General features: G+C 39.6%; 4 protein-coding genes, 1 long non-coding RNA gene and 2 pseudogenes across 5 annotated transcripts; 3 read left to right on the top strand and 4 right to left on the bottom strand.

Annotated features, from left to right (window-relative positions):
• Nucleotides 1-3,566: 3,566 nt before the first annotated feature.
• On the bottom strand, nt 3,567-4,978 carry LOC137001646 (uncharacterized). Its single transcript, XM_067360758.1, has 2 exons — nt 4,741-4,978; nt 3,567-3,871 (listed from the first exon to the last, which is right to left on the bottom strand). The coding sequence occupies exons 1-2, from the start codon at nt 4,976-4,978 to the stop codon at nt 3,567-3,569; spliced, it is 543 nt and encodes a 180-aa protein (XP_067216859.1).
• Nucleotides 4,979-7,043: 2,065 nt separating this feature from the next.
• LOC137001451 (uncharacterized) lies at nt 7,044-9,298 on the top strand. The gene has a single exon (XM_067360328.1). It carries the CDS (start codon nt 7,583-7,585, stop codon nt 8,696-8,698), a length of 1,116 nt encoding a protein of 371 aa, XP_067216429.1. The 5' UTR covers nt 7,044-7,582; the 3' UTR covers nt 8,699-9,298.
• Nucleotides 9,299-35,188: 25,890 nt separating this feature from the next.
• On the top strand, nt 35,189-36,388 carry LOC137001648 (uncharacterized). Its single transcript, XM_067360759.1, has one exon. It carries the CDS (start codon nt 35,189-35,191, stop codon nt 36,386-36,388), a length of 1,200 nt encoding a protein of 399 aa, XP_067216860.1.
• A 1,742-nt stretch (nt 36,389-38,130) lies between these two features.
• Nucleotides 38,131-41,549, bottom strand: LOC137001598 (uncharacterized). The gene is made up of 2 exons (XR_010891570.1): nt 40,793-41,549; nt 38,131-40,713 (listed from the first exon to the last, which is right to left on the bottom strand). It is a non-coding gene; the product is annotated as an uncharacterized lncRNA (long non-coding RNA).
• Nucleotides 41,550-41,567: 18 nt separating this feature from the next.
• LOC105675213 (putative nuclease HARBI1) lies at nt 41,568-43,842 on the top strand (annotated as a pseudogene).
• Nucleotides 43,843-51,781: 7,939 nt separating this feature from the next.
• LOC137001649 (uncharacterized) lies at nt 51,782-52,981 on the bottom strand. The gene has a single exon (XM_067360760.1). It carries the CDS (start codon nt 52,979-52,981, stop codon nt 51,782-51,784), a length of 1,200 nt encoding a protein of 399 aa, XP_067216861.1.
• A 6,036-nt stretch (nt 52,982-59,017) lies between these two features.
• On the bottom strand, nt 59,018-60,158 carry LOC137001650 (uncharacterized; annotated as a pseudogene).
• Between the last annotated feature and the right edge of the window lie 11,931 nt (nt 60,159-72,089).

A 72,089-nucleotide genomic window follows, 5' to 3' on the forward strand; every position in this document is an offset into this window, starting at 1 on the left:
TTTTTTTTTTGTAAAATTTCCTAATATAAAATCGATGCTTGTTATTTCATATAAATAATGTATACAGCGACTTACACGAGGGTCCGGCCTCAGGCGAGGTATCTGCTCGACGTCTTACCCCGAGACGTCGAGTAGCTCGCTCGTCACGGTTTTGACGCGTACCACGCACCACACCCTCCACCACCATGGTTTTTTAGGTGTTGAATGTTGTAGCGTTCCTAAAAAAAAAAAAATGATTTTAATTTTTTAAAACTTTGTTTTAATATTCATAATACAAAAAATAGAAACTTACCATTTTTTACCGCACCATGATAGCAATTCGACAGCCTGATGATATAGCCTCCCACATCCTCTTCCTCGTTGTCGTTGAACGCTCGCCTTGTCTCGATTATTTCGCCAGCAATAATCAAGAGCTGCAGATAAATCGGAAAATGTCCCAAACGGAATAAAACCGCGAGCACCGCACTAGGGCACGCACCCGCAAACTTTGCGAATACCGCATAATTATTATCGTCGTTGTCGGATAACGATGATAAATAATTATCGATGCATAGCCCGTTTAAGTTACACGCCAATCGCAAACACGAATCAATAATTTTCCGCAAACTAGACATTTTTAAAACGAATAACCAGCTCCCGGATGATTTCCTACGTTCCACTCGAGCCTTGAGAAGTTAATACGTCGATGCAATAGTTAATCCCGGCTTATATACCTTTACATTAAAGATGCCGCTAAATCTTATTATAATCTAATTATGTTCACAGATAGCTAACATTCGTATCGATATCCACTATAGTTTACAATAATATGTCGACGACGAGATAACTCGCTCGACAGTAGCATTTCCTTTTCGAGGAACAGTAATCGTGGATCTAAGGTTTCGCTAGGACGATAGGTGCTAAGCTATTCGTCGCTAACTAACATTCGTATCGATATCCACTATAGTTTACAATAATATGTCGAAGACGAGATAACTCGCTCGACAGTAGCATTTCCTTTTCGAGGAACAGTAATCGTGGATCTAAGGTTTCGCTAGGACGATAGGCGATAGGCCAGCGTAACATATTTCCATTTATTCAACGTCTATCGTACGTCTTTGAACCTCTATCGAACGTCTATCGTACATCTTTTAACGTATTGTTGAACGTCTTTCGTACAACTTTTAACATCTTTGGTACATCTTTTCAACATTACTTAAACCACTTTTAACATCTATCAAACGTCTTTTAACGTTTATTACTACAGCAAAATTGACGTTTTTGCGTCGAGCTGTATATAAGGTGTGCGGAAGAGAGAAATTTATCAGTTCAAAGTGTGCACGCAGTGGAGAAAAAAGTATAGAAAATGGAGCGTGATCAGAATAGAAAAACTTCCGAATACGAGAAGTGTAAAGATTGCGGAGTGTACCACAAGCCGATAGCTGTGGTTGAGCCTCGTCCAAGGACGACTCAAGCGCCTCCCTCCATTTCCCCTCGTAATCGTGAAAGGCGTTAGAGGCTCAGTTGAAACAATTTTTTTTTCATCTATGTAACGTCTTTTACAAAATTATGAATAAAATTTGCTAATATTAATCTTATTGCGATTTTTTCTCCTTTCACCTCCCATCCTTAAATTACATATTAAGCTTAGATTAGAGTTCCTATTAAATTTATATTTTACCGCGGATAATTCGTATTAAAAAGAAAACTTGAAGTATATTATTGGTGTTTAGAATAAATGTATAACTTAATTATTTCACTCTATATCATTCGTCGTAAATAAAAGAAAAAAATGATTTATATCGTACGACTTTTATTCCACCTCAGTTATACGATCCTCGTGACATATGATCTGTCGCTTATCTCGCGGTAGGATAGGTCAGTGAATAAGATGAGGCACAGGAATAATAATTTAAATTATTTTTATTTAATATGAATAAGTTTATTTTAATAAAACTTTTGAAATTGTTTATTTAAATGGTCTGCTACAACGGTGTAACTTGACTCGCGATAAGTCGGTACAATCGACGCGTTCTCTTATATTACTACAGCGGGATGATAATAAAAAAAAAACTTACATTTTAAATATAAAAATTTTTTATTTCAATATTCGCATACAAACATTTCCGACATTTCGTCGGCATCGACACAACACATCAACTGTACGATGCCTAAGTACTCGACTTGCGTCTTACATTTTGATAACAATTTTTCGAAGCGATCCCGACCATACGTCTGATACAATTGTCGAATATACTTCTCCGGAAGCGGTAGATCGCTCAATAGGTATCTGCTTGCGACGTTCTGGTTTATGACCTTCCTGGCGAGTTCGACGAGACTCCTCGGTTGTCGCATCGTGGTGATCCTGAAACATTTTACAATACACCTAAATATCTACTCGCTGAATATTTCTCACTTTCTATTTTTAGAGATATTTTTCTCACCTAATTCGCACAGAGTGCAATCTTTAACGTATGGCGCGGGTCCGTCGATGTGGTCGCGCTGCCACGGTTGATTGTGATGTTTCTTGCACCGACGGTAACCCTGCACTTCCGGGTCCACTCTTACGTGTTCCGGAAGTTTCTCCCACACTTGGTCCACGAACCGAGCAAACTTGCTTAATAAAATCACCTTTGGCACAAATTCTAACTCCGCTGCTGTTAAATTGAGAATATCGCGTTCATCCGAGAGTGCGATGAACATTTCGACTGTTATACCACTCGTTCTTCGCGGGCCTTATATACCCGCTTGTTGCACACGACATTGAATAAAACTATCGATGGTTCATATTTGCATTAACAATCCTTATCTTATCTCTTCCGAGAATTATTGTGATCTGATACTCCCCACCATTCCAAAATTACCTCCTCTCCTCCAAACACGATGACGCATCTAGCAACATGGCGATGTCTACAATTTGTATTAACAATCATTATCACACCCTCTAAGAAACGGCGCTCAAATGCTGCCTCTTTGTTCTAAAATACAGCGATGACGCAATCCGTAAACCTGCACAAACCTACATACTATAAACATAATGATTCCGACAACATGGCGCTCTACTTTGATGCGTAGAAAAAAAAACCTGCACCAATAAACAGTTCTCTTTCCAATAAACAATCCTTATCTTTTCCGGGAATCCTTATCTCGCGATTTGTATTAACAATCCTTATCTTCCGGGAATTATTGTAATCTGATACCCCTACCACTCCACATTTACCCCCTCTCCTCCAAAAACGAAGACGTCATTACCCCTTCCACTGTTATCCGATACCCCTCTTCCCCTCTTCACCCGCGCACCCCCTCATTGCCCCATGGGTTAGAACCCCCATAGTATAACTACTTCGCGCTCAGTCCGTACGATGATAAGCGGCACGTCGTATCCGATTCCACCGATACTCTACCGTGGGGACATTATAAAATACAATTGTAAATAATGCATAGTGATTTATATAGTTTATTATTTTATGTATTATTGTCATTATTAGTTTTAAATGTATATATAGTAACATGTAGTAATAAAGAACATCATTGTATATAAATGTATAATAGTTTATTATAATGCAATGTAAAATATACATAGTTTATTACAATACATCGTCTTTATTTATCCAAGAATTATGCGAATTGTCGAATTCCAACCACTTTACAAACACCTTATCGTCCTTTCGGCGCCACACCTCCACGAGATAAACGTCGGATTGAGCGGTCTTGAGCAATTCGTACTCGTAAAAGCCTCCCGTGACCGAATCTCCGCGATAATCTTTAATCAGATACGTCACAGGATTGGTACGTTGCACCGTGGCGATCTTAAACACCTCCGTCGACCAATTCGGCGTGTATCCTTTCTCGAATACAGTTTTGAATTTGCTCACGCGCACCGGATCACCCACTGTTGAGAGAGATACGCGAAATTCCGGCACTGGCGACGTCGAAATATCCCGAGATAGGAAGGTGATTAGAGGAGAACTTGTCGTGTAAATCGATTTATTTCGTTCGAACGCTGAGAGACGACTGCTTCCGTCTGCAGACGGCAAGCCGTGAATTTTGACAAAACAGATATAAGGAGGGGGAACAGTTTCGATAGATTTATGATATCTCAAGTACAGATCAAGCGAGAGTATACATATAAATATAGCGAACATATGAGTCCTTTGTAATGCGAACTCGAAGTCGGCGCGAAAACAACAAAAAAAGCGCGCAAATAAGTACGTGGAGAACGGTGTTTATTGAATTTAGCGCGATAACATTTACAAATAATGCTTGCTAGTGATTCGACTTTTCACAACGACCGTTCTCGATAAATTTAAGAAAATTTAACCAAGAATATTATTAACTATAATTTTATTACGTTATTTTGTCGAAACACCCACCCTGAATTTCGCCGGCGCGGCAATTTTTATATTACTGTACACGGTGCTCAAGAGTCTCTTTGCGATCTCGGGAGTGACATCGATCGGACGCATACCGATCGTACGATGTTTACGACCGTTGTATTCCGAGACCAATCGCGGTAAATCGTCGATCCACTTGTACGATCCCGTGAGCGTAAAAAACACATTTCGTTCTTTAACGTGCGATTAAATCGTTCCACCACCGAAGCCTTCATGACTGAGTATGTCGAATAATGATTGATGCCGTATTTCTTGACAAGATTTTGGAAATCTCTGTTGTAAAATTCTTTTCCATGGTCGGTCTGCAAATTTTTCGGAATTCTCTCCCTAAATATCGCGGAAAATGCTTTGGACGTTTCAATTCCACCTTTGGTCTTTAAGGGCATGGCCCACGCGTACTTGCTCAATACATCGATAACGGTTAGAATGTAGTTGTAGCCGCCGTTGGATCGCGAGTATGGCCTCATCTCGACAATGTCAGCCTGCCACAAATCATCGTATCCTTTCACGACGACTGGCCTACGCGTAAAGTTTCTTTTCGCCGGTGCGTGGAGCTCGTCCACGAGCGATCTCCTCTCCAGGCTCACCATTTCCTTCTTGCTCATTGCAATTCGTTTTGCTTCCTCGTCGCCTCATCGTAGTATTCGATGAAATTTTTTCTCATAGCTGTACGAAGATTGAGAATCACTCGCTCGACAAGACTCTGCGTCTCTCGCTCGCGATCGACGAGTTTTCCATCGAGTCGCGCTACACTCCCGTCGAGGAGACCTCTCAGATCGTGAATCTGTCGTTCCAACGTCACTTATCTGGTCTCGATGTAATCGTCGTGGTCCCTCTTCCAGGTCCGCTCGGTATTCTCCGAATCTTCGAGTCGCAAAAGTACTTTTCGCTTAAAATTTTCATGGAGCATACGATCTCGATTCGCACGATCGCTCATAAGCTGGAAGTGATGATCCAGATGCAGCTTGTTGACGGCGTCGGTGTCCGCTTCAGGGTCGGCGAGATGTCTGATTACGCGTGACTTGGCGTTGAAAACCTCACCATCCTTGCAGAGACAATTCTCGCGCACGTAATTCTTCGAGACTCCGCCGCTCCACGATCCACGTCTCGTCACCCTGTCGCTTCCTCCTAGCTGTAGTCCAAATTTGTTGATAGACATTCCTGCATCGCACGAGCAATACTGGTTACAGCGGTGACAACGACGATCAATTTATAATCAATTTATAATCAGACCAGCTTCGCGCAGTTCCTCGATAATCGAGAGAAACTCGTTGTCGTGCGCGTTGTTTTCCGCCGACAGGAGACGTCCAGCAATCGAAGGCGATCCACCAATTTGTTCGGATCATCCCAGTGCACGTAATCGACCGCGTTGTTGGTCACAGTCATGGTCTGTGGTATGTTACACTTGGGTGACGTGCGACCCGCACCTCTCTTGTCGAGATGTGCAACACCTCCACCTTTCTTAGATATCAGAGGTGTGATGATATGTTTGTATTTGTATCCTTTGTTTCCCAAAATAGATAAATGCGCGTTATGACCGCGTCTGTAAGCGTTAGTAACGAGTAGTATGCTCTTGTACTTTTGTTTGTCATCCTCCGTACACAGCGTATCGTCGGGAAGTCTTTTAAATATTAGTTCAAACAGACCGGGCGTGCCCGCGAATTTCACACCGTCCATAATCAAATTGTCGTCTCTATCAATGTCGAAGGCCTTGTCTCCGAGAAACGTTCCCGCATCGTTGAAGTATACGCCGTACACGTTGTCGATCCCTCTCTTCTTGTCATCGCTCAAAAGCTCCCCGATACTCTTGGCCCAGCGGACCCATTTGACCATACAGAGCTTCCTGGTTTTCGAACGTTTGCATCGTCTCTCGCAAGGATGTCACGAGAGACGGATCCGCGCTGTCGGTTTCATTCGACCTCATCGGGCTTTCGAACGCTAATTTTTGCGGTTGGAGCGAGATATCCGGCTTTTTTCGTTTACCCATTGACACGGTGCTGTGCTGCACTGTGCTCCATCGCTTTCGATTCTTCTTCTTCTTCAACTCCGGTGTAGACGGCTCTTTGATAGGATCATCGTCTCCGGTATTCTCAACGATTTGTTTCAACGGTTCTACGATCGGTTTCAACCGTTTCTCCAATTGCACCTCTTGCTCCACTCTACCCATCTTCAACGTCCAATGCTTCTTGCGAATCGCTCGTACGAGCAATTTCCTTCGCGATCTTCTCCCTCTCGTCGATATCTTTCGTGTCGAGCGTCATCGTCAACGTCTCGAGAACAACTAACCATTCCGCGGTATCGCAAACTCGTTAAAACCACGTCTGTATCGTCTATCATTAATCGTACTATCCTTGTCTATCACTAAAAATCCGTACTTGTGCTGCCAACATGCGTGACACAATGTACAAAAATCTTCATACGTCTGGTTCGTATTCACATGATCGTTGTAGACATGCTTAAGGTTTGTTCCATCCTGCTTGAATATTACGAATAAATTCGCGTTGTCACGCACGAGATGTTTCGGTATTTTTGCATATGTTTGGCACAGATAGAAACAATCGACTTTCGAATGTCGACCCATAGCAAAATACTCGCGTATCGCATTCTGCTTGTCGCACGCTATATCGTCAAAGACGAATACGGAATTCGGTAATGCCTCGCTGTGCGGTACAATTGTGTTGTTGTCTCAGAATGTAAAGTAGCCAATTTCATCGATCGATCCAAGCAATCTTTCGAGATATCGATACTTTGGTTGATTCAACAATTTCGAGTACACATACACGTTTTCGAAACGTACACCGTTCGGACTTTCCAGCAGACTAATCATTACATTGGTTTTACCGCAATTCGAGGGACCGCAAATGATACCGCGTATCGTGTTTGGCAGCATTTTACCGTGTCTGCACGCCTTCTCACAAACCCCTTGCGTCTTATCATCCATGTTTTTCACACGGATCGTGTACGGTTGTTGTACAAATTTCATTTTTTACCAGACTCTTTCTCATCCTTGTTATTACGCGACGAGTGCGCAGCATCGGATGTTGGAAAGAGCTATACCTTGTATGTATTAAAGAGATATACCTTATATCGCACCGAACATCCAAAATTATTTATACTGGAAACTAAAAAGGGAGACACACTTCCAAATCGAGGCCAGATTCCAATGGACAACTTAGACATCTTTGCATACATGAATTCTAAATTTGTATATGTTGAAAAACATACGCCACCAGATGACATTGCTATATCACAACGTTATGCAACAAAAATGCGAATTAGAGAGACAAGTAATCACAAATACGTTATCTTTTGCTACCTTACAACTTGACGAATTCGCGTACCGTCTCATGAAAGGACCAGGCTACATGGCTGTTACAGCTGGAGAAGCTATCATTGTTATCAAATGCATACCAGTGGACGTCACTGTAAGAAAAACAGAAGAATGTTACGTCGAATTACTTATAATGGTGCATAATCAATCATTCTTTTTAACGCCTAAATCGCATGTACTTACCAAATACGGAAATCAACGCGATTGTAGCTACGAACTTCCTACGTTATATCGTATCAAAGACACTTGGGTACAGTTCACACCAGAACCGCAAATAAGGCAACTTCCGCCTCAACAATTGCAACCTATGACCACATTATCCTGGAAATATTTGACACCTGGACCATTAGCCGTCAGTGGAATCTACTCTGAAAAGGATATTGAACGATTGCGTGAACATATCATGTTCCCTGCTGAAAGGCCAGCTTTACTTAATTCCGTCGCCAGGGGACTCACGGGTCATTTGTTCAACTCCGAAGCCGTCTCTATGTACAATCTACTGGACGAAGCATCTTTAAATAAAATTGTTGACAATACTGCTTCCAGAATATGGAACGGATTCCTGACCTTTGGCTCCGCAACAGCCGGAATCTTTGGTATTTTCCTGATAGCCCGAATTGTGAAGCTTGTAATCGACACCGCCATTCACGGATACGCCCTCCACACGGTCTATGGATGCAGCATGCATTTGTTGGGAGCATTATGGAGCTCACTCACTCATCTTTTACTTCATCTCGCCAGAGGACCTGTAGAGACGAAAAAGAAGTCAAACAAAGCCACAGAAACATCACCCGAGAGAATCGCAAATGCACCGCCCTTGCCAGGACAACCACCGGTAATTCAAATTACTCCTACTACTTTTCGAACTCATTCATGTGACATCGAGTCAGCAATAATTAAAAACAGCGCTACTTACTCTTATAAAGACTTATGCGACCGTCTTGATAATATGGAACAAATTCCTCCGATCGCATCGGAATTCGTTCTAAAATAAGAGGGAGGTGTAACGTCCCGTAAAATTTCTGAAAAATAAAATAATCAATTAGTTGTCAGTAGAGATATATCCTCAATTATTAAATTGCATGACCAAATATAATCTAGTAATTTAAGATTATAATATTTAAGGTGGATGTCCCGGAATAAATGAACTTAATTATCTTTAAATAATAATGCAATCATGAAACAAAAGGTTTCACCAATGGATTGTAAATGTTAAATTTTTAGTTACTAATTAGTAGATTCAAAGCTATATAATTTATTCTCGGATCTCTAACCTTACTTTATTCGTTTAATAAATTTATTTTCTTTATAATAAATACAATAAGGACAGAAATTTATAAATATATTCATACATTAAATATGAATCTAGTCGCTTTAAAGTCATATTTAAATTATAATACTATAATGGGAAAGTAAAGACATAGCTATCGACTATGGAACATAGGCCGGTAAAACAGACCTATTAGAATACATTGAGAAAAATTATAAAATTCTAATAACAGATTTCTAGCCTTAATGTATAAGAAGCAATTCGAATCATCGACAAAATTCTATACTGCGACCACCATTATGTGTTCATATAAATTGTACAACGCAGGTAATTACAATTTACGATCTTCAATAATATCGCGACTACTTAAATTTTGATTTCAACGCGCTTAAAAACTAACGCAAAATTAATATTATTGGAGAAAGGTGATTAAACTAATTTGTTTGAACAATAATATATATATTCTAAAAATTATTATACAATATAAAATTAAGAGAATTTAAAATTAAACACATAATATAAAATAAACAAAAATAATAAAAATCATAAAATGGAAAAATATAAAACTAATATAAAAATATAAAAATATATATATATATAAAAAATAATAATAATAAAAATATAAAGGTACAAATTAAAAATATCACAAAAGAAATAAAATACAATATAAAAAGTTTTTTTTCTCTAAAACCGAAAAATAGAGCGCAACTCCCTGAGGAAGGCCCTTACACGCTCCCAGATGTTTGGAGGCCTTATTTCAGCGCTTTTGATGCTTCCGCCGGTTCAGTAAACTGCTCCTCTATTTCTCGAGTTAGGACTCCCAACGCTTGCATCAATTGGTGCCCGTCCTCTGTCTCGACAGGCTCGGTGAACTGCAAAATCACACGAGCACTGTCCCCCAAATCGATGTAGGTCCCATAGAGAAGGACCCTTCGAGAGTTCTCCTCTCCGACAGACGCTATCAAAATTAGTTCCATGTGGCGCTCCATAGTATTTATAATCTGAAATCAGTCAAAAACGGATTAGTAATGCCTCTAGATTAAATTTATCTGAAAATAAAACAAATTATTAAAATTTACAAAAACTCAAAAATTTTAAATTTTAAATTTTTTAAAACTTTTTATTGCCAGAATAATCTCACGACTCAAGCGAACTTTACAGACCGAACTCAAAACAGTTATCTCTAAACGTTTCCGATTTATAGCAAACTCAAAATTTTTAGTAAAACTCTATAATTCGAATATTCAAGCTGGATTAAGGTTATTAGTGTTTATAATACATCACTACGACGTCCCGTTCGCGAGATATCGACATTTTTGAAAAACCACTATGCGTTAAAATAATCTATAAAAAATAATAATAATAATGGCAAAGGTCAAAAATTTCAATAACTTACCGTTTTCGAGGAAATAAAAGATGAAAATAAATCTCGCTTTAGTCTTGTCTATCTGCATGCACGCAAGCAACAAGTGGCTTACTTAGCCGCCCTCTGGCAGCGAGGTACAGCTACCTTAAAGCCGGTCGACAAGTGTCTGCTAAGAAATAATTTAATTTGATATTTTGATCCTAATAAACCGTATAAATTTGCTGAAACAAATTAATAATTAATTAATTCTAAAATAATAAACTAGTAAAACTTTTAAATAATTAAATAACAAACGGGAAATAAGCGATTACACTAGTTTAAAATCATACTTGGTCAGACTGTACCTGTGAATGCAAGCACAAGAGCTGAACATTTGAATTGTTGAATAAAAGATTTACTAGAGCAGTTTGATTAAAAATAATATCTTGTCAATAAACTGTATCTTAATTAGTTATTAAAATCAAGAAAAAATCAATTATTATTTAAATCAATTATTTTAAAAATAAAATAAACACCTTTTTGGTATGAAAATAATAATAAACAATATTTTGATTTTTATAAACGGACTATAATATGTAAATTCACGACGTCGATCTGATAGAACCAATCCCGAACGTCCTACGACAAGTATAACGGAATCTAAAATTATTTTTGCACTTATATCTATAAATCCATATTTCACACAAAACCGCAAATAACTCAAAAGTGAATTTAACTACAGACTTCAAACTTTGAGAACCACTTTTAAATACGGGATCACCTATTATTCTTCAATAATATCTCACTAATTAACTCTAATTGAAAACTTGACTAATTAAAGCTGTAGTATAATTTCATAGCACTACAGTAAAAGTACAACTTTATGAAAGAGCCTGTATGAAGGCCCAATTTGAATTCCCTTCGTCAGAAGACGTAAAATGTAAGTTGCCTACGTGAAAAGATTTGACCTAAGTGCTAACCCTTAGGTGGGCAGCCCTGAATGCCCACCATGTCCACCCGACAAATGGAGACCAATCGAGAAGAACTCGACAGTCCCACGGACGAGAGAGGAAACAAATATGGAGGTTGAGGACAATACAACAAGATAATGGCCCTCACAATTATACAAACTAACGCGAACCACTCTGGCGGGGCTCAGGATCTTCTCCTTCAGAACATGAGCGAGTGGAAAACGAGTCTCGCCATTGTAGCAGAACCCTCCCGGATCCCAGAGAGTCCCAGATGGTGGGGCTCTACTGGTAAATTCCCTAAAGTAGCCATCATATGGGGAGAAGGAGATATAGGGGAAAATTTCCCCTGCTCCTTTATTGCAAGAACAGCCAACTGGGTTGCGGTAGAATGGGGTGATGCAATTGTTATAGGCTGCTACTGCTCGCCGAGAATGGGTGGGGTTAAATTCAGGGCCTTCCTTAATTCGGTAGATGCGTTGCTAGACCCCAATCTAGATAAACAAGTCCTGCTACTGGGAGACTTCAATGCGAGGTCTCTCCAGTGGGATAATAAACATTCCAAAAAAGGCGAAATTATGGCAGAGTGGGCCGCTGGGAGAGGCCTCACTCTGGTAAACAGAGATTCCACACCCACGTGTGTGAGATTTCAGGGTAGCTCTACAGTGGACCTGGCGTGGGCAACTTCAGCAATGTACAGTAAAATTAATAATTGGTATGTTGATTTGAGGAACCCTACGGCCTCCGATCACATGTACATTAGAATGACTTTGGGATCCTCACTGGCGTCAATCAAAAGAAAAGCCATAGATTCTAAACGTAGTTTCCCTAGATGGAATAGAAATAAAGTAAATATGGATCGATTAGTGGCCGCGATCATGGCCAAGACCTGGTATGATAGGAGCCACCTGGTGCAAAACGCGCAAACACAGGTGAAGTGGATAGAGGAAGCATTACATGAAGCCTCAGAGATGGCAATGCCGAGAAGCAAAAGATGCCACCAACATAACACCTACTGGTGGTGTGAGGAAACTGCATCTCTACGAAACGAATGCATAAAACTAAGAAGAAAATAACTCGAGAAAGGAAAAAAGACACGGAAGAAAACAGTACTAAAGTAAAATCGATAATGAAAAAGTACAAAGAGATGCAAAAAAAACTACGGATTGCTATACGTAGGGCCAAAACTAATGCGTGGAAGGATTTAATGGCTACAATCGACCAAGATCCTTGGGGACGTCCTTTTCAAATAGTGACCAGAAAGTTAAAACCCCAGACTATGCCAATAGTATCTACGTTATCGCCAGACAAGATGGAAAAAATAGTAAATTCCCTATTTCCAAAAGGGGAAATAGTACAGACACCAAGAAAAGAACATAAAACTTGGTGTTCGGAACAAGACGTACAAGAATACGAGGTGAAATTGGCCATGAGTAAAACACAGAATAACAAGGCACCTGGTCCAGGAGGAATCCTAGGAATTGTGATGACGGGTACGGCGAAATACTTGCTCCCTCAGTGGGCAAAATGTTTCACCTCCTGTTTGAAAGAAGGTAAATTTCCAAACAAGTGGAAAGTCGCGAGTCTCGTCCTACTTAGGAAAAAGGAGGGTCCATTGGACGACCCAAGTTGCTACCGTCCTATCTGCCTGATAGATGAAGCCGGAAAACTGCTAGAGAGGGTAATTGTAGAAAGAATCCATACTCACCTTAAAGGTCGCAATGCCCTCTCTAATGAGCAGTTTGGATTCAGAGAAAGAAGGTCCACGATCGATGCCATAAATAGGCTAAGATCCTACGTCCAGGAACAGACGAGACTGGGTCTAGTTGTGGTGGCTGTGGCACTGGACATAGCAAACGCTTTTAATTCCCTGCCATGGAAAACCATCATACGGGCCATGACAAACATGAATTTCCCTGATTATCTGATCGAGATAATTACAGATTACTTAAACAATAGGTGGATAACCTATATTGACCAGAGTGGTGGGATCACTAGGAAAGAAATCACCCGAGGAGTCCTACAGGGATCAGTCCTGGGTCCCACCCTCTGGAACATAGGTTACAATGAAGTACTACAGTCTAAAAACTTACCAAGGAATAGTACTGTAATTTGTTACGCTGATGACACAATCCTTCTGGTGCGCGGGTACACCATCGAAGAAGCAGCACAAAGAGCGGAAGTAGCAGCGGCGGCACTCGTCCTTGAGATCGAAAAGCTTGGTCTAAGAGTTGCCCCCAGCAAAACGGAAGCGATGGCGTTCCCTGCGAAATCTGTAAAAAATAAACAAATATACACATTAGTAAAGGGAGAAGTAATTCAGGTTAAAAGTAACATGAAGTATCTAGGTATGATTCTAGATGGGAACTGGACGTTTGCTCCGCACTTTGAACATGCTGTCCATAGAGCGGAGCGAGCGTTCAATGCTCTTTCGGGCATTATGCCCAATTTAAGGGGTCCAAAGGAGCAAATAAGAAGAAAAGCCATAGATTCTAAACGTAGTTTCCCTAGATGGAATAGAAATAAAGTAAATATGGATCGATTAGTGGCCGCGATCATGGCCAAGACCTGGTATGATAGGAGCCACCTGGTGCAAAACGCGCAAACACAGGTGAAGTGGATAGAGGAAGCATTACATGAAGGTTTCTTTATACTCCAATGCTATACATTCGGTGCTTCTTTACGGAGCGCCAGTGTGGGAGGAGGATATAAATAAAAATGTACACATAAAAAGAAAAATCTATAAACTGCAAAAAAAGATATGTCTTCGGATATGTTGCGGTTATAGGACAATTTCCTTCGTGGCCGCGATGATCCTGGCACGTAACGTCCCACTGGATTTAACAGCTTCTGTTTTGGGGAAGGTGTATAGGCAGACGAAAAACTTGGATCGAGAGGGCATACCTTTGGAGCACTCTGCCAAGATACGATTGTGCTTACAAGCTAAGAACGAAGCGATCAAGGAATGGAAAAAGAGAGTGCTCATCTCCCACAATAAGAGCGGCATTCGAGTAACTCAAGCCATCGTACCACATCTGGAAGAATGGTATAGAATGAAGAAAGGGTACACAACCTTCCACATCACCCAAATGATGTCGGGGCATGGGTGCTTCAAGGAGTACCTTTATAAAATCAAAAGGGCCACCTCTCCTAACTGTGAGCACTGCAACAGTGGAATTGACACGGCCCAGCACACCCTGGAGCTCTGTCCTGCCTGGGAACAGGATAGAAACGGGTTCCGGGAGGTGCTGGGCAGAGGAGTAGGGTTGAGTCTACCAGCAATAATAGAAGAAACAGTAAAGGACGCTAAAAAATAGAGAGCTTTTGTCATCTATTGCTCAAAGGTAATGGGAGCAAAAGAGGAAGCGGAGAGGGAGAGGGAGAGGCTAAACAATCAACAAGATTGAATTGGCCCCTTCCCCCTCCACCCCTCTCCTTACACAACATGGTCTTGTGACGTTAAGAGACGACGCAAGACTATATATAAGGGACCTATCCTTATAGGACGGAACAATTCCTTCCCCTATATAAGGGGGGAGAATAATACTGACCATTTAGTCAGAAGATAGCCCCATTGAGAAAAGAGCTCCCTTTTGAGCACAGCTGAGGTGGGAGTGATGTTATGCCTGTTAAGGTCTTCCGCTCCCCCCCTCAATAGGCTAGGTTAAGTTCATGAAGGAGGGTTTTTAGCGGGTAGGTCCCCACGGAGTTCTGACAATTGGTCAGGACATCAACCGTGGGGGAATCCCGCACTCCCCCGCAGTACGGGCTGCGGGGGGTCTTTCGAAGATTTTCCCTCCTTCCAAAAAAAAAAAAAAAAAAAAAAAAAAGTGCTAACCCTTAGCCTGTAGCCCTTGAAACAAAATCACCTTTTTCACACATGCTATATATATATATATGTCTCTCTATAGATCCCTTCGCCGCTAGCTTTAAGCGACCGACTGACTTGAAATACTTAACCAACGAGTGAAGGCGAGTAAGATAAGAATATTTTTATGAAATTATTAAAAATAATTATTTATTGTTATATATATATTTTATAAAGCATGAGGTAGGATAAGGAAATTAATATATATTATTAGTCAGAACTATATATCTTTTTATTCTTAATTAGGATACACTGTCGATGCTTCCGAATTATTAATATAAATACAAATTTCTCGCATATAATAAATAATTATTGTACACACTTACGACTATATACTTGTAGTGTTGCGCCTTCTTGTATGCGATGAAATTCCGATAAAATAAGTTAAATATTAACATTTTATAAACAATAATTAATTTTAAGTGCGGAATACAGAACTTTTCCAAGATCAAACTTATATGTCGTTGTGAATCTGAAAACGAACAATGTTAATATCCAAACAAAACAATGTTAAAATGTTAATAACTGTCTGTAAATAAGGAAATACGATATAAAATATTTCGTATCGGAACGTAAAATAGATCATCGAACACATCGACATCCGCTAATACAATGACTCATCAACATCTGCAAGATCAAACATCCGAGATGAGACGAAGGAAATTTCCACTCTGTACTGAAGGTCTAGCGATGTTCTACGAAATCACACATATGGCTCAACACAGGGAAAAGTCGACTGATGCAACTCGAAACTCATCGAGAGAGGAAAATCACCGCCAATCAAATGTCGAACTGCGAAGAACAAAGAAAAACCTTGACACGCCCCACATCATTAGCCCCGCCTATTTCACCTATAAAAAGGGCACCCGATGGCACCGCAGAACAGTATGGAAAAAGTCAGCAGTGCGCCAAGAAAAATCAGCAGTGTCGGGGTAAGAACAAAGAAGCCATATTCAACGAAATAAGAACATAGAATTTCGCGAGCAATGCGAAATAAAACTTAGAAAAAATCAGCGACACATAAGAACATAGAATTTCGCGAGCAATGCGAAAGGAGAACATAGAAAAATAACGCAAGAAGTGCGTAAGGGAGAATTCAAGAAGCCATACTCAAGCTGAACATTAAAATCTATCCGACGTACTGCCACTACAACTATATCAACCAATCGCTACTTCAAAGTTTAACATAAAATTTATGGAACTCGAAATTATTTATGGGAAATTGGCAAGGAAGAATTATACAATCTATCAGTTAACAACTTACAAAGCCGCTACGAAAATTCGAGAATACAAGGAACTCAACAGAAGACACGTCAGAACGGGAACCTCTCCTTTCAGCCGACGGATCATCATCATCGGAGAGAAGCAACGAGTCAGTCAACGACCGATCAACAGGAACATCGTACTCAAGGAAACCGAGCGAACACAGCGGAATCAAAACAAAAATCTGTAAGTCCGAAATCTATTATTGTAAAACCAGTACTAACGAATAAATGCAAATTAGTTGGAACATGAGAATCAAAGGTGAACATAACCCAATCGTACAAGTTAATATAGAATTTTTACATCAAGAAACCGAGTGACAAAATTATCTAACTTTAATTTTTTATTACGCACGCACGCACGCGCGCCTACACCGATTGACGCATTTTTCCTACATATTAAATTCCTTTTATTTTGATCACGATATATGATAATTAAAATTCTTACAATCACAGCAAGTAAGATCAACGCCACGGAACTGAGTACCAAGTTAGTCACAATTATAATTGTCTGTTTAACCAAGTGACACACCATTTTCTTCCGTTTGACATATTAACGCATTAATAAATGGCAAGGACTATCGACACGATTAGACGCCACAAGAAACGGAAAACCTATAAATTACAAAGATGTAAGCTCCGCGTAGCAAAGAAACATCGGAGATCGAGTCAACTTTCGCAGAAACAATTAATAGCTTTCGAAGCATTAATTTCAGAATTGATAGAAATTCCCATTCAAGCAAACGTATACGATATTTTACGAGACATCGAAGACAAAGAAAGGAAAGAACGAACAATTAAATCGGAACATCGCGATATTATTAAATCGGAAATAATTATAAATTCTACAATCGAACAGATAACTCTTAAAAATAACATCGTTGAAATATATTTCTATACTGAACTAAAACTTGATCCTACAACGCCAACGATTATAAATTACGACGACTTGATCACTTACGTACAACACACAAATCAGATCGAAATCAAATCGATCCGTTAGAATCCGAATTACAAGAAGCCCTTCTCACATTGACGACTCCACAATTATTAATTATCGATGACATAATAGAGAAATTGCATACCGACAATCAAACGACAGACCGCGTAACTGACGAAAATTACAATACTTTAATCGCGAATAAAGGGAACTCAACTATCAACGTACAACCGACGTGTAGTACCTCCGCCGACGTTAGCCCTTATAATTCAATCGCAGGCGTAGCAGAAAAATTATTTACCGACAGTCTACTGACGGATAGCATACCTACAAATGACGATTTTGATACTCTAGCAGCATACAAGGAAGTGGAATATTATATGAGTAAATTACAACTTTATTAATTTTATTACGTTTATTGATACAATCCCCACCTCCGTTCTCGCACTTACGGACCACCTCTACCTTCTTAAACTCTCGAGTCCCGAGGTATTGCCGGCCCAGCAGGTAGCCTCAAAAATTGAGAGCACCCTTATTCTGCGTGACTGAGGTACACTCAGATAAGAAGAACCTAACGGAGTCCACCGAGGCACGACATCCGTGTAGGAAGTAACGGTCGAGCATCGAGGTGCATCGCCACCTGCAACATAAAAAGCAATAGATACATAAAACATAAAATTAGTGGCAGCGGCGTACTATCGCGAGACGTTACAGCCGGGTTAAGGAATAAAATTGGTGGCAGCGGTGGGATGACAAAAATTAAGAAAGGTTAAGACTGAGAGTGCTTGACAGGTGGGAGCGCATGACAGGTGAAATTGAAAGAAAATTTTGAAAATATATAACGAGATATACAACGATGCCTATTACGCGATTACATTCTTCGAACCCCCCGTCGGAAGGTGGCCATGAAATAGAAGGAGGAGCGAAAGGAATAACTGCGGCCGAAGAATTTATAAATCAACGATTAGCTGAAAAGACAAAGTTACTTCAAGAACAGGCCGAAGCAGTGAGACAGAGACATGAAGAATTAGAACAGATGCGACGCGAAGTCGAACAGAGGAGACATACTATTGAATCACCTTTGAGAGATAGAATGGAACAAATAGAACAAGCTTTAGCTTCACTGGCGCGATTACCGGAACAAGTGAATTTATTAAGCCGAAATATTTCTGCTCTCCAAATTTCAGGAAATAATCAAAACGACCATACAAAACCAATTGTATCAGGAAACAAGAGTCCACCAAGAGAGATTAACAGAAATATCGAACAATTATTTTCTCCATCAAATCAGCACGCGCGAATGAATCAAAATTTGCCGATGGATTTCTCGTCCCCCATTCGTCTCAAAGATGTCATCGATTCTATTCCGATGGACTAATACAATAGACATAAAATGTTAGTATTTCATTTTTGCAAAATATGCGAGAGAGCACTTAAATTAATTCCGCCACAACAAGAATATCATTTGGTACAATTAATAATGAACAAATTGCAAGGACACGCCTACGCTGCTGTTGAAGGCTCTGAATATATAACCGTGTTTGAAATAACTCGACGATTAAGAAAAATTTTCGGTCCAAATAAATCTACAGACCAATACCGCGGTGAATTTGCCAACATTTATATGAAACCGAACGAAAGCCTCTTCGATTATATTGAAAGAATTAAAGAATTACGAACTGCAATTCTCGATGGAGAGACCACTGAATCTGGATTTATAGATGAATCAATAAGAGACTCGATTGAATTAAGTGCAAGAGACAGTTTCGTAAACGGACTTCCATCTGATCTTTTAATTCGAGTGAAATTGGAACAATATTTTACTTTGGAAGATGCCATTACTACAGCGATTCAACTCTCTAAAACCTTGGAAGCCGAAAACATGCGAAAGCGCGCTCAATATCCTAAAACTAATACCCCTCTTCGTGCAGATATTCCTTATAAACCAAGGCCAGTAAATATTACCGCCCCCGTTACGGATCAACAATTTAATTCGCGTCAAGTACCTTTTATAAAACCACTGATCCCAGGACAATCAGGACCGAATGCGCCTATTGGAAAAATTTGTTTCTATTGCAAGAACCCAGGTCACTTTATGAACTTTATGAATAATGTCGTAAGTTAGCTTACCGACGTGCTCTTGAGGGAGGCCAGACAGCGCCTCGAATTAATTCGGGAAACGCATCGAACGTCCCGGAAACAAGCGGTGCCCGCCGGGATGCGGACCAATCAGGGCGCCCCCCTGCGAATCTGACTATCTTCAAGGAACCGACAAACCCTCCACATACATCGCACGAATGAATACAAAAAGTAAAACTAATTACTTTCCAATGGTGACCCTCTCATCTCCGCAATTAAAGAAATCTTGTGTATTTATGATCGACTCTGGCTCTGGAATGAATCTCATTAAACAAAGCTGTATCAACCCTCTCTCTCTATGGGAAGACGATAAGGTACATCTTCTTCAAGGAATATTATCGAACCCTGTTGAAACCTTAGGCTCTATATTTATAATGCTAATGGGGAAGAAAACGCTTTTTCATGTTATATCTGACACTGTGGGATTTACTCAAAACGGCATTTTAGGAAACAAATTTTTCAAGGATTATGCCGCAACTATTGACTTCAAAAATAATTGTCTCAGTTACGATAACAATCTGATACCTTTCACTGAAATTGTGAACATTCATATCGACGGACGCACTGTATCTCCATTTTACGTAAATATTACTAATCCTGAAAAACAATATGGCTTCATACCCCGCACGACACTGACAAATGGCTTGTATTATGGAGAAGCAATCGTTACTAATATTAACGGTAGAGCCTATTTACCGATAATCAACACATCTGAAAATAATTATAAGATAGAGATACCCTCTATAGAATTGGAAGATTTCGATATGATAACTGATCATGTCAAAATGGGAGCACTGCATCTTGAAAATAATTCATTAAATCTAATGAATCCACGAAACCTTGAAAATAATACGCTGAATCATGAAAAACCTCCTGCTGATCAATTTGCCGAGACCCATGGGCACACGGTAATTGACTCAGACACTACTGTGATCCAAGGACAAACAGTAGGCAATTCTACGTTAAAAAATGAGTGCGACAATACTCTCGAAATGGAAAAGGAAAATTGTCATAATCTTGAAACGCTGAATCTTGAAACACTGAATCTTGAAACTCTGAATCTTGAAAACACATTGAATCACGAATCTCGTAGCACTGAAACCCAAGGGCTTGAAGTGACTAATCTGGATACTGCTGTTACCCGAGGACGTACAGTAGTAGGCTCAATATCTCATTCTGAGTACGACGATACTCTCGAAAGGAAAAAGGAAAATCGTCAAAATCTTGAATACAACTTCGATGGAGACAGCGATATAGAAAATCGCCTCCATTCCATTATTCAGTTATTACGACTGGATCATCTGAACGCTGAAGAAAGGTATAACATTATCTCGCTGATATCAGAACATACAGATAGATTTCATTTACCTGATGAAAAACTCGGAACTACTAATTCTGCTAAACACTTTATACCAACCGTTAATGAAGTGCCAATACACACTAAACAATATCGATTTCCTCCGATACATAAAACCGAAATCGATACTCAAATACATAATTTATTGCTTGACGGACTAATCGAAGGCTCCACATCACCATGCAATTCCCCTGTATGGATAGTGCCAAAAAAACCCGACTCATCTGGAAATAAACGATGGAGAATGGTTATCGATTATCGAAATTTGAACGAAAAAACTATTGGTGATGCTTACCCGCTCCCAAACATATCTGATATTCTCGACCAACTTGGATGTGCAAAATATTTTTCTGTACTAGATTTAGCTTCTGGATTTCATCAAATCCCTATGGCTCAGAAAGATGCACATAAAACTGCTTTTTCCACACCATACGGACACTATCAGTTCAAAAGAATGCCATTCGGATTAAAGAATGCCCCCTCTACTTTTCAAAGACTTATGGATAACGTACTCTCTGGATTACAAGGAAATGAATTATTCGTGTATATGAACGACATAGTCATTTACGCTAGATCTTTGCAAGAACACAAAGCAAAATTTAACAGACTCATGCAACGATTACGAGAAGCGAACTTAAAGGTTCAGCCGGATAAGTGTGAATTCTTGCGTCGCGAAGTAAGCTATTTAGGTCACATAATCTGCTCTGACGGCGTCAGATCAGACCCTGAGAAAATTAAAGCTATAATGGAATTTCCCAGACCAAAGAACGCAAAGAATATAAAACAGTTTTTAGGCTTGGCAGGATACTATAGAAGATTTATAGAAAATTTTTCAAAAATTGCTAAGCCATTGACCGATCTTCTAAAGAAGAACGTAGATTTTACATGGCAGTCAAAACATGCAGAAGCATTCGACACGTTAAGACAATCATTATGCTCAGAACCTATACTTTAATATCCTGATTTTAATAAACCGTTCAACTTAACGACTGACGCATCTGGATACGCAGTCGGTGGAGTTCTTAGTCAAGGAGAAATTGGAAAAGATTTGCCAATAGCATATACCTCTCGGATATTAAATAAAGCAGAACAAAATTATTCTACTATTGAAAAAGAATGCTTAGCTATTCTTTATTGCGTAAATCATTATAGACCATACTTATACGGAAAGAAATTTACAATTATTACGGATCATAAACCTTTAGTATGGCTCCACTCTATTAAAGACCCCTCTTCCAGATTATGGAAATGGCGTACTAAATTAGCTGAATACGAATATGAGATACAATATAAAAAGGGACGATTAAATAGCAATACAGATGCTTTATCTCGGAACCCATCTACAGAACCTGCATTACCTTTGAGAACAATTGACGAAAACGAATCTTCTTCCGACGAATCAATATTTTCCGCACCAACAAAGAAAACTGCTAAAAACATTCCTCAAGAAAAAACTATAACTACTTCTGATGATCTTCCACAATCTAATCAATCTCTTTACCCATACACAACTATTCAAGAATATAACGCGGACAGCGATGATGACACTAGTGAAGATGAAAACGATGATATTAACGAAGAAACTCTTGACAATGTTGACGATGACACTCAACCTCTTCAAGAAATATTTGATCAAAGGAACGTGCCGTATGAACGAATGCATAATCAACCTGAAACAGAAAAAATTGATATAGTTGAAACAAGAGAAAGCTTAATGAATAAGTTGGATAATCATGTAATCTTTATTTATTTAAACTTTATTTATTTATTTAAAATTTTTACTCCAATACCTCCTTTAACTCGTTGTTCTTGTTGCTTATATACGCTAACTCGAATAAAGCCCGCCCATCATTGTTCACTTTGTAAAAGGATAACCACAGATTTCTTAAATAGATGCACACCTCTCGAAATATTGGAAATTTACACTAATGTGCGAACAGACCCCTTAGTATTAACGATTCAGAAAGAACTTTATTAGGAGAAAGAGATTTATAATTTTCTAAAATGAGTGTAACTCCCGAGTACGATACTCATTTATTAAGAGCAACCTTAATGAATGAACTCGCGCATCATGATCTAACTGTCTATTATCAACTTCCAGGAAACAACAACGAATTATGTAAAAAGTGCATGGTAGAAGGTCTTACTACTACACATCCGTATACTTATTGAACTGTTATACCGATTGATGTTATCACCGGTGATTTTCATGAAACGTTGCACAAATTGCAATTGCATACTAACCCTCGTTAAATTAGCCAAAAATTGTTTCTATTGTAAAAACGCTTTATACGGATTCTTTCTTTTCAACAATCACGGTCGATTGTTGCAAATTTACAAGAATATTCGTCATGAATCTAACGATCACGTGATAACTGAACCTGTCATAATTTCTCTTAAACAAGGAAGGAAAAGACTAAACTTATAGGCTGGATAGGCTGGATAGATTTTAAATCTATCCACTCTCTGAGTCTCAAACAACCTTGCTGCGATTATATTTCTAATCATTGCAAGCCTCTTATTTTAATCGCTTTATACTAATCACTTATAACCAAGCGAGTGTAATTCTAGTTATATATATATATATATATATATATATATTACTATTTATAAAATGTGCCCGTCAAGGACTAAAGATTGGCCTGAGCAGCTCCCATCAATCACTAGTTATTCGACACTATATAAATTCTTTTGCTTTAAGGAACCACAATATTGGTCCGTAAACGGTAGTATTTGCTTAAAATGCTGGGATAATGCTGCGATACCTAACCGCCGAGGTTTTCAATATCTACTTTTTCACAGAATCTTGTACGGCAACGCGCCTCTTACATCTTGTATGATCTGTAAGAATACTTTTGCACAATTACAACCTAGCTTACAATGTGTCCAATGTATCATTAAATACACGCGTTGCATCGTTAAACTGAGAGATTTGGGAGTCCCAGGCGATAGAATCATTTTTCTTTCATATAACATAAGAAACGAAATGTTAGCGGGACTTACTTTATCTAAAGAGAACGAAGATGACACAACACCAGAATTCGAGCCATATAAATAATAATACTATTTACAAGATGTGTTTGTCAAAGGCTAGAAGTAAGCCTCAGCCACACCCGCTAATCCGTGCTTACCCGGGATTATACAGAATGTCTTGTGTGAAAAGTTCTAAATACTACTCCGAAAACGGAAGTATTTGTTTAGAATGTTGGGACGAAACTATGATACAAAATCATCAGAATTATCAATTAGAAATAAATCACGGATTCGTGGACGGCAATGTAATTTCTGCATCTTGTATAATTTGTATGGGTGCTCTAGCACAGATACGACCAGGCTCAAGATGTATCGAATGTACTATTGAATATATGTGTTGCATCACGACATTAAAGGTTCAAGGAATTCCAGTGGATAAAATTATTAATCTTCTGTACAGCATAAAAGATGAAATTATTTTGGGACTTAGTATATACAGAGATAATGAAATAAACGCCATACCAGAATTAGAACCATATATATATAACGCAACACGTATATCCATTGTATCTTATACTTAACGCCGCTATACTGTACCATTATGCTATTATATTATTATACTATCTCTGCTAATTATATACATATACTATATACAGATATGTATTGCCAAGATTAATTCAGAAATTATATATGCTTGTATTCTATATCTGATTCGATTATTTATACATGTTACAGACCATGTTCATAATCGTCGCTGTCTTATTGTTCGTCAAACCTGTCACTTCCCTTATCAGATTTGATTGCAGTGGACAACACTTAAACATTACTACGATATCGCTGCTCGATGTCGGAGAATGTAAATTACGAGTACACAATCCTGATGTTACTGATACATATTTGCAACTCTTACAACTTTCGGAATACAATTATGCCGAAGTCTTACAATGCAAGGTGGAAATATCAAGAACGATATATCATTGCGGAATGCATTCACACATATCTGTGGTACACAATGGAAGAGCTGATTATTTACACGAAACCGGATACACTCAGTGCCTAAGACTCTTCCAAGACGGAGTTTTCTCATTTGGAACTGACAGTCCACTACATGAAATACGAGTCAACCAAACCACAACTCGGAGTATTACATTAGCCGGTCGAATTAACAACAACGGTAGTTGCAAGGGAGTACAATATTCGGATCCTTATGGTACATGGGACGATGTAGTCGTCCAAGGAGTAGTAAAAATAACTCTAAAAACTTCACACGTACCTGTACAATTGAATTCTGGAAAAATTATGTTGAAATCTGGTACGATCTGTCCGTTGAAAGAAGGATTCTGCATCGACTCCGAAGACGGATACACTTATTGGAAACCCGTACCGACTACATCATGCGATTTTCATCAATATGTCCTCTACGAAGGACCAGCTACAAAAATTCAAGATAATATTAATGCTACATCATCAGTTGTCTACAGCTTAACTACTCAAGATATTACCTTCGCTCTCACTAAAACAAAAGAGCAACCTCTGTGCGGATATACCGAGCGGTGCTCGGATATTTGTTCCTACATCTAAAATATCTCTATTTCCATACATGATTCGGACATTATCCTGAAAAAAAATATTGTTTTAAACACACCATTATCAATACACGTTTGCGACATTCACCTCCTTCCGTTCCTTCTTATTATCCCGGTTATTCATTGTACTTTGTCGTCCGACAAACTTTGATATTCTACTGGTTAATGATCGATACGCGCCTCCTATTTATAGGTGAGCGCTGTCGAAACACACCTCAGTTGGAAATATGATTTACACGCGATACGTTAGAATTCGCGCTCTATGAAACGATACAAGGGTGCCGGTTTACTAAACAGTGTGATAAATCGACTACCGTTGGAGCTGCATATACCCGGCTACCAATTTTGCGGGCCGGGGACTCGTCTGCGGAAACGACTCGCGCGAGGGGATCGAGGTATCAATCCGTTGGACGCGGCGTGCCGCGATCACGACATCGCGTACTCGCAAAACCGCGAATCAGCGGACCGCCACGCAGCCGATCGCGTTCTCGCCGATAAAGCGCGGGTGCGGATCACCGCTGCGGACGCGACTCTCGGTGAGAGGGCTGCTGCTACCGCCGTAGCAGCCTATGGGCTGCTATGAAAGCAAAGACTAAATTGGGGATGGATATGACAAAGAGAAAGAAGAAGAAGACCAAGAGGAGAACGCTTCCGACGGCGAAACGCGGTGGTATGTTACCGTTGTTACCGCTCTTGGGAGTCATCGGTTCGCTTGCCGGTGGAGCGGCGGGTGTTGCAAAGGCGGTGAACGACTCTAAGGCCGCGCGACGACAACTCGAAGAGACAAAACGTCACAATAAAGCAATGGAAGGACGGGGGATTTATCTCGCTCCGTACAAGCGGGGCAAAGGATTGAAGAGAAAAAAAAAAAACGTCGAAAAAACGATAGAGATGCCCGCGGGTGCCACCACCAATCTACAGTTGTTACAAATAGCGAAGCGTATGCGAATACCGTATTTCCGAGGTGTCTACATGCGTAACGCTTTACCCGACAAGATACATAAAAATGAGAGCGGTATCGTGAATTTGGACGATGTCGACGGGCCGGGCACGCATTGGGTGGCGTACGCCAAGAGAGGCGATCGCGCCGTATACTTTGACAGCTTTGGTAATTTGCAACCGCCGAAGGAGATTACACGCTACCTCGGAGGCACCGATACAACGATAACGTACAATCGCACGGTCTACCAGACGTACGATCAAACGGTCTGCGGACAATTGTGCCTCCTGTTCCTCCAGAAAATAGATATAAAAATCGATCCATCATCGATCGACATCAGTCGTCGATGGAATCTCGGCAATGTCGCTGACGCTCACTCTAAGCGGTAAAAGCAGCGTTCTCACGGTGGATTATTTTCCACCGATAGACTTGAGCGATGGGGACTACGAGCTCGGCCTAACCACGATGAAGACCTACAACACGATTCCGAACGTGACGGTAGCGAACAATAAATTTAATTCGACGACAATGACGAAGAAATTACAATTCCCGAAGGATCGTACGAATTGGACGCCATTGCTTCTTATCTGAAACGCGCCATACTGCAAAAACGAGGAAAAAGTGAAGAGCAAGATTATCCATTGTCACTTCGTCCCAACGTTAATACCATGAAGAGTGAAATCATGTGCGCTTTTCGGATAAATTTCGCCAAACTGAATACTATCGGATCATTGTTGGAATTTTCGACGGGTCGTATACTGGAACCGAAAAAGTGGCACGAATCAGACTCCTCGGTAAACATCGTCAACGTAAACATTATTCGAGTGGAATGCAGCATTACCGCGGGTGCGTACGCCAACGACAGGTCGGTGCACACGATACACGAATTTTTACCGAACGTGCCTCCGGGATATAAAGTCTCGGAAACACCGGCGCAAATCATTTACCTTCCGGTCATTGCGAGGAGCGTTACCGATATCCTTGCGCGTGGTGGATCAAGATGGACACCTCTCTCAAGCTAGCAGGACCAAATCAGCAAAATCAAATCCGACCTATCAGAATTTTTAGTACCCATTTTGTACTATTTTGTACCACAAAAAATAATTTTGTACCTCATGCCATTACAAAAAAAATCGTGGCGCTGCTAACTTGATATTAAGCTAGCAGGACCAAAAAAAAAAAAAATAATAAAAATAAAAAATATAACATATTCTTTTAGTGCAGAATTTGTACTAATTTGTACCATTCAAAAAATATCAAAATATTTCCATTAACCCCTTAAAACAACCCTCATTTCGTTTAACCTACAAAATAGTCCATTTCACTTTCAATTTCTTAGGAATTTAATTAGCGAAATTAAACTAAATTTGTCCCATTATTTACTACCCATTATGTATTACTTTGCACCACCGGAAATAATTTTGCACCCCTCGTTATTTAAAGAAAATTGTGGTTTTGCTAACTCGACATCAAACCAACAGAATAAAAATCTTTCAAAAACCAAAAATAAAAGGAGATTCTATTAGTATTTAATTTGTACCAATTTGTACCACCCCAAAAAACATTAAAATATTTTTATCAACCCCTTAAAACAACCCCTATTTTGTCTAATCTAAAAAATAAGTCTTTTTTTCCAATTTTTTCAAAATTTTATTATCAAAATTGAACTAAATTAATTGTATTATTCATTATTTGTCGTGTACTAATTTGTACCACCAGAAATAATTTTGTACCCCTCGTTACTTAAAGAAAATTGTGGTCCTGCTAACTCGACATCAAGCCAACAAAATAAAAATCTTTAAAAAACCAAAAATAAAAGGAGATTCTATTAGTATTTAATTTGTATCAATTTGTACCACCCCAAAAAACATTAAAATATTTTTATCAACCCCTTAAAACAACCCCTATTTTGTCTAATCTAAAAAATAAGTCTTCTATTCCAATTTTTTCAGAATTTTATTATCAAAATTGAACTAAATTAATTGTATTATTCATTATTTGTCGTGTACTAATTTGTACCACCAGAAATAATTTTGTACCCCTCGTTACTTAAAGAAAATTGTGGTCCTGCTAACTCGACATCAAGCCAACAGAATAAAAATCTTTAAAAAACCAAAAATAAAAGGAGATTCTATTAGTATTTAATCTGTACCAATTTGTACCACCCCAGAAAACATTAAAATATTTTTATCAACCCCTTAAAACAACCCCTATTTTGTCTAATCTAAAAAATAAGTCTTGTTTTCCAATTTTTTCAAAATTTTATTCCTTTCCAAGCTTTTGAAAATTTTATTAGATGAATGGAATTAAATTTATTACATTATTAATTATTTCTCATACTACTTTGTACTATTAAATACTATTTTGTACTACTAAAAATAATTTTGTAACTTGTTATTTAAAAAAAACCTTTATTAAATATGTTTTATAATACAAATTATAAAAGAATAATTATATCTTAAAATAGTGTAAAACTTTTAATTCGAAACGCTGTAAATTAATAAAGCTGGTGTCACGGAAGATTTTTCTTTAACATTTCTTTCTTTTTGTTCTAGATCGTTATATTCGATCCATGTCTGTCCTACTCTTAAACACATAGCTGTATAGTGCCCGATTGTTCGTATACCTCTTGTTCTAATGGGTTTTTTGTATACAACAACGCCAAGTAATTTATATTTTACTCCATTTAATGGATTTTGGAACGATTTATGAATATCGTTCAATTTAATATGGAAGTCCATATTTGTTGATGAGAAGATGTCGAAAATGACAATATCTCCTGAAAAATAAATATCGGTTTAATAATAAAGGTCAGTACTTTTATAAAAAATGTGTGGAAAAAGCTTTAAGTATAAAAACGCAAATGTGTTGGAACACAAAAATATTTTATTATGAAGAAAGAAAAAAACAAAATAAAGAAAATATTTAACCAAATTTTGAATTTCTTTCAGTCTAGCAGTACTACAAGTGACGCAATATTTTCCGTTCCAACATGTGCGTTTTGTTTCTTATAATCTTTCTTTTACTAATATTTTTTTAAAACAATGTACTACTTTATGTTTAATAATTCAAATCTTGCCTGTTTTAGATAGCGTTGTCGTTTCAACACCACAAATTTTTTGGGACAATTTTTTGAGCAACAAGGATGTTCACCTTTTAAGTAAATGCTCTTTTTTATTATTTCATCGAAATTATTATTAATTGATGCTTCCGCAATTTTTAATTGATCTATTTGAATTATAGATAATTTCTTATATCGTGGCAAGCAACCAGAATTGCAACGTGATGTCTCTTCAAAACTTGGAACTGGATTGAACAGGATACCTGCTAGATAGCCTACATTTGTATAACAATCTACATATTTGCAATCACCAACATCAGAAACCGGGAATATTTCTAAAAGTATTTGCGCGCGCAATTTATATGAAGAGAGAGTAATTCCATTATTTATAGAATTAATAATTAATTTAAAGAATGAATTTGATTCTGCTATTTTGTTCATATATGTTAGCATGTTTTCAAAATCATGTCCTGCAGCAAGTAATATTTGAAATATACTATCAAATGCGCAAGTATTAGTGATAGTATAGTTATCATCATTTATACTTAAAGATTTTAGACATAAATTGTTACCGTTTTTTAAAATAGGTATCTTTACTGCTTTTTTACACGTCAAAGAATCTATTAATTTGTGTTTATTTTTACCTAAATACAATGCATTACTTTTACATGATTTTGTTGTTTCTAAATTTCGCCAATTCTCCACTTCACGACTTGCCAAAATATCTTTTATATTTTCAACATTTTTGCACGTCATGCATATACGACGTTGACCGTGACCTTCTTCGTCGTCATTAAATGATACAGAACATTGAGGCAATGCATGAACATATTTTTCACATAAACAACAAATATGTGCACCTGTTGGCTGATCATTATTTTGGCATGCAGGACATGAAATATCTTTATCTAATAAATTATTATTAATTGTAGGCTCTTTTATAGACGTGTTAGTTAATGATATATGAAATTCATCATGTGCGTTTACAGGAGGATTCTTGTCACATGTATCAACTACTTTCATAATACCATGCAAATAATTAACATGCTTTTGAATAAAAGCATCAATACGCAAAAGTGGACAATTTTTTAACAGTAAAGATTTTATTTTATTAAATTCACTTTCCACAGATGCACTAGACGCAGGTGTGCGACCATAACCGAATTTATCAGTGTAAATATTCGTCCAAAGGGGTAATAATCTAATATCAATCATAAGACGATCAACTAATTGTGGAAAATAAAATGGATTTATTCTATTACCTTCGTCCGAAGTAAGTGACGATCTAACATTCTTTAAAATTTGCTTACCCCATACAGACCATAAGTTTTCAAATGGATTGCTCAAGCTACCTACTTCAGTCGAATTTTCTATTTCGAATAGAGTACTATTATTGTTAGTTTCACTATTATTGTCAGTTTCAAAATGTTCTATTTGTAATGTATCAGTCATTAATTTTGTTAATTTAATACGTGCTTTATCGCATTGCGTAAGCTCGCCAGTTTCTAAATTTCCATCCGTTTCTGCTAATGCTATTACAAAAATAGAATGTATTATTTCTAGCATGTATTATTTCAATCTTCATAGCAAAAGTGGGCAATTTTCAGTTTGTCAAATGGTAAGCGAAAGTCATAATGCAAATTCCATTCATTTTTGGTTGGCAGAGTGGATACGATCTGGTGCACCGGTGCCCAAAGAAGTGGTATGCGATTCATCTAGAGCATTATTAATTGCAATTGTTCGTGCATTTACAGGCTATCTTACCATCGAAGATTACGCGGATGCATGTCAAAATTCTAATTTACCTAAATGCTATGTGAGAATAGATGTAGAACATTTTATAAAAAAATATTCAAATTTTTTTAAATCATTAAATAAAAGAATAAAAATATTTTATCTTGGTGCGATTGGCCAATTAATACTATGTAGAAATCTTACAAATGCAATAGAAATAATACATTCTATTTTTGTAATAGCATTAGCAGAAACGGATGGAAATTTAGAAACTGGCGAGCTTACGCAATGCGATAAAGCACGTATTAAATTAACAAAATTAATGACTGATACATTACAAATAGAACATTTTGAAACTGACAATAATAGTGAAACTAACAATAATAGTACTCTATTCGAAATAGAAAATTCGACTGAAGTAGGTAGCTTGAGCAATCCATTTGAAAACTTATGGTCTGTATGGGGTAAGCAAATTTTAAAGAATGTTAGATCGTCACTTACTTCGGACGAAGGTAATAGAATAAATCCATTTTATTTTCCACAATTAGTTGATCGTCTTATGATTGATATTAGATTATTACCCCTTTGGACGAATATTTACACTGATAAATTCGGTTATGGTCGCACACCTGCGTCTAGTGCATCTGTGGAAAGTGAATTTAATAAAATAAAATCTTTACTGTTAAAAAATTGTCCACTTTTGCGTATTGATGCTTTTATTCAAAAGCATGTTAATTATTTGCATGGTATTATGAAAGTAGTTGATACATGTGACAAGAATCCTCCTGTAAACGCACATGATGAATTTCATATATCATTAACTAACACGTCTATAAAAGAGCCTACAATTAATAATAATTTATTAGATAAAGATATTTCATGTCCTGCATGCCAAAATAATGATCAGCCAACAGGTGCACATATTTGTTGTTTATGTGAAAAATATGTTCATGCATTGCCTCAATGTTCTGTATCATTTAATGACGACGAAGAAGGTCACGGTCAACGTCGTATATGCATGACGTGCAAAAATGTTGAAAATATAAAAGATATTTTGGCAAGTCGTGAAGTGGAGAATTGGCGAAATTTAGAAACAACAAAATCATGTAAAAGTAATGCATTGTATTTAGGTAAAAATAAACACAAATTAATAGATTCTTTGACGTGTAAAAAAGCAGTAAAGATACCTATTTTAAAAAACGGTAACAATTTATGTCTAAAATCTTTAAGTATAAATGATGATAACTATACTATCACTAATACTTGCGCATTTGATAGTATATTTCAAATATTACTTGCTGCAGGACATGATTTTGAAAACATGCTAACATATATGAACAAAATAGCAGAATCAAATTCATTCTTTAAATTAATTATTAATTCTATAAATAATGGAATTACTCTCTCTTCATATAAATTGCGCGCGCAAATACTTTTAGAAATATTCCCGGTTTCTGATGTTGGTGATTGCAAATATGTAGATTGTTATACAAATGTAGGCTATCTAGCAGGTATCCTGTTCAATCCAGTTCCAAGTTTTGAAGAGACATCACGTTGCAATTCTGGTTGCTTGCCACGATATAAGAAATTATCTATAATTCAAATAGATCAATTAAAAATTGCGGAAGCATCAATTAATAATAATTTCGATGAAATAATAAAAAAGAGCATTTACTTAAAAGGTGAACATCCTTGTTGCTCAAAAAATTGTCCCAAAAAATTTGTGGTGTTGAAACGACAACGCTATCTAAAACAGGCAAGATTTGAATTATTAAACATAAAGTAGTACATTGTTTTAAAAAAATATTAGTAAAAGAAAGATTATAAGAAACAAAACGCACATGTTGGAACGGAAAATATTGCGTCACTTGTAGTACTGCTAGACTGAAAGAAATTCAAAATTTGGTTAAATATTTTCTTTATTTTGTTTTTTTCTTTCTTCATAATAAAATATTTTTGTGTTCCAACACATTTGCGTTTTTATACTTAAAGCTTTTTCCACACATTTTTTATAAAAGTACTGACCTTTATTATTAAACCGATATTTATTTTTCAGGAGATATTGTCATTTTCGACATCTTCTCATCAACAAATATGGACTTCCATATTAAATTGAACGATATTCATAAATCGTTCCAAAATCCATTAAATGGAGTAAAATATAAATTACTTGGCGTTGTTGTATACAAAAAACCCATTAGAACAAGAGGTATACGAACAATCGGGCACTATACAGCTATGTGTTTAAGAGTAGGACAGACATGGATCGAATATAACGATCTAGAACAAAAAGAAAGAAATGTTAAAGAAAAATCTTCCGTGACACCAGCTTTATTAATTTACAGCGTTTCGAATTAAAAGTTTTACACTATTTTAAGATATAATTATTCTTTTATAATTTGTATTATAAAACATATTTAATAAAGGTTTTTTTTAAATAACAAGTTACAAAATTATTTTTAGTAGTACAAAATAGTATTTAATAGTACAAAGTAGTATGAGAAATAATTAATAATGTAATAAATTTAATTCCATTCATCTAATAAAATTTTCAAAAGCTTGGAAAGGAATAAAATTTTGAAAAAATTGGAAAACAAGACTTATTTTTTAGATTAGACAAAATAGGGGTTGTTTTAAGGGGTTGATAAAAATATTTTAATGTTTTCTGGGGTGGTACAAATTGGTACAGATTAAATACTAATAGAATCTCCTTTTATTTTTGGTTTTTTAAAGATTTTTATTCTGTTGGCTTGATGTCGAGTTAGCAGGACCACAATTTTCTTTAAGTAACGAGGGGTACAAAATTATTTCTGGTGGTACAAATTAGTACACGACAAATAATGAATAATACAATTAATTTAGTTCAATTTTGATAATAAAATTCTGAAAAAATTGGAATAGAAGACTTATTTTTTAGATTAGACAAAATAGGGGTTGTTTTAAGGGGTTGATAAAAATATTTTAATGTTTTTTGGGGTGGTACAAATTGATACAAATTAAATACTAATAGAATCTCCTTTTATTTTTGGTTTTTTAAAGATTTTTATTTTGTTGGCTTGATGTCGAGTTAGCAGGACCACAATTTTCTTTAAGTAACGAGGGGTACAAAATTATTTCTGGTGGTACAAATTAGTACACGACAAATAATGAATAATACAATTAATTTAGTTCAATTTTGATAATAAAATTTTGAAAAAATTGGAAAAAAAGACTTATTTTTTAGATTAGACAAAATAGGGGTTGTTTTAAGGGGTTGATAAAAATATTTTAATGTTTTTTGGGGTGGTACAAATTGGTACAAATTAAATACTAATAGAATCTCCTTTTATTTTTGGTTTTTGAAAGATTTTTATTCTGTTGGTTTGATGTCGAGTTAGCAAAACCACAATTTTCTTTAAATAACGAGGGGTGCAAAATTATTTCCGGTGGTGCAAAGTAATACATAATGGGTAGTAAATAATGGGACAAATTTAGTTTAATTTCGCTAATTAAATTCCTAAGAAATTGAAAGTGAAATGGACTATTTTGTAGGTTAAACGAAATGAGGGTTGTTTTAAGGGGTTAATGGAAATATTTTGATATTTTTTGAATGGTACAAATTAGTACAAATTCTGCACTAAAAGAATATGTTATATTTTTTATTTTTATTATTTTTTTTTTTTTTGGTCCTGCTAGCTTAATATCAAGTTAGCAGCGCCACGATTTTTTTTGTAATGGCATGAGGTACAAAATTATTTTTTGTGGTACAAAATAGTACAAAATGGGTACTAAAAATTCCGATAGGTCGGATTTGATTTTGCTGATTTGGTCCTGCTAGCTTGAGAGAGGTAAGATGGACGATTGATTGATTTTCGCGGAGAGGAAATTACCATCAGACTGCACTTGCGACGACGTGGTGCGAGGAAATGCTCGTGTTGAACGAACAGCGAGTGATTGAGAGAACAACGAAAATTGAGAAAACATCACCATTCAAGAGGCTCAGTGCGACGAACGTACACTTTTTACAATCGTTGGGATTTGTTGTGAGAAACGTTTAAAGAGATGAATATACTCAACATCGCTGACGAGCCCGTCTTCGACGAGCGTATCGTGAAATATGAGATGCACACGTACAACCCGTACGCTAACACAACGTTGGGACACAGCGATGAGATACGAATACTTATACAACAACAGGATTTGTACACGTTGCCGTGTGAGAGTTTTCTCTACATTGAAGGAAAACTCGTTACTCCTGCCGATGAGAATAGAGATAACGTGTGTATAATGGGAAATAATTGTGTCGCGTTCATGTTTGAAAAAATGCAATACGAGCTCGACGGAGTTGAAATCGATCGCAACAGAAACGTTGGAATAACAACGACGATCAAAAATTATATATCGCTGACGACGGAGAAGAGCAAGATGCTGAAATACGCATCGTGGAATCCGAATGGATATTCGTTGATCGATGGAAACTTTAATTTTTGCGTTACGCTCAATGCTCTGTTTGGATTCTGTGAGGACTACAAGCGCATCGTGATCAACGCTCGTCACGAACTTGTATTGATACGATCGCGCAACGATAACAATTGTCTCGTTGGACGAGTAGGTGCGACTCCGACGATCGAGCTACTCAATATACATTGGCGAATGCCGCACGTATCTCTGAGCGAAGTCAACAAGCTGTCTCTTCTTCGAACTTTGGAAAGCGGACGATATCTGAGCGTGTGCTTCCGTTTGTGGGATCTGTACGAGTTTCCTCTGCTGCAAAACACGACCAAGCATTCCTGGGCGATCAAAGCCGCGACGCAATTGGAAAAACCGCGATACGTAATCTTCGCTCTCCAAACCGGTCGAAAAAACGTACTGTCTGAAAACGCTGCGCAATTTGACGATTGTAAACTCACCAATGTGAGACTGCATCTGAATTCAGATTTTTATCCGTACGACGACATGAACTGGGATTTCGACAGAAATCGATACGCTATACTGTACAACATGTATGCGCGTTTCCGCAAAGCCTATTACGGACAGGACGATACGTATTTGGATATCGATGATTTCTTGATAACCGGTCCGTTCGTAGTCATAGATTGTTCGCGACAAAACGACTCTGTCAAGAACGCCACCGTCGACGTGCGAATAGAATTTGATTGTAAAGAAAATATACCGGCCAACACCACCGCCTATTGTCTCATTATACACGATCGAATGGTCGAATATAATCTACTGAACAACATTGTGCGCAGACTCGTGTGAAAAGTTATAAATTGGAGATGCGTACGCGGACATGTCAGTTTTCCGACGATCGACGACGATGTCGAACGTACCAATTTTCGTCGACTTGCAAGGTTACGCGTTCAACAACATTTTTATCGTGAAAGAAGCAGCGGTACTTCGAGATGGCGAAACGCTGTCTCATTACGTATTTCGTGAACACGTACCGTGGTATCTGTTGACGAAATCGGAAAAATCGTTGGTGTGTTGGTTACGGATACACCATCACGGCTTCCGATGGGAAGATGGACACGTCTCGTACAGTCGGATGAAAAGCCTCATCAACAACGCCATTGGTACGGAACCGCCTCTGATATACGTGAAAGGACTCGAGAAGAAAAAGTGGCTGTGCAAGATTTTGGAAGATGATGTAGAGATCGAAACGATCGATGCGGATTACGAAGATATCGCACGCCTGACGAACTTGGATGTAATCGGAACCTTGTGCTGCGCGTATCACACGAAACATTGCGCTATGCGGAATGTTTGCAAATTGTACAAGTGGTGGTTTGAGCGTAACAAACGTGTAACATAACAATGATTTATGCTAATAAAATGATTTATATTAATAAAATGATTTATATCGTACGACTTTTATTCCACCACAGTTATACGATCCTCGTGACATATGATCTGTCGCTTATCTCGCAGTAGGATAGGTCAGTGAATAGGATGGGAAAAAAGTCTGGTAAAAAAATAAAAAATTAATTTATTTAATATGAATAATATTTATTAAAAAAACAATAAAAAAAAATATATGTACATTTAAGCAAACATAATTTTTTTTTTTAATTGCAAAAAAAGTTCTTTCCTCGCGAGGAATCGACTGGCGAAACCGACGACTTCGAAAGCGCGCCGCAGGAACCTCGCCCGACCAAGTTTCCTCCGACTCTTCTTCTCTACCACCTGTTTGAACTGCAAAAAGTCAAAATTTAAAAAAAAAATTAATGAATTAATTAAAAAATTTGAGTATGAAAATACTCACCTCTCGATTTTCTTCTTTTTATTTTACTCCCCCGTTTGAAAATTCTAATCGGAAGAGTAAGACATCACAGGGAGGCTGTATCCTGTGAAAATTTTAATGTTTAAAAAAAATTCAAACATAAAAGTAACTGTAAAAATTTTCAATCTTTCTTACCTCTGTCACCCATTCCCCATCCGTCTTGCGTGTAGCCTTCCTCATCCCCTCCTTCATAAGTCCTTTCTTCTTCCTCTTCCTGCTCTTCTTCCTCATCCCCTCCTTCATAAGTCCTCTCCTCTTCCTCTTCCTGCTCTTCTTCCTCGCGAAGTGAGCTCATCGATTCGTCACTCACGAGATCGACGAGCTCAGGCGTCAGAACAATTCGAGCGCGAGCTGAAACATTAAATTTTTTTTGTAAAATTTCCTAATATAAAATCGATGCTGTTATTTTATTTTATATAAATAATGTATGCAGCGACTTACACGAGGGTCCGGCTTCGTCGCTCGCGAGATCGACGAGCTCAGGCGTCAGAACAATTCAAGCGCGAGCTGAAACATTAAATTTTTTTTGTAAAATTTCCTACTATAAAAATCGATGCTGTTATTTTATATAAATAATGTATACAGCGACTTACACGAGGGTCCGGCCTCAGGCGAGGTATCCGCTCGACGTCTTACCCCGAGACGTCGAGTAGCTCGCTCGTCGTGGTTTCGACGCGTACAACGCACCACACCCTCCACCACCATAGTTTTTTTAGATGTAGGGTGTTGTAGCGTTCCTAAAAAATAATAATTTTAATTTTTTAAAACTTTGTTTTAATATTCATAATAAAAAAAAAAAAAAAAAAAAAAAAAACTTACCATTTTTTACAGCATCATTATAGCAATGCGACAGCCAGGTGATATAACCTCCCGCATCCTCTTCAGCATCGCTGTAAATACGTCTCATTTCGACAATTTCCCCAGCAATAATCAAGAGCTGAGGATAATTCGAAAAATGTCCCAACCGAAATAACACAGCGAGCACCGCGCTAGGGCACGCACCCGCAAACTTTGCGAATACTGTATAATTATCATCGTCGTTGTCGGACAACGACGATAAATAATTATCAACGCATAGCCCGTTTAAGCTATGCGTCAATCGCAAACACAAATCGATTATTTTCCGACAACTAGACATTTTTTTTTTTTAAACGAATAACTACGTTACGAACTTTGTGAACAACGAAGATCTATTATGGATGCAGTACTTAATCCCGACTTATATACCCTTACATCAAAGATGCCGCTAAATCTTATTATAATCTTATTATATTCGCCGCTAACTAACATTCGTATCGATATCCACTATAGTTTACAACAATATAGTTCTTTAAAATATGCCGAAGACGAGATGACTCGCTCGACAGTAGCATCTCCTTTTCGAGGAATAGTAATCGCGGATCTAAGGTTTCGCCAGGACGATAGGTGCTAAGCTATTCGTCGCTAACTAACATTCGTATCGATATCCACTATAGTTTACAACAATATAGTTCTTTATAATATGCCGAAGACGAGATGACTCGCTCGACAGTAGCATCTCCTTTTCGAGGAATAGTAATCGCGGATCTAAGGTTTCGCCAGGACGATAGGCCAGCGTATGATATTTCCATCTATTCAACGTCTATCGTACGTCTTTTAACGTCAATCGAACTACTTTTAACATCTATGTAACATCTTTTAACGTATTGTTGAACGTCTTACGTACAACTTTTAACATCTATTGTACGTCTTTGAACGTCAATCGAACTACTTTTAACATCTATTGAACGTCTATCGTACGCCTCTCGTACATCTTTGAACGTCTATCGTACGTCTTTGAACGTCTATCGAACGTCTCTCGTACGTCTATCGAACGTGTATTGTACGTCTTTGAACGTCTATCGTACGTCTTTGAACGTCTATTGAACATCTATGGAACGTCTATCGTACATCTTTGAACATCTCTCGTATGATTTTTATTCCACCTCAGTTATACGATCCTCGTGATATATGCTCTGTCGCTTATCTCGCGAAGAGATTATTCGTAAGAACATCTATCGTACGTCTTTTTGAACGTCTATCGAACGTCTTTGAACGTCTATCGAACGTCTTTTAACGTATTGTTGAACATCTTACGTACATCTTTTGTACATCTTTTCAACATTACTTAAACCACTTTTAACATCTATCGAACGTATTTTAACGTTTATTACTACAGCGAAATTGACGTTTTTTGCGTCGAGCTGTATATAAGGTGTGCGGAAGAGAGTAATTTATCAGTTCAAAGTGTGCATGCGGTGGAGAAAAAAGTATAGAAAATGGAGCGTGATCAGAATAGAAAAAATTCCGAATACGAGAAGTGTAAAGATTGCGGAGTGTACCACAAGCCGATAGCTGTGGTCGAGCCTCGTCCGAGGACGACTCAAGCGCCTCCCCCCGTTCCCCCTCGTAATCGTGAAAGGCGTTAGAGGCTCAGTTGAAACAATTTTTTTTTTCATCTATGTAACATCTTTTACAAAATTATGAATAAAATTTGTTAATATTAATCTTATTGCGATTTTTTATCCTTTCACCTCCCATCCTTAAATTACATATTAAGTTTAGATTAGAGTTCCTATTAAATTTATATTTTACCGCGGATAATTCGTATTAAAAAGAAAACTTAAAGTATATTATTGGTGTTTAGAATAAATGTATAACTTAATTATTTCACTCTATATCATTCGTCGTAAATAAAAGAAAAAAAAAAATGATTTATATCGTACGACTTTTATTCCACCTCAGTTATACGATCCTCGTGACATATGATCTGTCGCTTATCTCGCGATAGGATAGGTCAGTGAATAAGATGAGGCACAGGAATAATAATTCAAATTATTTTTATTTAATATGAATAAGTTTATTTTAATAAAACTTTTGAAATTGTTTATTTACATGGTCCGCTACAACGGTGTAACTTGACTCGCGATAAGTCGGTACAATCGACGCGTTCTCTTATATTACTACAGCGGGATGATGATAAAAAAAAAAAAACTTACATTTTAAATATAAAAATTTTTTATTTCAATATTCACATACAAACATTTCCGACATTTCGTCGGCATCGACACAACACATCAACTGTACGATGCCTAAGTATTCGACTTGCGTCTTACATTTTGATAACAATTTTTCGAAGCGATCCCGACCATACGTCTGATACAATTGTCGAATATACTTCTCCGGAAGCGGTAGATCGCTCAATAGGTATCTGCTTGCGACGTTCTGGTTTATGACCTTCCTGGCGAGTTCGACGAGACTCCTCGGCTGTCGCATCGTGGTGATCCTGAAACATTTTACAATACACCTAAATATCTACTCGCTGAATATTTCTCACTTTCTATTTTTAGAGATATTTTTCTCACCTAATTCGCACAGAGTGCAATCTTTAACGTATGGCGCGGGTCCGTCGATGTGGTCGCGCTGCCACGGTTGATTGTGATGTTTCTTGCACCGACGGTAACCCTGCACTTCCGGGTCCACTCTTACGTGTTCCGGAAGTTTCTCCCACACTTGGTCCACGAACCGAGCAAACTTGCTTAATAAAATCACCTTTGGCACAAATTCTAACTCCGCTGCTGTTAAATTGAGAATATCGCGTTCATCCGAGAGTGCGATGAACATTTCGACTGTTATACCACTCGTTCTTCGCGGGCCTTATATACCCTTATTGTATAAACATTGCGATGATGCATTCCGACAACATGGCGCTCCACTTTGATGCGCAGAGAAAAACCAAAGGATCTAAACAGTTCTCGGAATCCTTTAACAATTATACATTCCGACAACATGGCGCTCCACTTTGATGCGCAGAGAAAAACCAAAGGATCTAAACAGTTCTCGGAATCCCTATCTCTTCCAGGAATCCTTATCTCTCGACGACTCATGTTTGTATTAACAATCCTTATCTTATCTCTTCCGGGAATCCCGGAAATCCCCCACTTCCAGGAATTATTGTTATCTGATACCCCCCATCACTCCTAAATTACCCCCTCTCCTCCAAAACGATGACGTCATTACCCCCTCCACTGTTATCTGATACCCCTCTTCCCCTCTTCACCCGCACCCCCCTCATTGCCCCATGGGTTAGAACCCCCATAGTATAACTACTAGCATCCTGCAACAGAGCAACATGAGGGGAACGGCCCCCACCATGCGGGCACTACACAAGCGAGAACCGCACGTCACGCGTCCGTGTGCGCACGCGTCAGCGTAGCATGCTATATTTTGTCACTTCCCCAGCCCGCGAAAAATGCTACGTACGAAAAATGCTAAGCCAAGCGTTTTTAATCGAAGGTTTGTTTTTTATTCCTGCACTGAGTTGAACTAGTGCAGTGAACTGAACCGAGTAGTGCGAGCGAGGACTGAGAGTACAAGCAGGAATAAAGAACGCTACAGTGCAAAAGCATTATGGCGCATTACGTGGTACCTATGGAATTGTTAGATTCATCTGATGAAGATGATTTATTAATAGCAATTCCACCATTACAAGCGCCATTAATTAAAGATAATGATGGTAAGAAATATTATTATATTCAGACTTAGTATTATTAATAATATTGTAATATACGTACAACATAACCTATTTATTTATTAAATAACTTTTTAGAACATAATGAATTACAATTATTACATCCGTTGTTTGGATTAATGAGAAAAATACAGCACGTAAAAGTACAAAATTATATCGAAAATATTGTTACTAATTACGATAACAGAGATTTTATAATGCATTTTCGACTATCAAGACAAGTAGCATACGAATTAATTAATAGATTTAGAGAATCAGAGATATTTACTTCTATACAAAGTAAGTACATATTTTTAAAAGTTAATAGTAATAATTAATATGTTAATTAAGACTAGGAAAATATTAATTGAAAAAAGAAAATATAATTTATAGTCTGTTATGAATTTTTAATATATACGTAGACAGCTTTATTACATGTAACTTTTTCAGCTCGTGTAGAAGATGAAAAAATAACAGCTGAGAAACACATTTTGTGTTACTTATGGTTTGTGGGACACGAAGCTGGATCATATCGGGATGTAGCTGATCGATTTGGTATCGCACTAAGTACTTTGTATCATATTATTACAAGAGTAACAGAATTTATTATGACCTTGGCACCTAATATTATAAGATACCCTACACAAGCAGAAAAAGAAGAAACCATGAATTACTTTCTTCAGCATAAAGAATTTCCTGGTGTAATAGGTAATGCATTTTCATTTCTATTCATGTTTTATTTAAAATGTTTTACTTTTTATTTATATATGTTACTATTTTTTAGGTGCTATAGATGGTTCGCATATAAGAATAGATAAACCGATGGAAAATTGTGATTCTTATATAAATAGGAAGTAATATTTTTCTATACACATCCAAGGAACAGTCAATCACAATTTGAAATTTATAGATATCTTTATTGGATTCCCAGGTTCGGTTCACGATGCGAGAGTTTTGAGAAATTCTACCATATATAATGATTTATGTCAACTTTGTGGAAGTAAGTAGAAAAAACGGAAAATGATGATAAAAACTGTAAACATAAGGTTGTATCCTAATACAGACACCAGCGTTTTTATAAAGCGCCGTTATCTGCATAAGGATTCAGGCTGAATCAATATTTAAATGTGTGATTAATATTTTTCCAGATAACTTCTTGTTAGGAGATAGTGCATACCCTTGCCTACCACAGTTAATTGTGCCATATAAAGACAATGGACGTTTAACACAAAGGCAAAGAATATTTAATCAAAAACTTAGTTCATGCAGAGTGGTTATTGAAAACGCATTTGGATGCTTAAAACAGCGATTTCGACAACTATACTATTTGAAATTAAGAGACATCCAAAGAATGGTACGTGTTATTCATGCATGTTGTGTGTTGCACAATATAGCCAACATACAAGATTTGGAATATTTTTATGAGCCACCTATAGATGACGAACAAGTAGATTTAGACGTACAAAACATAAGGCAATGCTTAGGAGATGAAGCACCAAGAGAACATGAAACAGGCGTACATAAACGGGATGAATTATGTCGTCAAATAACTGAATAACTATATAAAACTGTATAAAAAGTTAATTTAAAATAAAAAATGCATTATAAGATTTTTGTTATTGTAAATAATTTCTGAAAAGTTAGTTAATAAGTTATTACTTTATAGGATATAAGATATCGGATATACTTTTAAGGACAAATATTTAGAAATAATTATTATAAACATTTTTTATTAAACATATTACATATTATTAGTATTATATTATATTACCCATGTATTCCTTAAATATAAAATAAACTAAACAAAAGGTATATGAACACATGTGTGTAAAATAAGAATATATATCTCCTTTGAACAAAATAAATAAAAATTTATGCTTTATATAAACTTAAAACTTAAAGTTTAATATCACATAAACTTTAAACTTAATATCACATATCTTTGATTATATAGTTTTTTAAATAAAAAATTGTTTTATAATATATGTTTTTTTACATGTGTTGCTTTAATTATTTTTTTCTGCTTCATTTTTTTTGTATTTGTAGAAATTCTTGCAATAGTTGATTTCTTTCCTCTCGTAATGTATTTGCAACTTTCAATTGCTCTTCGACTTTGAACATCGACTCTTCGTGTAACATTCTCATTTTTTTATATTCTTCTAACAATTCTTCTTTTATTTTGTGTTCTTTCTGTATGTCATTCGTCAACTTTTCCAGATTTTGTTGACATATTTCTAAAGCATGTGCAGTAGTGCCACTTTTCCTCGTATGGCTTTTGCGTTTAAATGTCTATATATGTTGTAAATTAGATTATTTTCTTATTAAAAAATATGAAATAGGAAAATAGATCTATCCACACGCGAAATACCTTTGTTATTATTCGTTATTATATTTTAATATGAAAAATATTTATATGTATATATACAGGGTGATTTGAAATAACCTGATGTCCTTGAAATGTCATATTCTTGAACGAATTCTAAGACGATTTTTCCTTTTGCAAAATTTTGTCCGAAGCTTAGTTTTTGAGTTATAACGGAAAATAGTTCGCTACTTACGAGTCCGATACAATGGGCAGGCAGGGACGCGTCATAAGACTAGCGCCCCCTACACGGTCAATGTTATTGTATAATATTTTATATTGCATAATATTATTGATAATTTTGATTTTACATTGAAGTTTAGATTATTCGTGTATTTCATATACAATATTGTACAATTATTATTGATCGTTTAGGGGGGCTATAACGTAATGCTTCAAAGTGAAATATTTGATGACGCGAGTTTTACATAAGTGACAAATTAACTAAAAATACAAAGCGAAGACGAAGTAGTAATCGCGGTTTGATTAAATATTCTTACCTTGGAGAGAATCGACGAGTTTATATTTTTTTGTGACGATTGTCCGTCTTGAAAATAACAGCTTCTCAATTTCACTTGACACTTCACAATTTATTTCAAAACATCACTGTATTTACTGTGTTTAATCACAGTACTTTACTTGTATCACTCGTAAATATCAATTCCCGCACAGATTAAAGGCCACCGCTTTTCCGTAACGTGTTACGTTGAGTTAAGTACTTCAATGCACAGAGAAAGTCATAACGTAACATAAGCGTGTATACACGCTACGTTACGATTTTTTCTGTGCGTTGAAATACTTAACGCAACTTAACGCGTTACGGAAAAGTTTGGACGATGGCTTTAAGGCACAAAATCCCACCGATTTACGACCGATAAAATACGACCGATTTACTATTATTATTTATAAAGGTTATTGTTTGTTTACTTTTTGACGTGGCATACGTAGTTCTACTGCACACTCACGAGATAGCACTGATGTAAGTATCGGTAGAGTAATTGCATGAAAAGAGCCTCGATGCGGATTCTCAGCGTTGATTGATCATAACGTGATCATAACATTATCGATCTCGCTATGGCGTACGTTGCTTTGCGAACGCGCTTGGCGCGAGATATGAGAGTGTCTTATTTTCATTTTTAGGCAATTTAATACCGTAACGAAAAAATGTAGACAAGTATTCTAAACATTCATCTTTCTTAGAATAAACAAATTTCTTTCCACGTTGACTATCTATCACGTTGCTATCTTTAATAAAATTTAAATAATATGATATTTATTTCTGCATAATAAAAGAAATCGTAGTATCAAAAAAAAAGCAGATTGCTATAATTGTATTTATTTAATAATCTTTTTAAATTTTTAAATTCTTTCTCTCTTTCTCTCTCTCTCTCTCTCTCTCTCTCTCTCTCTCTCTCTCTCTCTCTCTCTCTCTCTCTTAATTGTTTTGCGGTTTTTAATAAATTGTTGCGCCTACTTCGGTGGCGGTAGGCGCTGCGTATAGATTCGGGATTCGCCGTGCTTTGGCCCCAAGGGGGCTTTGGCTCGGAGAGTTTAGAATAATTAAGCACTTCTGAATAGATAGAATGACATTTATTTGGTATCTTCTTATTACACTTGTCACCTCACTTATTCGGCGACCGTACTACCGTGGTTACGCGTGTACGCGACGTGTCGTGCTTTGTCCGGAACTTTGCTGATAAAAACCCGCGGCGCCTTGTGTGCCGCCTTAATTTATACGGATCAGTATTCGGAACACAATGAGACTTGAACTATATCGATCCATTGTGTTACCAAAATGCTGATCTGTTTAACCTACTTTAGACGCAAGTGACACTCGGGCTTCTAAGAACGAGTGCTCGCGTCAGCGCCTAATTGTTTAATAATTAAATAACTTTTGTCACAGGATTCTCGAGAAGTGGCCTCGATTAATGGCCTTCTAAATGTTTATTATTGTTATTGCCTAATTAACCTATAATTATTACGTTGTGGTCTTTCGACACACAACAAAATGTTCAACGAAAAGAGATTTGGTCGCCCTGAAAAGGGCGGATTTGTCTTATTTTTATAACAAATGTTCGAAATGGCCTCCGTCCATCTCAATGCAAGCTCTCAAGCGTCGTATTACATTATGTTGCACATTCTCCAACATATCTTCATCAATACTCCAAATTGCTTCGTGCAATTTTGCGTCCAATTCTTCCATATTTTCGGGAAGTTTCCTATACACAATCTCCTTACAATAACCCCATAGGAAAAAATCCAGAGGGTTGAGGTCCGGAGATCTTGCGGGCCAATTTATTGGACCATACCGGCCCATCCAACGCCCAGGAAATTGTCTATTTAAGAAATTGGTCACAATTCTTGCGTTGTGTGCCCGGCACCATCTTGTTGGAAAACAATATTGTTCCTCTCGAGTAAAGGAACTTCTTCCAAAAAATCGGGCATTGTGTTTTCCAGGAAGTGAAAATAATTTGCGCCATTTAAACTGTCCGGAAGGTAAACGGGACCAAATATTTGTGTTCCCATTATTCCAGCCCAAACATTTCTCTTCCAACGAGTTTGGAAGCTCCTGGGACGGGTGCATCGTGGATTTTCATCGCTCCAACAATGATTATTGTGCGAATTCAAGATTCCTTCTCGTGTGAATAACGATTCATCGCTAAATATCACACGAGAAAGAAATCTTGGATCTCGATCCACCTTCCTCAGGAAATCTTCGCAAAAATTTCGTCTTCGAGGATAATCTTCCGGTCGCAAATGTTGCACACGAGTGTAGTGAAATGCGGTAAATTCGGAGTGGTGGGGATATCCTATTACAATAATTTCCGGAAGAGAAAAGATAAGGATTGTTAATACAAACATGAGCCATCATTGTGCTTATAGTTAGTGTCGTGTGCAACAAGCGGGTATATAAGGTCCATCATGACCAAGTCGAGGTAACAGTCGAAATGTTCATCGCACTCTCGGACGAACGCGACTTCCCGAGCTTGTCCGCGGAGCAATTAGAAATCGTGCCGAAAGTGATTCTTATAAAAAACTTTGCTCGGTTTGTGGGTCACGTGTGGGATAGGCTACTGGATCATTTAAGAGCGGATCCGGAAGTGCAAGGTTATCGTCGGTGCTCGTTGCACTACAACCAGCGTCGTGGCAGCGCGACCACATCGACGGGCCCGCGCCATATGTCAAAGATTGCACTCTGTGCAAACTGAAATAGGTAAAGTACACATTTTAAAAATATCTTTAATACACATTTCTCGAATGTGTAATAACTAATTGGATATTTTTATTTTAATAATTTTTAATTGTTACAGAGATGGAAGACAGTCTCACATTACGAGAGGAAAATCTGAGTACTCTCACAGATTGGTTAACAACATGTCGGGAATGTAGAAGGAAATATAAAAACAGTGAGGAAATAATTGAAAAGTATATAACATTTCCTGCATTCATTAAACCATATATTCCGGATACTATATTTCGCCAACAATTTATCGAATGGACGAGTGAAATTGACGACAGTGTACTAGAATATTCCGAGGAGGAGTTTTCGACGTTTTTAATAGAATCTATCCTACCGATATTGATGGAAAAGTTGTGCCCGTTATGCGCTCAGGATAGTCTAATATCAAGGATCTCTTCACACCACTATGACTACATATATTATATGATACCGAAGCAGTATAGATCAGCGATACTGGAAAAAATTAGAAAAATGCATCCAGAGAAGGTGCCGACATCGATACATTTGCACAAAGTACACACAACTCCTCAACATCAAACATCGATCGTACACATTTTGCAGAACCGGGAGAACGGAGTATGCAACACTTCAGTGCAAGAAAAGAATGAACAATGTTTTTGCAGAACCGGGATAACGGAGTATACAACACTGAACCATGTATGCGGAACTAATTATTTTTAATAAATATTATTTATCAATAAAATAATTTGAATTATTATTCCTGTGCCTCATCTTATCCACTGACCTATCCTACTGCGAGATAAGCGTGCGCGTCATGTTACACTACATGATAGAAGGAAACGAGCGAACCAGTGACTATTTTTTTTTTTTTTTTTTTTTTTTTTTTTAATTGTGGCGAATAATATAGAGTAAATTATTTAAGTTATGCATTTATTCTAAACACCAATAATATACTTATGTTTTCTTCTTAATACAAATTATCCGCGGTAAAATATAAATTTAATAGGAACTCTAATCTAAACTTAATATGTAATTTAAGGATGGTAGGTGAAAGGAGAAAAAATCGTAATAAGATTAGTATTAACAAATTTTATTCATATTTTTCTTTTTTATCTATGCAACATCTTTTACAAAAAAAAAAAAAAAAATTGTTTCAACCGAGCCTTTAACGCCTTTCACGATTACGAGGAGGGACGGGAGGCGCTTGAGTCGTCCTCGGACGAGGCTCGACCACAGCTATCGGCTTGTGGTACACTCCGCAATCTTTACACTTCTCGTATTCGGAAGATTTTCTATTCTGATCACGCTCTATTTTCTATACTTTTTTCTCCACCGTGTGCACACTTTGAACTGATAAATTTCTCTCTTCCGCACACCTTATATATAGCTCGACGCAAAAAACGTCAATTTCGCTGTAGTAATAAACGTTAAAAGACGTTTGATAGATGTTAAAAGTGGTTTAAGTAATGTTGAAAAGATGTACAAAAGATGTCAAAAGTTGTACGTAAGACGTTCAACAATACGTTAAAAGATGTACGATAGACGTTCGATAGAGGTTCAAAGACGTACGATAGACGTTGAATAGATGGAAATATAATACGCTGGCCTATCACCTATTGTCCTAGCGAAACCTTAGATCCACGATTACTGTTCCTCGAAAAGGAAATGCTACTGTCGAGCGAGTTATCTCGTCTTCGACATATTATTGTAAACTATAGTGGATATCGATACGAATGTTAGTTAGCGACGAATAGCTTAGCACCTATCGTCCTAGCGAAACCTTAGATCCTCGATTACTATTCCTCGAAAAGAAAATGCTACTGTCGAGCGAGTTATCTCATCTTCGACATATTATTGTAAACTATAGTGGATATCGATACGAATGTTAGCTATCTGCGAACATAATTAGATTATAATAAGATTTAGCGGCATCTTTGATGTAATGGTATATAAGCCGAGATTAACTATTGCATCGACGTATTAACTTCTCAAGGCTCGAGTGGAACGTAGGAAATCATCCGGGAGCTGGTTATTCGTTTTAAAAATGTCTAGTTTGCGGAAAATTATTGATTCGTGTTTGCGATTGGCGTGTAGCTTAAACGGGCTATGCATCGATAATTATTTATCATCGTTATCCGACAACGACGATAATAATTATGCGGTATTCGCAAAGTTTGCGGGTGCGTGCCCTAGTGCGGTGCTCGCGGTTTTATTCCGTTTGGGGCATTTCTCGATTTATCTCCAGCTTTTAATTATTGCTGGCGAAATAATCGAGACAAGACGAGTGTTTAACGACAACGAGGAAGAGAATGCGGGAGGCTATATCACCAGGCTGTCGAATTGCTATCATGGTGCGGTAAAAAATGGTAAGTTTCTATTTTTTTGTATTATGAATATTAAAACAAAGTTTTAAAAAATTAAAATTATTTTTTTTTAGGAACGCTACAACATCCAACACCTAAAAAAACCATGGTGGTGGAGGGTGTGGTGCGTGGTACGCGTCAAAACCGTGACGAGCGAGCTACTCGACGTCTCGGGGTAAGACGTCGAGCAGATACCTCGCCTGAGGCCGGACCCTCGTGTAAGTTGCTGTATACATTATTTATATGAAATAACAGCATCGATTTTATATTAGGAAATTTTACAAAAAAAAATTTAATGTTTCAGCTCGTGCTCGAATTGTTCTAACGCCTGAGCTCGTCGATCTCGCGAGCGACGAAGCTGGACCCTCGTGTAAGTCGCTGTATAATTTATTTATACGAAATAAAATAACACCATCGATTTTATATATTAGGAAATTTTACAAAAAAAAAAATTTAATGTTTCAGCTCGCGCTCGAATTGTTCTAACGCCTGAGCTCGTCGATCTCGCGAGCGACGAATCGACGAGCTCACTTCGCGAGGAGGAGGAAGAGCAGGAAGAGGAATTACAGACTGAGGAAGAGGAGAGGAATTATGAAGGAGGGGATAAGGAAGGCTACGCGCAAGACGGATGGGGAATGGGTGACAGAGGTAAGAAAGATTGAAAATTTTTACAGTTATTTTTATGCTCGAATTTTATTTTTTTTTTTTTAAACACTAACATTTTCACAGGATACAGCCCCCCTGTGATTTCTTACTCTCCCGATTACAATTATCCAACGGGGGAGTAAAATAAAAAAAAGAAAATCGAGAGGTGAGTTGATTTAACACTACAAATTTTTCGATTTTATATTTTCATACTCAAATTTTTAATTAATTCATTAATTTTTAATTTTGACTTTTTGCAGTTCAAACAGGTGGTGGTGGAGAAGAAGAGTCGGAGGAAAACTTGGTCGGGTGAGGTTCCTGCGGCGCGCTTTCGAAGTCGTCGGTTTCGCCAGTCGATTCCTCGCGAGGAAAGGACGGAGGAGGAGGAAACGAGGCAAGCGGAGGGATATCGATGCGGCGGCGGCGGAAAGTCGTCGGAAGAACATTTTTATGCAATTGAAAAAATTCTGTTCGCTTAAATGTACATATATTTTTTTTTTTTAGTTTTTTTTTAATAAATATTATTCATATTAAATAAATTAATTTTTTATTTTTTTTTTTTACCAGACTCTTTCCCCATCCTATTCAACGTCCTATTTTACTGCGAGATAAGCGACAGATCATATGTCATGAGGATCGTATAACTGAGGTGGAATAGAAGTCATACGATATAAATCATTTTATTAATATAAATCATTTTATTAATATAACTCATTGTTGTTTGACACGTTTGTTACGCTCAAACCACCACTTGTACAATTTGCAAACATTCCGCATAGCGCAATGTCTCGTGTGATACCCACAACGCAAGGTTCCGATTACATCCAAGTTCGTCAGGCGTGCGATATCTTCGTAATCCGCATCTATTGTTTCAATCTCTACATCATCTTCCAAAATCTCGCACAGCCACTTTTTCTTCTCGAGTCCTTTCACGTATATCAGAGACGGTTCCGTACCAATGGCGTTGTTGATGAGGCTTTTCATCCGACTGTACGAGACGTGTCCATCTTCCCATCGGAAGCCATGATGGTGTATCCGTATAACCAACACACCAGCGATTTTTCCGATTTCATCAACAGATACCACGGTACGTGTTCACGAAATACGTAATGAGACAGCGTTTTGCCATCTCGAAGTACCGCTGCTTCTTTCACGATAAAAATGTTGTTGAACGCGTAACCTTGCAAGTCGACGAAAATTGGTACGTTTGACATCGTTGTCGATTGTCGGAAAACTGACATGTCCGCGTACGCATCTCCAATTTATAACTTTTCACACGAGTCTGCGCACAATGTTGTTCAGTAGATTATATTCGACCATTCGATCGTGTATAATGAGACAATAGGCGGTGGTGTTGGCCGGTATATTTTCTTTACAATCAAATTCTATTCGCACGTCGACGGTGGCGTTCTTGACAGAGTCGTTTTGTCGCGAACAATCTATGACTACGAACGGACCGGTTATCAAGAAATCATCGATATCCAAATACGTATCGTCCTGTCCATAATAGGCTTTGCGGAAACGCGCATAAATGTTGTACAGTATAGCGTATCGATTTCTGTCGAAATCCAAGTTCATGTCGTCGTACGGATAAAAATCTGAATTCAGATGCAGTCTCACATTGGTGAGTTTACAATCGTCAAATTGCGCAGCGTTTTCAGACAGTACGTTTTTTCGACCGGTTTGGAGAGCGAAGATTACGTATCGCGGTTTTTCCAATTGCGTCGCGGCTTTGATCGCCCAGGAATGCTTGGTCGTGTTTTGCAGCAGAGGAAACTCGTACAGATCCCACAAACGGAAGCACACGCTCAGATATCGTCCGCTTTCCAAAGTTCGAAGAAGAGTCAGCTTGTTGACTTCGCTCAGAGATACGTGCGGCATTCGCCAATGTATATTGAGTAGCTCGATCGTCGGATTCGCACCTACTCGTCCAACGAGACAATTGTTATCGTTGCGCGATCGTATCAATACAAGTTCGTGACGAGCGTTGATCACGATGCGCTTGTAGTCCTCACAGAATCCAAACAGAGCATTGAGCGTAAAGCAAAAATTAAAGTTTCCATCGATCAACGAATATCCATTCGGATTCCACGATGCGTATTTCAGCATCTTGCTCTTCTCCGTCGTCAGCGATATATAATTTTTGATCGTCGTTGTTATTCCAACGTTTCTGTTGCGATCGATTTCAACTCCGTCGAGCTCGTATTGCATTTCTTCAAACATGAACGCGACACAATTATTTCCCATTATACACACGTTATCTCTATTCTCATCGGCAGGAGTAACGAGTTTTCCTTCAATGTAGAGAAAACTCTCACACGGCAACGTGTACAAATCCTGTTGTTGTATAAGTATTCGTATCTCATCGCTGTGTCCCAACGTTGTGTTAGCGTACGGGTTGTACGTGTGCATCTCATATTTCACGATACGCTCGTCGAAGACGGGCTCGTCAGCGATGTTGAGTATATTCATCTCTTTAAACGTTTCTCACAACAAATCCCAACGATTGTAAAAAGTGTACGTTCGTCGCAGTGAGTCTCTTGAATGGTGATGTTTTCTCAATTTTCGTTGTTCTCTCAATCACTCGCTGTTCGTTCAACACGAGCATTTCCTCGCACCACGTCGTCGCAAGTGCAGTCTGATGGTAATTTCCTCTCCGCGAAAATCAATCAATCGTCCATCTTGATCCACCACGCGCAAGGTGATATCGGTAACGCTCCTCGCAATGACCGGAAGGTAAATGATTTGCGCCGGTGTTTCCGAGACTTTATATCCCGGAGGCACGTTCGGTAAAAATTCGTGTATCGTGTGCACCGACCTGTCGTTGGCGTACGCACCCGCGGTAATGCTGCATTCCACTCGAATAATGTTTACGTTGACGATGTTTACCGAGGAGTCTGATTCGTGCCACTTTTTCGGTTCCAGTATACGACCCGTCGAAAATTCCAACAATGGTCCGATAGTATTCGGTTTGGCGAAATTTATCCGAAAAGCGCACATGATTTCACTCTTTATGGTATTAACGTTGGGACAATGGATAATCTTGCTCTTCACTTTTTCCTCGTTTTTGCAGTATCGCGCGTTTCAGATAAGAAGCAATGGCGTCCAATTCGTACGATCCTTCGGGAATTGTAATTTCTTCATCATTGTCGTTGAAATAAAATTATTGTTCGCTACTGTCACGTTCGGAATCGTGTTGTAAGTCTCCATCGTGGTTAGGCCGAGCTCGTAGTCCCCATCGCTCAAGTCAATCGGTGGAAAATAATCCACCGTGAGAACGCTGCTTTTACCGCTTAGAGTGAGCGTCAGCGACATTGCTGAGATTCCATCGACGACTGATGTCGATCGATGGCGGATCGATTTTTATATCTATTTTCTGGAGGAACAGGAGGCACAATTGTCCGCAGATCGTTTGATCGTACGTCTGGTAGACCGTGCGATTGTACGTTATCGTTGTATCGGTGCCTCCGAGGTAGCGTGTAATCTCCTTCGGCGGTTGCAAATTGCCAAAGCTGTCAAAGTATACGGCGCGATCGCCTCTCTTGGCGTACGCCACCCAATGCGTGCCCGGCCCGTCGACATCGTCCAAATTCACGATACCGCTCTCATTTTTATGTATCTTGTCGGGTAAAGCGTTACGCATGTAGACACCTCGGAAATATGATATTCGCATACGCTTCGCTATTTGTAATAACTGTAGATTGGTGGTGGCACCCGCGGGCATCTCTATCGTTTTTTCGACGTTTTTTTTTTCTCTCTTCAATCCTTTGCCCCGCTTGTGGAGCGAGATAAATCCCCCGTCCTTCCATTGCTTTATTGTGACGTTTTGTCTCTTCGAGTTGTCGTCGCGCGGCCTTAGAGTCGTTCACCGCTTTTGCAACACCCGCTGCTCCACCGGCAAGCGAACCGATGACTCCCAAGAGCGGTAACAACGGTAACATACCACCGCGTTTCGCCGTCGGAAGCGTTCTCCTCTTGGTCTTCTTCTTCTTTCTCTTTGTCATACCCATCCCCAATTTCGTCTTTGCTTTCATAGCAGCCCATACGGCGGTAGCAGCAGCCCTCTCACCGAGAGTCGCGTCCGCAGCGGTGATCCGCACCCGCGCTTTATCGGGGAGAACGCGATCGGCTGCGTGGCGGTCCGCTGATTCGCGGTTTTGCGAGTACGCGATGCCGTGATCGCGGCACGCCGCGTCCTACGGATTGATACCTCGATCCCCTCGCGCGAGTCGTTTCCGCAGACGAGTCCCCGGCCCGCAAAATTGGTAGCCGGGTATATGCAGCTCCAACGGTAGTCGATTTATCACACTGTTTAGTAAACCGGCACCCTTGTATCGTTTCATAGAGCGCGAATTCTAACGTATCGCGTGTAAATCATATTTCCAACTGAGGTGTGTTTCGACAGCGCTCACCTATAAATAGGAGGCGCGTATCGATCATTAACCAGTAGAATATCAAAGTTTGTCGGACGACAAAGTACAATGAATAACCGGGATAATAAGAAGGAACGGAAAGAGGTGAATGTCGCAAACGTGTATCGCTAATCGTGTGTTTGAAACAATATTTTTTTTTCAGGATAATGTCCGAATCATGTATGGAAATAGAGATATTTTAGATCTAGCGACAAATATCCGAGCACCGCTCTTTCCAACAACCGATGCTGCGCATTCGTCGCGTAATAACAAGGATGAGAAAGAGTCTGGTAAAAAAAAATGAAATTTGTACAACAACCGTACACGATCCGTGTGAAAAACATGGATGATAAGACGCAAGGGGTTTGTGAGAAGGCGTGCAGACACGGTAAAATGCTGCCAAACACGATACGCGGTATCATTTGCGGTCCCTCGAATTGCGGTAAAACCAATGTAATGATTAGTCTGCTGGAAAGTCCGAACGGTGTACGTTTCGAAAACGTGTACGTGTACTCAAAATCGTTGAATCAACCAAAGTATCGATATCTCGAAGGATTGCTCGGATAGATCGATGAAATCGGCTACTTTACATTCTCGGACAACAACACAATTGTACCGCACAGCGAGGCGTTACCGAATTCCGTATTCGTCCTCGACGATATAGCGTGCGACAAGCAGAATGCGATACGCGAGTATTTTGCTATGGGTCGACATTCGAAAGTCGATTGTTTTTATCTATGCCAAACGTATGCAAAAATACCGAAACATCTCGTGCGCGACAACGCGAATTTACTCGTTATATTCAAGCAGGATGTAACAAACCTTAAGCACGTCTACAACGATCATGTGAATACGGACATGACGTACGAAGATTTCGGTACATTGTGTCACGCATGTTGGCAGCACAAGTACGGATTTTTAGTGATAGACAAGGATAGTGCGATTAACGATGGACGTTACAGACGTGGTTTTAACGAGTTTGCGGTACCGCGAAATGGTTAGTTGTTCTCGAGACGTTGACGATGACGCTCGACACGAAAGATATCGATGAGAGGGAGAAGATCGCGAAGGAAATTGCTCGTACGAGCGAGTCGATTCGCAAGAAGCATCGGACGTTGAAGACGGGTAGAGTGGAGCAAGAGGTGCAATTGGAGAAACGGTTGAAACCGATTGTAGAGCCGTTGAAACGAATCGTCGAAAACATCAAGGGTGACGATGATTCGGTTGACGATCTCGAGATTAAAAACGAACCGGATATCAAACGAAAGCGGACAAGCTCTGAGAAGAAGAAAATCAAACGTACCTCGTTGACAACACCGATACAGACCCCATTGACGCCACCGATACAAGCCTCGACTCCGTTCCAGCCGCAAAAATTGGTGTTTGAAGCGCCGACATATTTACCGACCGAAAACGTGTTCGAAACCACGGACCCGTCTTTCGTAACATCCATGAGACAGACGATGCAAACGTCCGATGGTCGGGAAGCTCTGTATGGTCAAATGGGTCCGCTGGGTCAAGAATACATCGGGGAGCTCTTGAGCGGTGACAAGAAGAGAGGGATCGACAACGTGTACGGTGTATACTTCAACGATGCGGAAACGTTTCTCGGAGACAAGGTCTTCGACATTGATAGAGACGACAATGTGATTGTGGACGGTGTGAAATACGCGGGCACACCCGGTCTGTTTAAATTAATATTTGAAAAACTTCCCGACGATACGCTGTGTACGAAGGATGACAAACAAAAGTACAAGAGCATACTACTCGCTACTAACGCTCACAGACGCGGTCATAACGCACATTTACCTGTTTTGGGAAACAAAGGATACAAATACAAACATATTATCACACCTCTGATATCTAAGAAAGGTGGAGGTGTTGCACATCTCGACAAGAGAGGTGCGGGTCGCACGTTACCCAAGTGTAACGTACCACAGACCATGACTGTGACCGACAACGCGGTCGATTACGTGCACTGGGATGATCCGAACGAATTGGTGGATCGCCTTCGATTGCTGGACGCCTCCCGTCAGGCGGGAAACAACGTGCACGATAACGAGTTTCTCTCGATTATCGAGGAACTGCGCGAAGCTGGTCTGATTATAAATTGATTACAGCTTTTTAACTATCGCCAGTATTGCTCGTGTGATGCTACAGGAATGTCTATCAACAAATTCGGACTACAGTTAGGAGGAAGCGACAGGGTGACGAGACAGAGCGGTGGAGTCTCGAAGAATTACGTGCGTGAGAATTGTCTTTGCAAGGATGGTGAGGTTTTCAACGCCAAGTCACGTGTAATCAGACATCTTGCTGACCCTGAAGCGGACACCGACGCCGTCAACAAGCTGCATCTGGATCATCACCTCAAGCTTATAAGCGATCGTGAGAATCGAAATCGTATGCTCTGTGAAAATTTTAAGCGAGAAGTACTTTCGAGGCTCGAAGATTCGGAGAATACTGAGCGGACCTGGAAGAGAGACCACGACGATTACATCGAGACCAGATACGTGGCGTTGGAACGACAGATTCACGATCTGAGAGGTCTCCTCGACGAGAGTGTAGCGCGACTCGATGGAAAACTCGTCGATCGCGAGCGAGAGACGAAGAGTCTTGTCGAGCGAGAGATTCACAATCTTCGTAGAGCTATGAGAAAAAATTTCTTCGAATACTACGATGATGCAATGAAGAAGAAGAAGCAAAACAAATCACAATGAGCAAGAAGGAAGCGGTGAGCCTGGAGAGGAGATCGCTCGTGGACGAGCTCCACGCACCGGCGAGAAGAAACTTTACGCGTCGGCCAGTCGTCGTGAAATGATACGATGACTTGTGGCAGGCCGACATTGCCGAGATGAGACCGTACTCGCGATCCAACGGTGGCTACAATTACATTCTAACCGTTGTCGATGTGTTGAGCAAGTACGCGTGGGCCGTGCCCTTAAAGACCAAAGGTGGAATCAAAACGTCCAAAGCATTTTCCGCGATATTTAGGGAGAGAATTCCGAAAAATTTGCAGACTGACCATGGAAAAGAATTTTACAACAGAGATTTCCAAAATCTTGTCAAGAAACACGGCATCAATCATTATTTGACACACTCGGTCATGAAGGCTTCGGTGGTGGAACGATTGAATCGCACGTTGAAGAACGAAATGTTGAAGTTTTTCACGCTCGCGGGATCGTACAAGTAGATCGACGATTTACCGCGATTGGTCTCGGAATACAACGGTCGTAAGCATCGTACGATCGGTATGCGCCCAATCGATGTCACTCCCGAGATCGCAAAGGGACTCTTGAGCACCGTGTACGGTAATATAAAAATTGCCGCGCCGGCGAAATTCAGGGTGGGTGATTCGGTGCGCGTGAGCAAATTCAAAACTGTATTCGAGAAAGGATACACACCGAATTGGTCGACGGAGGTGTTTAAGATCGCCACGGTGCAACGTACCAATCCTGTGACGTATCTGATTAAAGATTATCGCGGAGATCCGGTCGCGGGAGGCTTTTACGAGCACGAATTGCTCAAGACCGCACAACCCGACGTTTATCTCGTGGAGAAAGTGTTGCGCCGATAGGACGACAAGGTGTTTGTAAAGTGGTTGGGATTCGACAATTCGCATAATTCTTGGATAAATAAAGACGATGTATTGTAATAAACTATGTATATTTTACATTGCATTATAATAAACTATTATACATTTATATACAATGATGTTCTTTATTACTACAGCATGTTACAATATATACATTTAAAACTAACAATGATAATAATACATAAAATATTAAACTATATAAATTACTGCACATTATTTACAATTGTATCTTGCGATGTCCCCATGGTAGAGTGTCGGTGGAACCGGATACGACGTGCCGCTTATCGTCGTACGGACTGAGCGTGAGCTTCGACTCTGACACGGTGTACACCTCGTGCATCTTTGAGCGGATGCACGATTGACGCCGCGTTAGCTCGATTTCGGCATTAAGGCACCAAGTGTAATCGTCGAACGTTATCGTTCTAGCGACTACACTCTTTTTTACACCCTTAACCTTTTTGGTGTCTTTTTGGCCGGTGACTCTCAACGCGTACATCTTTGCTCTCAGTCCGACACAAATTCCGTCATGATCGCGCCGTTGTTCTCGTCTTTCATCAGACCGGGTACTTTCTTGTCGGCGCGCGGCATACCGTAAGCGTTGTCCTCGGAGTAGTTGCTCGTGTCGAATTTGGATATATCGCGTTTCATATCCCGATACGCGTCCTCGCAGTGCAGAAAGTATATCAGACTGTCGGTATCGGTATACATAATTTTGCAATTGTCGCGGTAGAGAGGCGCCATGTACTCGTAGTGAAACTCGTACAAGCAGGTCTTGGATATGTCGAGGATGCACATACCCACGTAGATCGGCTTGTCGAATTTCACTTCGAGTTTTCGCAACTCTACGGCGACTAGATCCTCCGAGAACACGCTTCGGCTGTGGAAATTCGGTTTCGCGATCATAGCCTCCGCTCCGTACCGACCATCCCACTGTGTAACGAGCCGGACATCCGTGTGATTTCGCACATTCTCCATGGTTTTGCCGGAAACCGCGTTGTTCATCAATTTGTATAAATTTTTCTCGAATTCATTACTCGCGAGTGTCCGAAACTGCGTATTTAGTTCGATGTATTCTCGAAGCCATGGAGATTGCGCGAATTGCAGTACGCGGTGAATCTTTGCAATTCGCAGACCATGTAGCACGCATTGCTGCAGATTACGGTAGTGAATGACATAACGCTGCTTATCGTACAGCGTTGCGAGTAACTTGATCTCCCGCTTGCCGGGCGGCTTATCGCGCGTCGGGCAGAACGGCAGGTCGGTGTGCGCGTCGTGAAGATTCACCGGATACTCGAGATCGACTTCCAGCACATAACCGGTAGCCGAATCGGATGCAACGGACATTACGTTAAAGTTTTTGACATCATCGACCCATCGAAATTTGGCATAGGGCAACGGTTGACACATTGCCCAGCCGTACAAGTTGTTTACATCAGTAGGTACGATGACGGTTCCGATGGATCGTACGATGGCATGTATTTGTTGTTGGCGGCGGCGTATCGGTTGGAGCATTGGCTGAGACCGCCGCGTATACCGCGCTCGACAAACAGCACCATATCGATGTCTGTGAGCAACTCGAACTTGATGCCCGTGTACTTCAACATAGCGTCCTACGTGTACCCCGGTAATGTGTAATACTGAGCGGGATCTAAACCGTAACTCTTTATACACGTGTTTCGGAAATTTTCGAAAATATCCGCCAACAAAAGAACGTCTGTTTTCAAATACAAATCGCTGGATTCACCTAGATCTTCGATTGAAAATGTTTGCCAGACGTTTGTCGCGTGCGCGTAATCGCTCTCGGATACCGTTTCTCCGGTGAGCGAGCTGTAAAACGATTCGCGCGATGGTAGGTTTGTGTCCCGGAGCTTGTCGACGCTGTCGACGTACTTGTAGGGAAACACGCCTTTCCGAGTAAGCAGATTGAAATTTTCCGCGGATAAATGTTTGAATTCCGATCGTGAAATTTTTAATTCATCTACAGTTAAATAAGATGCCAATTTGTCGAGACTCGTACTGAGAAATCTAAACGAATTGATGAATCGTAATTTGATGCAAATTTTGGAATTTTGATCTTCGGTATCTTTAACATTTTTTGTAAATGAAATGTAACGTTCTTTCGTCAGCGGTAACAATTCGACGTTGCCTTCGAAAGCATTGGCAACGTCTTTGATTATAAAATGCGCGTCGTAACCGGATAAATTGTGAAATATCACCGGGGGAACGTCGGAGTCTATGTAATTTAGATTGCACGACGAGTGCGCGGCACCGCGGTAACGCCCGGTCAGATGACAATGATCGCGCACTCGCGTGTCGTACGCTGTTAAGGGTTTCTCGCACACGTGACACGTTACGGCGCTACGGAATTCCTCCGATTCCTCCCGCGTAAGATCCGCCATGGGGACGACGGTGGTGCGGATCGCTTTCACACGATGCGTTAAATCGTGCAGTTCGTTGACGAACCACGCTGTGCAATTCTCACCGCGATATGACTTAAAACTAGGGAGTGAATTATCGTAAGCGCAACTTACATAATATCCTACGCTAAAGGCTCTGTGATGTTGGTAGGCGTAAGTAGTACCGTCCTGATCCTCCTTTTTCTCGAGCGTACATTCGAGATCGGCGTACACTACAAACGGAACTCGCTTTTTCCAACTATAGTGGTGAAACGTCAACCACTTTTTGTCCTCGCTGGGGAGAACGACGGCGCAATCGTTTATCTTGCCGCAGTCGATGCTGTGCGCCGATAATTTCTCCTGTGTATAAAAGTAGTGTAGACACCTGTAATAATTTGTATGATTAATACTGTGAATAAAGTTTCGAATTATTCTATAAATGTGTTTTTACTTACCGATCGCAAATGTACTTTTTACATTTGTGCATGCTCAGTTGTGAGCTCACCAACCGCGGCAGGTTCTTTATGCACGCAAAGTGTGCATCGTTGTTTTTACACACGTAGAGCAGGTTGACGTGCTTCTCCTTTTTGTCATCGGTGAGCCGCAGAGGGACGATTTTGGAGTCTTGGGTGGTAATGACGTTGACGGAGATGGCGTTTAGTTTCTCGAATTTTGATATTTGTGGCAGCGTCACGGGGAACTCTATGCCGCACAGGTTGAGCACCGTCGAGTAATGTGGGTATTCTATCGTCCTTTCCGAATTTCTTTTCGTCGGATATAGAGCGGCGACGACTGCCTACGCGAAACACGCATTGTCCGTCGATTGCACGTTGACCACCGCCCTTTTTAGCATAATTTGCCACGGTAACTCGATGTGGCATCCCGCGTGCGGAGGATTGAACTTGTTCACATTGACGGTGAGATTCAGGATACGCGACAACGCCCATCCGCTATCGCGTTCCTGAAACTCCTCCAGAGCCGCCAGAATATCATCCTCCACGTGCCGCGTGTACCACTCGTTGAGATCGGATGTGGGAAACAACTCGCAATTTTTGGTGGCGATGGTCTTCACGGCAGTCTTGTCGCCCGCGACGAATTCCCCGTTGAACGCGGTGTTAATCTTGACGCTGTTGTGTTCCACCATGACGCCCTGGATCCGCTCGATAACCGTATTTTTTACATTTTCAAAAAATTCACGAGGATCGATGTATTCGCGATTGACAACCACACCCGTCAGCACACGGTTCCTAAACGCCGTCTCGATCTCCTTCCACGTGTAGCCCTTCTTCTCGTATCCACCGTATCCGGCACCGACGGGCACAAAACGCTCGTGCAGGGCGTCCCTCACACCCTCCAGACGCGCAATTTGCGCCACCAGAGAGTTGACTACTCCAGTGCGTTGCCTCTTACGACATTGTTCCTTGAGAGAATCGAGGTACTCGTTGCACTCGTAGTCCCATGGAAGGAACTCTCCCGTCGTTTTGATATTCGCTGCTCGTACGGTAAGATCGCGCTCCTTCTCCATTTTGAACAACTGTGATTAGTCGTTTTTTTTCTCACTCGCTTTATATACCCGTTTGTTGCACACGACACCAACTATAAGCATAACGATGATGCATTCCGACAACATGGCGCTGTCTACAATTTGTATAAATAAATTATAAAATAAAAGTCAATCATGGGCCATCATAATAAAAAATTATTAAAAAATAAATTGGCTGTATTGACCCAGAGCCGGGTGTTAGATGCTCAAAAAATAATAAGTAACTAAATTGTCAGTTCATACGTTTCGGCACATTTATTTCGGCCATCTTCAGTGATAATAACAAAATAAGTAAACAAACGTTACAAAAGAAACATGCAATAATAAAAACAAGTATGTTCCGCAAGGCTAACGCATATCGGTTGACAAAATTTAAAAATTCGTTGTAAAATAAAATATACAAAATAAATTAAAATAATAATGAATTATTATCGCAAACGCAAAGTCATAGTATAATAAAAGCAGGTCAGAAGGTCTTACTTGAGTGTCCATGATAAAATGTAGAAGTAAATGTGTCTTCAAAATTCGAACCAATTATGAGTCAATGTGTTCTAATATGCGACATGTAACAGCAACGCTCTGAAGACATTTTTCCTTTTGCCACACCTTCACTATGCTTAACGGATTGCAAGAAAAAGAAGCCGACGAGTGGTCGGTCAATCTATGAAAATTATGAATAAAAGAAGTAAAATAGAGACTATTACAAAAATGTGAAACGAATATAACCCAACACACGAATGGAAAGACGTTAGTCACATGATTTGCAAGAAAAACAGAGCAACATTTACCTTTGATTATAATATCAGTTGAATATAAGAAGGTCCAAAGATTATAAAGTTTGATAAAATGTTTTGGTGTCCCATTAAAAAGTTGAAATCCTTAAGGATGGAATAAAACTTTGATATGTCAATTCGGATATATGTCAGATGAGTGAATGATGAAATTGAAATGAGCACAGATTTTGGTAGAAGGACTAGGGGCCGATCTATTAGAGGAATAGGGGGAAGGGAAGTAAGGAATATGGAAGAGGGGAGAAAAGGAGGGGGATCTAAGAAGAGTCTAAAAGGAGGGAAATTTTCGAAGGATGGGTAGGTAAGAGTTAGGAAGGAAATCCGTGTCACTTTGTTTATTAAGGCTGTTCTGTTGTTTTTTTATGTGTAACATTTCAGAAATTAACCTTTTGCTATAAGATGGTTCTCTATCTAAAACCTCGATTTGATCCCATTCAAAATCATGATTGTGTTCTAATCTGTGGCTCGAAATGGTAGAGGGAGAACCAGATCTTTTATTAATGTCATTGCGATGCTCTTTGATTCTAGTTCGAAGTTGTCTCTTTGTTTGGCCTACATAAGAGGCATCACAATCATGACACGAAATTTTTTAAACCACTCCGCTTTGTTGCATAGGATCAAGAAAATCTTTGCCAGTTTTTATAAATTTGTCTAATCGGTTATTACAATAGTAGGCAGTATTAAAATTGTATTTTTTAGAAATGGACGTAAGTTTTTCGGAAATATTGTTAACATATGGGATTATAAAAAATTTGGTTCCTCTCTCTTTAAATTGAGATGTATTATTTTTATTATTATGTAGTAAGAATTGAATCCTTTTATTAATAGTAGAAAAAATAAATTCTAAAGGGTAGCAATTATTTAGCAAAATCGAAATTGTGTGTTTTAAATTTTTTTGTTGAAATTTAGGATGTGATAGTCGAAAAATTTTATCTACTAGATTTATAATGACACCCTGTTTATGTATCAAAGGATGTTGGGAATGGAAATTTAGGTATCTTCCAGAGAAAGTAGGTTTATGGTATATATCAAAAATAAGTCTGTTGTTATCGTTAATGATTAAAATATTTAAAAAGCTAATCTGGTTGTCCGTACTAGTTTCCAAAGTAAAGTTTAGTCTCTCGTGTATTGAGTTAAAAACGTTAAGAATATTCTCAAATTCATCCCCATCCGCTGATAATAAAATGTCGTCTACATATCTATAGTAAAACCTCAAATTACAAGTTAACCGACCAATCGCCTCCTCCTCCAAGTCCCGCATAACAATGTCGGCCAAGACAGGTGACAAAGGGGAGCCCATCTGGTTCTCCCTCTACCATTTCGAGCCACAGATTAGAACACAATCATGATTTTGAATGGGATCAAATCGAGGTTTTAGATAGAGAACCATCTTATAGCAAAAGGTTAATTTCTGAAATGTTACACATAAAAAAACAACAGAACAGCCTTAATAAACAAAGTGACACGGATTTCCTTCCTAACTCTTACCTACCCATCCTTCGAAAATTTCCCTCCTTTTAGACTCTTCTTAGATCCCCCTCCTTTTCTCCCCTCTTCCATATTCCTTACTTCCCTTCCCCCTATTCCTCTAATAGATCGGCCCCTAGTCCTTCTACCAAAATCTGTGCTCATTTCAATTTCATCATTCACTCATCTGACATATATCCGAATTGACATATCAAAGTTTTATTCCATCCTTAAGGATTTCAACTTTTTAATGGGACACCAAAACATTTTATCAAACTTTATAATCTTTGGACCTTCTTATATTCAACTGATATTATAATCAAAGGTAAATGTTGCTCTGTTTTTCTTGCAAATCATGTGACTAACGTCTTTCCATTCGTGTGTTGGGTTATATTCGTTTCACATTTTTGTAATAGTCTCTATTTTACTTCTTTTATTCATAATTTTCATAGATTGACCGACCACTCGTCGGCTTCTTTTTCTTGCAATCCGTTAAGCATAGTGAAGGTGTGGCAAAAGGAAAAATGTCTTCAGAGCGTTGCTGTTACATGTCGCATATTAGAACACATTGACTCATAATTGGTTCGAATTTTGAAGACACATTTACTTCTACATTTTATCATGGACACTCAAGTAAGACCTTCTGACCTGCTTTTATTATACTATGACTTTGCGTTTGCGATAATAATTCATTATTATTTTAATTTATTTTGTATATTTTATTTTACAACGAATTTTTAAATTTTGTCAACCGATATGCGTTAGCCTTGCGGAACATACTTGTTTTTATTATTGCATGTTTCTTTTGTAACGTTTGTTTACTTATTTTGTTATTATCACTGAAGATGGCCGAAATAAATGTGCCGAAACGTATGAACTGACAATTTAGTTACTTATTATTTTTTGAGCATCTAACACCCGGCTCTGGGTCAATACAGCCAATTTATTTTTTAATAATTTGTATAAACAATCCTTATCTTTTCTCTTCCGGGAATTATTGTAATATGATATCCCCACCACTCCGAATTTACCCCCTCTCCTCCAAACATGATGACGCAATTTAAACAGGCGCTCTACTTTGATGCGCGCGTTGTAGGATAAGTCGGTATAGCGGATAAGATGGCACGAAAAAATAATAAAAAATTTTAATTACAGTTGAAATAATATTTATTAATATGTATTGTTACAACTCCGCAAAGACCTGAGTTACCAGTTCACAATCAATTATATTATTCTTATCGAATAAATCGCTTTTGCAAATCGCCACGTGATCGGAGTTCTTCGCATTCCTCGCAATTTCTGAAAAGTGTGCGAACTTGACATCAACCGTACCGGTGATGTTGTTCAACGAATGATTGATACAGTCTACGCAATATTCAAGTGCAAACATGTTACACACGGTTCGGTTTGACATGATTAAACATAATGCTGATGTTGCCAGGCGCATTACTTTTAGGTTGTTTGTTTTTCCAAAACTTAACGTGCAGTGTCCAACGGTCTGAGACGGTGCTTCGTCCGCATCATTCTTAAGGGGGAACACCAGGGTGACGGCCGAAAAAAAAGGCTATTTTTGTGAATTTTTTTTTCATTATCTAATAGTTTGTTTAATTTATAAACTATATATGTTAAAAGTACATACTTATATTATGTTACAAAAAAATTTCATAAAATAATATTCATATTTATAATAACTATGGTAATTGATGTGCACCTCGTCTGAAAAAACATGGGTGCACGGGCGCTCGTGCTGCATCTGAACGGGAGCTCTGAAATAAATTTTTTAAATTGTGATTTAAAGTATATGAATGTAGTTCTAGTTGCACGTACGGATTTTTTGATAAAATAATTTTTGACAAAATGGCACTGTTTAAAAAAAAAGTTTTCGATTTTTCAACAAAAATTCGTTACTTCTTTAATTGTTTTTCAAAAACTAATAATCCGATTGAAAAATCCGTACGTGCAACTGAAGACAATTTTGTTGTAAACATTCTGTCCAAATTTCAAGTTATTCGGATAAAAATTGGCCGAGATATGAGAGCGCCCAGTTACGAAAACGTGGTTTCGAGAAAAACGCGTTTAAAGTTTTACAACTAATTGGTTCATATAAAACGATAAAATTTTGTAACGAACCAAAGTGCGTCCAATCCGGGTGCATATGAAGTGCCTTCTGAAGTAATAGAACTCAAGCACGTAGACAACAAAAGAATACCGGTAAAACTCCCTACAGACAGATCAAGGGGACTGCCGAATCTTTTCAGGTAGCGCGCGGCCGGTTCTACTAGCGGCATCTGACCAAGTTCTACTCTATGACATATTTACTATAGTTCCGTTACGAATTTCACCATAATATTATAGGGACATATTTTTAAGACTCCAAACATCACAAAAATGCAAAAAAAAAAAAATCGATTTTTTGAAACCGTCACCGTGGTGTTCCCCCTTAAAGAAGCTGGCGATGATGCTCCGTTGATTCATGAGTTCTTTCCATACGCCGTATGGTAGTTCCTTACCATGATTGTCACCGAGAGCGATTTCCACACAGCTCGACGTTGAGACGTTGATTCCGATGTCGAGATACTTGTATTCAGTCTTCGTCAAATAGTATCTTCTAACCAAGATCCTAGATGATTCTTTTTCCATCTTTGACATATTACTTTTTTGTTTTCTGTGAAAAAATAAATTGTTAGTTTAAAAGTATAACAATTAAGTTTAAAGATGTAGCTAAAGAAACGACATACTCGTTGGGTAATTGCAGTTTCTTCGCACTCTGCTGTTCGTTGATCTGATTATTCACGGTTGACATGGTGCAAAACATCGTTGCTAGTAAACGTCACAGCGAACTAGTAATTTTCTCAATGATTTCGAACGACTGATAGTTCTATTCTTTTTCACTTGCTTTATATACCCGCTTGTTGTATACAAAATTGAAATCTGACAACATGGCGCCGAAAATGCTGACTTGGCTGCCTGTTGCTATGGGCTTTTGTTCTAAAATACAGCGATGACGCAATCCGTAAACCTGCACGAACCTACATACTATAAACATTGCAATGATGCATTCTGACAACATGGCGCTCTACTTTGATGCATAGAACAAAAAAACCAAAGGATGTAAACAGTTCTCTTTCCAATAAACAATCCTTATCTTTTCCGGGAATCCTTATCTCGCGATGCCTACAATTTGTATTAACAATCCTTATCTTCCGGGAATTGTTGTAATCTGATACCCCTACCACTCCACATTTACCCCCTTTCCTCCAAAAACGATGACGTCATTACCCCCTCCACTGTTATCCGATACCCCTTTTCCCCTCTTCACCCGCACCCCCCTCATTGCTCCTGAGTTAGAACCCCCATTGCTATACTACTTACAATATACAATTATGGTTCTTTACTCGCCGGTTGCATGCAAGCTGAATGTTAAATAATAATGTTACTATTCTTATTTGTTCAAACGCTGCCAGTTTCATTCAACCTCTGAACTGCGGCGAGCAAAAAATCAAAAAATAAGAATAATGACATTATTATTTATCATTCGGGCTGCATGCAACTAGCGAGTAAAAAACTATAATTATGAAACCGTGTGAGCTTCGGCGGACGCGGAGTAGCTCGCCGGAATCCAGATTCGGTGGGTTGGGGGTATGTCAAATAAAAACAAATGCTCGTTTATAATAAAATAAAGAAACAACGTTTATTAAATAAGATGTTGGAATGACTTGCTTCAAATGATCTGCTTCAATGCTCGTGTACATGCGAAGCGTGTGCGAAGCGAATTCGAAAGAGTATACAAGAAGTGTGAGTTAAATAATAAAGTATCGGTGCGATTGGTATATTAACAACGGTGAAATAATTATCAGCAACGGTGAAATAATTCTTTCAAGCGGCGTGAAATAATCGTACAAGTATCAGTGAGATTGGTATGAGCGACGGTGAAATAATTAATAGGCGACAGCGAAATAGTTATTGAAGCGGCGTGAAATAAAAACAAAGCAGCGTGAAATAAAGATGAAGTATCGGCAATAGTAAAATAATTATTTGAGCGAACGGTGAGAAATAATTATTGAAGGCGGCGTGAAATAAATTCGAAGTATCGGCAACGGTGAGACAATTATTTAGGCGAACGGCGAAATAGTGATTGAAAGCGGCGTGAAATAAATACAAGAGCGACGGTGAAATAAATATGAAAGCGACGGTGAAATAATTATTTAGGCAAACGATAAAATAATTATTTAAAGCAACGGTGAACGAATTATAAAAGCTTGACGTGAGGCGTCTTGGTGCGATCAGAGAGAGCGCAAGCGCGGGCGATTGTGTCGCAACGGTTGGTACAACGCAACGCTCGTCGGAGAGTGCGTTCGTGACGGTATCGCGAGTCCGTTCGATCGTAGATCGTAACGGGTCGTTCGACGGCGCGGATTGGTCGACGTAGTTTGCCCGCTGAATGGATTCTGCGGATGAATCCCGGTGCGCGGCAACGCGAAATTAGGAACAGGACGTCGAGTATGCTCGACGGGAGTACGAGGACGCTCGCACTAGAGGCTTTGAGGCCGAAACTGGTCGGCGGACGTACGAGAACACTCGTACGAAGGCGGATTCAGAGCGGCGACTCGACTAAGTATGAGGGAATGCCCTGCATACGAAATTCGATGCCTGGAGGAGCCGAGTACGCTCGACGGGGTATACGAGAATGCTCGTATCGGAGATAGAAACGGTATCGAGAACGTGTACCTGGAATAAGGCATAGAATCCAAGTACTTTCGGTCGGACTACGAGAACGCAGCAGGATTGTTCGCTGGCTAGCAGCGAACAGGATCTGGTGAGAAGACGTTCAGCCGGGCCTCTTTTATACCCGGCTGGTAGCCGAATAGCTTCGAATCGGCAAGCATCGGCGGTTTCGGCGGCGAGTCCCCCACAAAACGGAATTTCGGAACGGTCGGGTGTGGGGGATTTTCGGCGGTTGACCGCCGTTGTTACGATAAGAAGTTTATCGGCGCTCGATGCGCCCTTGGTGGGCTACGGACGATGGACGGTCCGTAGCCGTAACGATGCAGCTTGCGGGCTGCACCGTTACATCACCCCCCGCTTCGGGGAGCCGGAAGCCTGCGGAGGCAGCGGACGGCTGACGATGAGTCGCCCGTCGCGGGAGAACAGGAGCTTGAATCTCCTCCCGTCGGTGGTCCGGAGCTTATATCTCCGTGAGACGGTGGCCGAATAGTACGGCACCGCGGCGAACTCTCGCGTCGCGTACTCCACCATGAAGGGCGGCGGATCTCCCTGACCCCTGGATGGTGGCGGCGGCGGTGCAGCGGCGGCTGGTGCAGCGGAGGCTGGTGGTGGCCATATGACAGCGGCTGCTAGCGTCGGTGTTGCGGCTGGTGTTGGCCGGGATGCGGCTGCTGCGGGTGCCGGTACGGCAATGGCCATTGGCGGCCGAGATCCAATGACCGGCTTCGTCGGCAGCGGGCCGCTCCAGGGTCGGATCTTTATGACCCTGGTCGGCTTGGGCCGTGCGATGGTCGGCACGGCGGCTGGCAGCGGTAGCGCTCTTCGCTCCGGTAGCGGTGTGTGCGTGGCTTTGCACACGCCGCCCGGAGTCTCCTCTGCGCCCATGTGGTACCGGTGGTGGCGGCGTGGCCAAAAACATCGCCTTTTGGCGATTCTGAGCGTCGGATCGCTGTATTAGCGTCCCCACTCGAGGGACGGTGCGGAACGGCTGCGACGTCATCACTGCTCGCTGAGGCTCCTCGGTCAAGAGGGCCTCGATTGCGTTCAAGATGCTCTTTGTGCTCATCTTGGAACGAGAGTAATCTTGGTTCCCGGAATCGGCCTTTATATAGTCCGATTCCCCGGAATTGCGGACTTTAGTTCTAATTGGGGGGGTCTCATCCCCGTTTCCCGGTTTTAAGTCTTGCGCGTGGATGCGCCTGAGCCATCGCCCCCTCTTATCACGCAAATCGTATATGACGGGGGTGATGATCCGGCCTACTTTGTAGGGGCCGGTGTACTTCGGCGCGAGTTTGGCGTTTACGCCAGCGGCCTTGTTCGACAGGGGGTGCTCGCGGCGCCACACTGTTTCGCCAATCTTAGGCCGCCAATTGCGATGCCGCAGATTATAATACGGCTCCTGCCGTTGGAAGGCTCGTGCGAGGTTTCCGGCCATCAGCTCCCGGGTTTTTTCCAGATGGCGCCGCCAGGTGGTAGTCGGAATCGGCACGTTCGGGTGCGTTCGGTCTTCCGGATTCGGTGGCGCTAACTCACGCCCGTAGTTTGCGAAGGCGGGTGTAAATCCGGTGGCGTCGTGCGCCGCGCTATTATACGCATATTGTAGCGCGAGAATGTGGCGGTCCCACAGGCGGTGATCGCGTTCGACAAACTGCGCGATCATGGTTTTGACCGTCCGATTAGTTCGCTCTACGGGATTGCACTGCGGCGTGTATACCAGCGTTGTGCGATGCGTTATGCCGAACGACTTTAGCAGGCCGGTGAATTGGCGCGATATAAACTGTTTCCCGTTATCCGACACGATTATTTCGGGGCAGCCGTGCCGATATATGATGCGTTCGGCAACGGTCTTACTAATTGTTTCCCCGGTGGTTCGGCGCAAGGGTTGTAATTTGACCCACTTCGTAAATCGGTCCTGTAGCACGAAGAGCCATGAATGCCCGTTCGTGGATCGCGGCAAAGGCCCCACCAGGTCGATCGTGATCTGTTGCCATGGGGCTGTGACATTATGCGCATGAGCGCGGCCGGCGGGCTTGCCCTGATAGGGCTTGTACGCGAGACATTTTTCGCAGCCCCGAACATAGCGGGCGATGTCTCGGAACATGCCGGGCCAGTAATAACGGCGGGTGACGCGGTGGATCGTCTTCGCGACGCCTAAATGCCCGGCGGTCGGTTCGTCGTGGAACCGCTGGATCGTTCTCTCTCGCTTGGAGCGAGGGAGACAGCGCTTCCACTGTTCGTCTTCCGTGTGGTCGCGGAATTCTAGATCGTGGCGTATATGACGGTAGAGTTTACCCCCGCGTATGGCGTAGTCGGGGTAACTCTTCGGTTCCTTTTTTATCTTTTTTATTAGCCCGCGGTACCAGGCGCAGGCGGCTGGTTGAACGGCGCAGGTTTCGGGTTCGCGAGAGAGCGCGTCGGCAACTTTATTCAATGCTCCGCGACGGTACTGGATATCAAAATGATATTGCTGGAGCTCGAAGAGCCAGCGCCCCAGTCGGCCGGTGGGGGTTTCGAGGTTTTTAAGCCAACGCAGTGACTGATGGTCCGTGATCACCGTGAAAGTATACCCCTCAAGGTAGTCTCTCATTCGGCGGATCCCCCAGACGACCGCGAGGCACTCTAGCTCGGTAGCACTATAATTTTTCTCGGCGGCG

This window comes from Linepithema humile, chromosome 8 (assembly GCF_040581485.1).
Source record: "Linepithema humile isolate Giens D197 chromosome 8, Lhum_UNIL_v1.0, whole genome shotgun sequence".
In the NCBI taxonomy this organism is placed as follows: domain Eukaryota; kingdom Metazoa; phylum Arthropoda; class Insecta; order Hymenoptera; family Formicidae; genus Linepithema; species Linepithema humile.

Bases quoted from the DNA above. Each gene is read 5' to 3' on its own strand.
- LOC137001646 (XM_067360758.1), bottom strand. From the start codon at position 4,978: ATGAGCAAGAAGGAAATGGTGAGCCTGGAGAGGAGATCGCTCGTGGAC. The intron at 3,872-4,740 runs GTGGAATTGAAA...CTCTCTCAACAG, and splicing joins CATGCCCTTAAAGACCAAAG to TGGGTGATCCGGTGCGCGTG.
- LOC137001451 (XM_067360328.1), top strand. From the start codon at position 7,583: ATGTTGAAAAACATACGCCACCAGATGACATTGCTATATCACAACGTT.
- LOC137001648 (XM_067360759.1), top strand. From the start codon at position 35,189: ATGAATATACTCAACATCGCTGACGAGCCCGTCTTCGACGAGCGTATC.
- LOC137001649 (XM_067360760.1), bottom strand. From the start codon at position 52,981: ATGAATATACTCAACATCGCTGACGAGCCCGTCTTCGACGAGCGTATC.